This window comes from Oryzias latipes, chromosome 22 (genome assembly GCF_053564925.1).
Source record: "Oryzias latipes strain Hd-rR chromosome 22, Olatipes_Hd-rR_3.1".
NCBI lineage: Eukaryota > Metazoa > Chordata > Actinopteri > Beloniformes > Adrianichthyidae > Oryzias > Oryzias latipes.
Genome location: NC_136258.1, coordinates 22,624,493 through 22,682,500, shown reverse-complemented (window position 1 = coordinate 22,682,500; position 58,008 = coordinate 22,624,493). Strand labels below are relative to the sequence as shown.

The 58,008-nt window shown below is 40.2% G+C and overlaps 2 long non-coding RNA genes across 3 annotated transcripts; one reads left to right on the top strand and one right to left on the bottom strand.

Moving 5' to 3' along the window:
• Positions 1 to 8,619: 8,619 nt before the first annotated feature.
• LOC144989007 (uncharacterized) lies at positions 8,620 to 48,840 on the bottom strand. Its single transcript, XR_013653135.1, has 2 exons — positions 48,227 to 48,840; positions 8,620 to 14,646 (listed from the first exon to the last, which is right to left on the bottom strand). It is a non-coding gene; the product is annotated as an uncharacterized LOC144989007 (long non-coding RNA).
• LOC144989006 (uncharacterized) lies at positions 11,398 to 15,281 on the top strand. 2 transcript variants are annotated; one of them, XR_013653133.1, is made up of 5 exons: positions 11,398 to 11,537; positions 12,653 to 12,742; positions 14,533 to 14,680; positions 14,762 to 14,795; positions 14,951 to 15,281. It is a non-coding gene; the product is annotated as an uncharacterized LOC144989006 (long non-coding RNA). The 2 variants fall into 2 exon arrangements; XR_013653134.1 differs by having other exon boundaries at positions 13,471 to 14,680.
• Positions 48,841 to 58,008: the final 9,168 nt, after the last annotated feature.

The window sequence follows — 58,008 nt, the reverse complement described above, 5'->3', positions numbered from 1 at the left end:
TTAAAAACCCATGAACATGCTCCATGATCTGCAGTCTGGTTCATTTCTGAATCTGGACGATCATTTCTGATGAAAGCTCATGTCAGGGGAGATCAAGGTCAGGGCCTCTCATTTCATACATATCTCCTTTTCCTTATGCTCTTATTCAGGGTATATCATTTTTACTCAAAGAAGTTAGCTCACAGCGGCGGGTTTGAAACCTTAGAGCCTCTCCGCTGTCCATCTGTGGGGGTTATCTGTGTGGCACCTCCTCTCACCCCTGTCTGTGACTCATCTCCACTCATCATGCACACCTCGGCACGGGCACATGGCAACTGGACCACTCAGCGGTGCATTTAAAGGGATAAGGCTGTCATCGGTGGAATACTTTGACCTCGGGGTCACTAATGGTTTCAGACACACATTGTGTACAGTGCAGGCAGGTGACATGAGATCATGACAGAGAAGAAAACACTGTAGCTTTCCAGGAATGTTTTATTAAAACACACGCTAAAAGTTCATTAGAGGCTTCTCTAAAACATAGAACTATTAGAATTAAAAAAGTTAGATTGTCCAGAAGTTAAAGAGTAGCAACGCTCTGGTAAGAATAAGAAAAAACACCCAACAATTAGCGCCAAAAGGTTAGGGCTGAAAAGGCTGTAATTTTGAGTGACAGGTGTTAGATATATGCTCATTCTCACCTTCTTCTGGCTCTTCTAACATGCATCGTGTGTTGGGGTGTGCACCCTCTCATGCGCGTTTAAGTACATGCCCACGCTCTCACAAATTTGCACTTGCAAGCTAGAAATCGCGCTGTTAGTCCTTTGTGTTTGTCAGTGATGCTACAAGTAGAAACAATGCCCCCCAACCCTCAAAAGAAAGCCTAATTACAGTAATTGCTGGCCACGTGATTAGAAAGAGTATAAGATATTTCCACCTTGACAACTGTTCCCAAACAAAAACCATCACAGGAATGGCGGGTCGATGAAAAGAGGGGTTGCTGTGATTAACCCCCCCTTGAAAGTCGTTTTTCCCAGGCACCAAAGCAGTGGAAATTTCCACAATCTGCAGGCTTAAAATTTGGTGTCAAGTGCCAGTGTCGCTGTGTGGACGGAATGCTTCTTTTGTGGTCGAATCTCTAGTGTAATTTCGGGCAGGGCAGGGTGTCGCGGCAGTAGGGCTTTCTTCCTCAGGACCTGTGCAGTTTCATTAGATACGGCTAATGAAAAGATGGCTGGCCCCACAGCCGCGCCCCCCGACGCTCCCTCGGCCTGTAGTTAGAGTCCCTGCAGGGCATCTCCCACTGAACAGGTGTACGGGTTTGGCCACCATTACCTTTCTGGAAACATCTTTCAAAGGCACCCCTTACTTTTTTCTTTTTTATTTTAACCAAAGAAGAGATAATCTTAAAATTCTACAACTTTATGTACTCAACCCTAGTACTTTGGGTGCTTTTTGAGCTTCTTTTGCAACAATTTATCTTAAAAACTGTTTTTGTGGCAATGCTTGATGTATATTTTTTATTATACTACACAATAGTTCCACAATAAACCTGGAACTGTCCAAAAAAACACAATGATAAGTGGTAAATTGTCATTTTTCAACTACAAAATATCAAAAATTAAGATCAAATATTTTTTTAATATATAGGAAAAAAAATAAAGAGACAAAATAAAATTTTTAAATCCACAAAGTCAAAACTATCTGAAAAATGTCTGAAAAAACTGAACTATATGCAAAGGTTCAAGGATTTTTGGGATCCAAGTTTCACAGTAATGTATCATAACTCTTGTTGTGTTTGTTTTGAGAAAAAAAAATTCAAAGTTAATTTTTTTTTTAAACCTTCACCCTAGATTTTTAATGAAAATAAAGCTAATGGGGGGTTCTGGGTCATTTCTACGTCATTGTAAAGTCGATTTGATTGGAAAACTCACAGGTTAGTTCTGGGACTTATAAAGGTTAAGGGATGTTTGACATCCACCCAAAGTGAAGTAACATTATTAACATACATAGATTACATTTCTATTTTTTAGTGTGCAAACCTCAACACACTTTTGGAATCAATATGAACACAAAAAACCTTAAAAAGTTCAATTTTATTCTAGACTTCCTTTTATATTTTTTTAAGCAAATTTGGGATCAACATCTTTTTTTCTTGCTTTGCCCAAAAAGTAAGCAGTGACAAATGACTGGAAGTAAACCTTTTTTTTTAACTTTACCATTCATAAAGGTTTCTAAGGTGATAGAAAAATGTACCAAAATTTGGCATTTTACACATCCAAAGAAGAATCGTGTGTTAAATTTCACAAGTTAAAGTCATTACTTTATCTTTTAGTCACACAAATGATTAAAATATCATAAATTAAAAGAAAAACACTTTTTGCACTTACAAACTAAACTGAGCTGTTTCTGCAGATCTGCTGTTTATCAGTCCTCTGGTCTTTTGTCTAAGGAACACTAATTGGCATACGAGGCTAATAGTTGATAAACAGTATGGTGTCATCTGGCAATACTTCATTGTTTGGTCACGGATGCCCATTTGGGCTGCGTTCAGGGTCTGCCTTTCAGCTGCCAGAATCTGAGCAGAGGACTGGTGTTTGGCTGGAGCTGGGCCGTGCTGGATCTCAGTGTTTACTTGCTAACAGACTCCCTCTGTGTTCATACGCTGACCCTTTGTGTGGTTCTCTGAGAGGCAGGTGGATTGTGCCTTGGGCTTGCGGGCTACAGTTTGAAAGAAACAACGTGTAACTGGAGATGTAACACGACTCCGAGGCAATTAGGCCCACAATGAGGAGGTTTCTTTCGCATTTGCCCCTTTTGTGTGTCTAAACACTATTTAAGAGCAAATAAAATGTGGAACCTTGGGTGCTCTGCCAAGAGAATGAAGATGTACAAGCAGGCTGCAAAACAGCAGCAGCTGAGGCTTTTGTTCCGGCCGACAGCTGTTTGCTGTACATAAGTTAGAGGAGAACTTCTCCTTTGAAGTTCCTCTGACCTACTCTGCTTTTTGAAGTGAGGGGGGTTTGGGGCAAGTTTAAAGAGTTGGAGGATGCAAAGCTAATTAAGTGCATTTTGCAGTCCTTTTTGTTTTCAGCAACAGATTACGGAGAGGTACAAGGAGAGCCGGAAGACCCTGCATCTCTTTCCCTTCTCCTCCTTCTTTCCCTCCACCCTGTGGTTGTTCTACCCCTCCTTGAATGAAGCGTGTCTACCGGATCTGCCCAGGATGAAATGTCATATCTCAGACTGATCCTTATCTCTTAATCGCTTCCTTTGTCTCCCATGATTCCCCAGACCTTCGCTAACTTCCCCCCTCGGACACTGCCCTTTGATGTGTCAGCCACATAGGAACGCTGGGGGTGGGATATTTGTGATCTGTGCATCCGTATGCGTGTGTGTGTGTGTGTGTGTTTTGAAGTGGCGGTCTGGTTCTGCTCTAAGCTAACAAACCCCCAGAGGTTATCAAAATTCTGCAGGAAAAGAGACCGCTGAAAGGGCTTGGTGTTGTGTGAGGTTGAGGCACCCCGTGGCTTTGGCTAAAATATAAACTCAAAAGAAGAAACAGTTCTTTCTTACATGCTCAACATTTACATTTGCTGGAGGGTAGGAGAAGTGGTGTGATGTGCTCCTGTTTGTGGAACTCTACATGGGGGCTAGAAACCTACTCTGATGACAGAGCCCTAAAAACCTCTTGGAGGCCAAAAGCAGATGTTGCATTAGCAGCCACATCAACCTGCAGTGAATCAAAGTTTAAAAATACAGCAGAAAGGCTGCTTCAAATGAAAAAGTGACAGCAATGCGGAGAATTCTTGAAGTTTGAGCTTTTGGTGATTGCTTTTTGTCAAATATTTGTCTAATCTAATCGGAAATGACTCTGTATCTCTTTTGTTTTGCTAAGAAGCCTGATTACTCTGATGGCATATGTCTTTTTAAAAATGGAGAAAGAGTTTGAAAAATAGGATAATTAACTCACTAAAGAGAAAAACAGGCAATGATGGATTGCATTTTCCTTTGCAACAACCTGTTTCAGAAACCAGAGTTTCAAAGGCCTCCACCTCAGGCTGCAGGTGGCCACCAGAGGAACTGAAAAGAGGTAAACCATCAGGAAGAAGCTTTGAGGCAGATGCAGGAATAGCTGGAAAGATTTTTATCTCCAATTGGGAATGCTTTGGTGCCCTAATGGAGCAGGTGAAGTCCCAGCGACAGTCATTAACTTTTCATTTACTTTTTTTCCCCCATTGTCATGGTAGCTTTGGACTCTTCAGGGGGCCTAAAATCTAGATGTAAAGAGGTGAATTATTTTCATTAAACTAATAACTTTGACCAGTGGTATTATTAGGACTGTAGAAAACAAAAATCTAAAGGTTTAGTGAAGTATTGTAAAAGGCCCAGGACAAAATCTAGATCTTGCTTTGCTTAAACTTAATCCAACCACAGGAGACTGGTTACAAAAGTAAATCAGGAGTATTGCAGAAGCTCAAAGTTGTTTTATATTTTGTATATTTTATGTTTGTATTGTATAAAGTCATAGCTTAATAGATTAAAAAATTGTGTATTTTTATGGACGTGATAGTAATTTTATGGATCAACTGAGAATTTTAAAATAAAAACCCAGATTATTCTCCCACGTATGACAAATATGGTTAAATCTCTCTACAGTTTCCTGTGAGAAACTCTTCTTTGAAAGGAAACCAATGTCCAAACTTACAAATCAAACAACAAATATGTAAAAGATGCCTAAACAATCTATTCAATATTAATTAAAAACTTTATTATTATTTTTCTATTGTTTAAAGCTTCTCAATAAAATCAAATATGGATTTATTTCTAAAACTTATGTTCAAAATTGATATTGTTGGTTATAAAAAAAAATCTTTCAACACAACTTTGGAAGCAAACTGAGCTTAAGTCCAACTTTCATTTATATCTGAAAGCAAACTTTAACCAAAAATAAATATTAGTATAATATTATACTATTATATAATTGTGCTCATAAGCTTACGTATCCTAGAAGAAAATATAATTTTGTACAGATTGATTTCATAACAATTAACAGATTCTCTAAACCCTGCCTAGGGTTTTATGTTTTTGGCACTTCCTGTTTCCAGTTTGAACTTAAAAACAACTTTCCATGTCCCTCTTAATGACAATTATAATACCAAAATGGAACAAACTAAAGTTTGCACTAATTAAATAATAACATTTGGTTGGCAGGAAGGGCAAACATCACGTCAGGATGTCATCAAAAAAGAAATTCTATGTTATAAAATGACATCAGAATACCAAATCTTACACGAATTGTGTCAGTATTATTTTGGACAGGTGGTTCATAATTAAATATAAACCAAAAATAAATTCTGTAAGCTTTTTTACAAAAAGAAAACAATGTCAATGATGCAAAAGTATTAAAATATCTTTGACACATCTTTCATTTTTATTTTCTCTGAATGCAGGCATGCTTTTGTTTAAAAAGACTGGGACTTTAGGACATGGAAGCACTTGTTTTCTCTGTCTGAGCAGAACTCCTGCGGGAACGTGTCTGTATGCTATTTGTGAGTGAACATCTGTGAAGCAAAGCAAAAGGACTGGGCTGAAAGAAAAGCTTGTATTTTTCAGCACATATTTCTGCCGCCTTATGAAGTCATGTCTTTGAACATGTTTCTCTCTGCGAGTGGAAAATGAATGCGTGCATGTGTCCTATCATAGCTAATTGTTGCCTGATTGGCTCATGTGGACGGGCCGACATCCGGAGCTTCTTTTTCTGGGTCCCAAAGGAATCTCAGATTGAAACCAGGGCAGATGGGGGCACATTGTATGCACCCTCTGGTGGCAGGATGCTACAGCACAGTTGGCCTTTTGTGTGTGCGTATGTTTGCGTTGAAAGGGTGTTTGTTCATCTGCGTGTTAATCTGAAGAACGTGCCTTTTCAGGTGAGAGAACAATACTGTATGTTTGTGCGGGGAGGCCACCCAGCATCAGCTGAAAATCCTGACAAAGATAGGAGAAACGGCTTACACTTACACGCCTCGGTTCCAGCCAAAAGCAACATTATTCATTTGACTAAAAGAGTGAGGTGCTCGCCGGGTCTCAACTCACCTGCAGATACAGGGACGTAGAAAGAGAAGAAACGTGTGACAGCCAAATGTTGTGTTAAAATATGGAACATAAATAAACCTGTTTTGGTCAGGTTTGTTTGTGCTGCAGAACCCAAAATAATTGGTGTAAATGAAGAAACACAGTTTGACCCTGTTGGTATGTGTCTTTGCACATTGATATGAGAGAAAGAAAGCCAAACTGTATAGAAATTCTACTTTCCCCACGTTTGTCAATGCTTATCAATGTTTCTTTTGGCGTGAAAAAGCAAAATGGTGTTCATTAAAACACTGAATGCTGAGGCATTTCAAAAACTAAATCATGAACATGTGGTTTGCACCATAGAAAGAGCTGCTGCTGTTTTTCCAGCCTGCCTGTGTAAGCCAATACTGATCTTTTACATCAGATATAGAAGCTTATGTTTGAAAATCCTCAAAAATAAGCTGGTTATACTAAACAAATCAGACAAAGTGTGTTTGAGTTATTTGGAGGTTTTATAGGGGAAATGAAAATAAATATGGATTATCTAAGAAGTTGATGTTACAGTCACAATTTTAAATTAAATTGATGAAGACTGTGTCTTTTTGTTACCTAAACAGTTTTCCTATAACTGAATAAATATAAATAAAAGAATTATCTCCATCAGTTTGAAGCTTTAAAATTGCAAGGACTTCAAAAAAAGTTTCAAAAACAGAAAGTTAAGCAGATTTTCTAAATCAGCCTCTTTGGTTGGTTTACACACATAGAAATATTTAAATTTGAAAGCACAACATAAAAAAAAGTAAAATGAAAAACCACAGTATATTCTACATTTCCTTTTTTTTCCTGTCCTTGTTTAATTTAATTTTTTAAGTCATACAATTTCATCAATGCATTTCACCTGAAATGACATTTTTTGAGGCGCTTGGTCATCATACGATTGACTCATGGGGGCCAGTGAAGACATGGAATAGAAGGAAAAACTGTAAAAACATACAATTAAATATCTCAGCCTGCAGGGGAAAAAAAAAAAGAGGAGTCGCACCAAACAAACAGACATGTTGCCTTGGTAATGGACAGGGTCCCTGCGGAGGGGGCCATCAGACTGATCTATATTTAAAAACAAGAATCCCATAGGAGGAATAAGCTGGAATGCTCAACAGATGTGAAAGGAGGAAGAGAAACTTTTTTTTTCTGTTGTTATGGTTTTGTCTTTCTCCAAAAGTCTGACGAAAGGTAGAGAAGAATACGACAGTAATTAAGTCTAGGCGATCTCAGGGCAGTGAATGCAGCACAGGGGTTTCCAAAACATCCACACACACACTTCTCCTTTGCATTTGTTAGAGTGCAGCGTGTCGTCCCTGTTCACACAAACGTCTGCCAAGTTCATCCCTTAACCCTGTCCACCACCCAAGATTATTTTCATGTCACACAAAACACTAAAACCATTTTTTTCTTAAGGAGTTGGGTTGATTTTCTTCTAAATGAGTGAACACCATGGTTTCGCAGTAGTTTAAAAAGAACAAATCCACACACTTTGGCTGTTCACCATGTGTTGTGCGTGTGTGTGATTGTGTGTGTTATCGTGAAAGACTTGCGGTCACAATCGTGCCCGGAAAAGCTTGGAGTACAACCACTCATTAGGAAGCCAGGCCCGTCTGGAGTACATTTTGGGCCGCGTACGGCAACTCTTACATGAAGAAGTCAGTGTCAGTGATGAGAGTAAAAGGAAGGAATTAAACACACAAAGGGAAAAGAAAAACATATATAAGAACATGTATTGGAAGATGAAGATGACAGATGTGGTTACAGACGATCCCTGGAAAGACCTCAGGCATCTCAGTCCTGTGTAGTGCAGCACTTAGAAGAGCAAAAGATACTGTGCAGGACCTTCCAGATCCCAGGTCTCTGGATGAGGACCTGAGCTTAGGCAAGAAAAGAGAGAGAAGAGAATATATCTATACGCCTTCATTTCTGTAGAATGATTTAAAAAAGTAAACTTTTAACTTCCAAAAACACAAAAACATTTATTTAATTTTATTTACCGCTGGAAAAAGAGGAAGAACAACACATTCAATGGGGCTTAAAAGCAGAATTCATTTTTATAAAAGGAAAATATGAAACTTCTCTTGTGTTTAGCCTGATAGAAAGCAGATAAACAAAAGATATAGTCAAGTGTCATGGGTTGAGTTATAGATCAGATTCTGGCTCTGTGCTCATCACCATGTTGACCTGTGGTCAACAAACTCTGATATTTTTAAAAATACAGTCAGACGTGGGCACCTATAACCCACGAGTTTGCTTTTGTCAGTTACAAAGGTAAATTGTAAAATTAAAAAACAAAACAACACATGGATATTTAAAATGAGCACAGAGGATAAATAGATTTTCTAAATGAGGCTGTAAGTACGCGTGTTCGGTCACTTTTTCTTAATAACATGCTTCAGGCTAGTTGGATGGATAGACAGACAGAGACAGATGGGTGCAAGGATGCTCTCATTAATAGAAATAAGTGAAAAACTAGTTTGATCTAACTATATATTTTTTTTTTACTATTGTAAAGACTCCTTTTCTTTTTTTATCTGAGACCTTTAAAGAGTTAGCCTCCAAGTTTTTAAGGTTAAAAGTAATTTAAAAAATTGACAGATTTTAACGCAAGTGTGGGGTGTCGGGGGTTTCTAGGTACGGTGGCCGAGACGTGCAAGACACATTACATTTAAGATACAACAACAACAAATCCAAATACAAACTAACAAATCCTGAAGCACCAAAAACAATCTTGTTACAAATGAACAAATACTGAAACACAACAATGAAAGCGGAGACACAGCTTCTTACAGAAAGCTACGTGTTATAAAACCAATCGTGCATGATTTTTTAAGTTATTTATTACTGTTTTATTTATCTGGACATTATAAATACGTGAAACGGTCCAAAAGCATTTTTTTCGTTATATTAAAATAATAAAGGTTACAACAATGTTTAGAAAGGTAAAGTTTTTCGGTCACTTCCGGTATTAAGGGTATTCCCTTTCCGCTGAGCAGCCAGCCGGCAAGTGCAAAACACAACAGCAGAAGATGGAGAAAAAATTAACAAAAGCGAGCAGCTTCTGTATTTGGTCATTTGAATGAGTATGATTGATTCCAGACCATACACCAACATTTTAAATGAAGAAAAAAGTGTGGGAAAAACTTTTGCCTTGAAGGGGAGCAGAGAAATGAAAGCCAGTTTGATTGAAATAAACACCTTTTTTAAATGGTGCTTGTGAGTTCCACTAAAACAAAGGGGGAACATGTTGGCATTTTGAGGGGATTTTTCTTCTGTTTCCGCAACAATACAAGCACTGTGGAGTAGATTTTCAACTTATTGAAAATCTTTAGTAACTAAATGTGTTCACAATAAATGCACTAACATATAGATGGAAATATTATTTAACCTCAAAACTGGGAGTTTCAGAAACGTATCAAAAACTATTTTTTCTGTATGTATTTTGTCCAGTTTTCTACAGTAAAAGCCACGTTGTTGACTGTAAATATTTTTGAAGGGTTTTAATGTAAAGAACCCATTTGTAGACATGTTTCTTTTAAAGTCTGAAAGTTAATCTATTTTAAATGTGTTCCATTTTAGCCAAAATTAACAAATCTGTGTTGTTTTCTAGGACATACATTCTGCAGAGTGGCAGTGGAACCAAGGTAGCAGTAGTAAAAATTTACCTCTGAATTGTGGGTGGGACCGCTGGAGTGGAGTAAGCCCACCCCCACATCCCGTCATCCGTCTGTTAACCCTCGCTCCCCCTAGCTTACAGCCCTCCTAACCTACCATTACTAGTGCAACAAAAATGGTTAACAATCCTGTGATATTTGTCTGCTCCTGATTTATGGTTTGAACAACAAAAACAAAGAAGCATTTTTAAGCTTTATTTTCTTATATGCCCTCCAACATGAGAAAAATGCCAGAGGAACATGTTTAAAATGTCACAAATACAGCTTTCTTTAACTTCTATAAATTTTCATTGCTTCATGCCAAAAACACTAAACCTAACCTTTGTAACCACCAGTTGGTCCACCACTAGTTAATCCTAAATTTAACCTACACAAAAACAACAAATATGGGTGCACACAAATACGGGGTTGCAGATAGGGTCTAAAAAAACACACAACTGACATTGATTGTGATGATGTGAGTAGATCTACTAAAAAAAAGTTTTAACATCTTGACTTTGTCCAGATCTTTGTTTGATTTAGCTGCAGGGTACAGGACTTGCCTGGTAAGCATCTGGGCCTCGTGTAACAGCAGTCGACGTATTGAAACACCTGTTATGATTTACGCTTTTTGGACAGTTGGCAGTGGATAAATTCCAGCTCTGAGCCTCTTTGCACATACTGCACCCAGAAAACACAACAGCTCTCTGTCCTGGCAAACTCGCATTCAAACTGCAGAACTATGAGCGCACACACACACACACACACACACACACACACACACACACACACACAAACTCCTTACAAGTTTTACATATGACTTGGATCAGAGATGAATCATGAGTAGACTTTCTGGAGGTCTGCGTTAATGCTTTTCATTTCTTAGCCTCCCCCTGCTGCGCACAGGTGCACTGGCACAGAAAGGAAGAAAGCAAAAACAGAAAAACAGGTTGGGAGAGCACTGTGGGTTTAAAGAGAAAAGAATAGTTAAAAACAGAGGAGCAAACCTCCCTGATAATGCTTTTGATAATGCACCACCTGTTTGCATGGACCTGAATCAAGTCCTCCTCTTAACTCCAGTACATGAAACCCATAGAGCAATTTAACTGCAGAGGCTTTTTGGTGTCATGCCAAATTTCCTGTTTCTGCTGGCCTTATCTGGTGTACAGGGTAAAATTAAAGGGAAGCAAATAGATACACCATCTGGCGGTTGTCTGGCCTCAACCGTCTGTGTGACATATGATGGATTCTACATGGAAAAGACACTATATTACAAAATAATTGAGGTCAGTAAGTTTAGGTTATTCCAAAAAAGATCTTAAGATTTTTGCTGTGTTTCTAGAGGCATTTCAGTATTTTTTTGTACTTTCATCTGTTTGTATCAGGTTGCCATTTCTGGTGGCTCAGCGTTGTCGTCACACTGACGCACATGCACACCTAATTAGACGTTCAGGGGACCCAGAAGACTGCCTTCCAAGGCTGAACGAGGCTCTTCCCTTTCCTGTGTGCAGCGCTGTGACATCATAGTCTGGTACAGGAAACTCAATCTCTGGTGTGATCGGGCAGGACACAATTCATCCAAGGAAGAGGAAACCTCAGACTCCTGTCACTGTCCTCCCTTACGATGGAGAGGAAGTCGCTCATGTGCAAAGGAAGTGTGGGCTTTGCCACTTCAATCCAAGAATTCTTATCATGTTGACTTTTCAAAAGAGATTCACCGCAGCGTGGTTTCGTCTGCAGCTGGGACAACAAAGTCTAATGAATGGAGCAGCTAGTGAGGAAGAGGTATGCCCACACAACCTCCTCTCTTTTTCTATTTCCCTTTCCACCTTCAATGAACGCACGTGTACATAAGCACAGGTCTTACATCCTGGGCCGGCTGGAGACTTTTGCATGCCGGGGAGCTCCTGGGAGCTAATCTCCCATGCCATCGCCATAAAACAAAAGTACTTGCAACATGAAAGAATTCCTGCAATTTACAAGAGGAAGTGGAACATCTAAAGGGATGATGTTTGAATTCTCAGCATGTTCTCCCGGGCAAAGTTTCAGCCAAAGGGTTTGCTTCTGTCATGGCTGCCACTTAATGTTCCCCTGTTTGCAATAGCAACAAGTCACCCTCCACGCAAATGCACTTGTGCATTACTTTCATTGCCAAACTTCATTCCTGTTCCCCATTACGCTGCCATTGCTCATGGGTCGACGAGACCTCAGTAAAACGTGTCCACCCTGGGTGCAGGGCCCCGACTGTGAGCTGCTCAGGGTCTGTGATGGGCTTCACTTTGAACCTGTCAGCTCCAGGGAACATTCCAGCCTTGAAAGGTTTATTTGGTTATCTCTCCAAATGTCCCAAGGTAAAATATACTGTTAAGTAAACTTAGTTGATGCAAACCATTTGCAGGCAGGGAATAGTTAACAGATTGTAACCGCTTATAAAATGGCTGCTGCTTGCATTGGAGCAGTGCGCTGCACATTGTCTGCCTCCACCCTCCAACATCAGAAATAACAGGCTTTTCTCGTAATGCTCAGACTTTTGCCTAAAAGCCACCTGGGATCTAAACTTTCATGGGGTCTTTGGGGTTTTTGTTTCATTGTTGTGTCAGCCTCGTTGTGGTTAACCCAGAAAATGCTATACATTTTATTATGCAGATCCTATGTTTTATAGTAATGAGAAAAGCCGGTTGCATGTAAGTGCAGAAAGCTGCAACCTTGTGGGGATATTTTTGTGTCGCATGTGTTTGTTTGCTGTTTTACCAAATTTGGTCTGGGTTCATGTGGATAAACATGTCTTTTTTTCTACCCACATGTACAGAGGAAGCAAATGGTATAAAAGGTAAAGGAGGTCAGATGTCACAGTTCTCTCTGTCTTCCCCTTGTTTTCCCATTTCTCATCTTCTTCACAGACCACCTACATCTGAAGTCTTGGGTGGACCCAGAATTGTTCCTATCGACGCAAGTGTACTCAAAACATCTCATAATGACTTCCACTTAGAGTGAGTCCATAAACACTCTCAGATGCACAGAGACACTCTTATGGCTTAGGTGGGCCAGCTGCAGAAAGCTTTCCGGCGCACAGGCTGCAGTCACTTAGTTTCCTAAATTCCTTCCTTAATAGGATTCTGCTTGTTTGTTTATTTGTGCATTGGTTTAATGCTATTTATTGGCTGCTTGATTTATAAGATTTGGGAAAGTCTTTCTGTGCCATCCTCTGAGAAACCTCATATTTGTGGACAGCCACATTTCCTTCTTAAAATCAAAGCATTGTACCCAACTTCTGGGTTGCAGAATGCTATACCTTTGAAGAGATTTAAACCGCTGCTTGACTTTATAAAAATCCCCAAAGTGCAAGTCCACGCCCTTAAACTATGAGGTCACGCACTGTTGTGTAATTAGGTTTTGTATTATGTTTAAAGACTCTGCATGGGTAGAGCTGCCTTATTCTCTATAACTCTCTGAATGACCTCAGCCTAAGTGCACTGCTGTTCAGAACAGTTTAGAACAGATTTGATGTAGATGCTGTTCGATAAAGTAAATCATGTTCTCATTTCCCATTTGTTTCTCGTCAGAGGAAACTATTTCAAACATTGATTGACTTAAGGCAAAGTAAAACATTAAAGTCCCACTTTGATCATCTTTTGATCTATTGTAAAAGTGTTCCCAATGGTCTTTTAATTAAAATTATGGCATTTTTATCTGAAATCAAAAATCTGTGTGATTTTAGGACATAGTTTCTGCAGCGCGCCAGTAGTTCATCAGAAAATTCGCCAGGACTGCTGTTGTGGAGCAACCCTGCCCCTTCTTCCCATCACCCTTAACTGAGAGCTCCCTGTTTACTCTCTCTCCCAGTAACGTACAGCCCCAACCTAACTTTACAGGTACAACTAAAATGGTAAGCAGTATTGGAGCTATCCAGCTATACAGTTTTCAGCCAGATGCCAGGACGAGGAAGACGCACTTGGATCTATTTGTCTGCAAGTGGATGCATCAGAATGACATGAAGCAGGGAGCTTGTGGCCCACCCAGCATATATCCTACATCACAAATACACACTTTTCAAACGGCATTTTCTTTAGCTGCTCCTAATTCACAACTAACTAAGAAATATTCACAAATGCAACTTTAAACGTGGTTTTTTTTTGTCGTCCATCATCAGAAAAATGCCACAAGAAGATGTTAAAACACCAAAAACACTCATTTCTTTTGTCTTTTGGTTTTTACGTAGGACTTATTTTCTCTAAAGTGAATCCAAAAAATCCTCTCCAGAACATAGCTTACTAGTGACAAATTGAATCCAAAACTCTTTGTAAAGTGACACAAACACATTGTTGTGATGTCATTAAAACTGTGCTGACACAAAGAAAAAGAAGTAGTTCTTCAGGAAATGAGTGAAGCCTTAACTGTACTTCTGCAACAAATGTTTTATTTCACCTGTTTTCTTGCTTAAGTTTAGTCAAACCTGACATTTCTTTTAACTAATTAACTCAATAAGTAGAAGAACAAATACAGATCAATCATGGAAGTTATGGTCTACATTTTCATTGGTCTGACACTTCTCAATTGGTGTGGGTAAGTGTGCAACTTAAGCAACTTTCAAATTGAACATTTGTTGTCATGGTAACAAGTACTAGTCGCCTCGACATAATTGCTACGGCAATACATATACATGCTGCTGATGAAAGTAGAAATCAAGGCTCAGTTTTGAAACGTTGGGGGTTGTGCTCTAAAAATGTGCATTCATTCACATTGGAATGTTTGATCTGAATTGGATTTCATATACATTCAGATTTTCCGTGAAAACGTACCTGAACTGTGGTGCAGATCAAACAAGCAAGCCTTTGGTCCGCTGCCGAAGATGGTGTCAGTTCATTGAAAACATCCTCCAGTACAGTTCACATCCCTGTCAATCAAATAGAGGAAGAAACAAACCAAAGGTAAGAAATGAAATGAGTGCCAATTCTGCGCCACTCACTCCTCACGTTTTCTTTTTTTTTTTAACCTCTGTTTCATTTTAGTTGGGAGAGACAATGTCGCGCCTACCAAACCTTGGTAACGAGGGTTTCTATAGTTCAGTAATTGTAATTAATTACCAAAATTTGAACTGTAATTTGTTACATTGCTCAGTTACTGACAAAAATAATGAAATCACAGTAATTTGTTATTTTGTTATCCGTTACTCCTAACACTGTCTGTATCAACCTCAGGCTCAACACTTTTCACTGGCTTTTTTGGTCTGGCGGGGGAAAGCTGCAGGGCGGTTACCGACAAGAAGACAGCTAAGCAGATTCGCTGATCAGTGTTTATGACGTGTGTCAATTCGTATCACGTTAAACATTGTCTTAATGGACCTGCATTCATCAAACCAAATTTCAATGATTTGCTGTTTCTTATCGTTGTGATGTTATGGCATTGTTTTTAAGAGAAATCTGTTAAGGAACTACAAGGCAGTTTTTATGACATCACAGCCATATAAGACATAGAAAAGTGTGTTAGAAGGATTTTCAGCAGTGTTGAAATAAACGTTCTAACAAGTAAGGAGTTGGACCCTTTTTTCCTCTTTGATAACGCGACAATCGCTGGTTTGTATTTGTTTGCGGCTCATCAGTTACAACATCTGTACTGTTTACGTGAGCTACAGTGGCCGTTTGGCTCAGTTGTTCCGCTCTGGTAACGGATTACATTCAGACTAAGAAATCAGGAATAAGTCCGATTGGAAATAAACCAAGACCACCTCCAAAGATGGGTCTGAGAGCGGTTCCTGGTCCCAGACCAGGGTCCGCTTAGGTGTATTCAGATTAATAATTTGTTCCGGATTATTGGGGTAAATAAACTCTGGTTAGTTACTAATCTGATTATGAAATGGTGTAATAAAAAAATAAAGTATATCTATAACAGTTAGTTACTTCATCTGCTCATTCCTTTATGAGATGGACAGACTCAGCTTTGACAAGGAAACATCAGGGCAGAGCAGGTTTTTTCCTGCTTCAGACAGAACTTTTAAATCAGCATTTTTTTAGCCAAATGCTTTACTGTATCCTGGACAAAGGCATGACTTTTTTCTGCTTTCTGTTCGGATCTGACACGGGGATCAAAGCACATAGGTTCCAAACTTGGTTCAAAGACAGTGTTAGACTAAAAAAAAAAAAAAAAAAGTACCACCTCGTCTTCCATCTTCCATACAAGCAGGTGGGTGTACTCTAATAAACATTGACTTTGTAAGCCTTAAAGATAATCCAACCAAATTTATTCACAGCTAACATTTTTTTGTCCTAAATGACCCTTTGATTCTATTAAAATTTTTGCATTCTGTTTTTGTTTATGACTCATTCCAACTTTTCCCGTTTTTCAGCTCATGACTAACTGCTAACTGGCAGCTTTAACAGTCACTGACATGTGAACAACATGCTTTCCCTCCTAACTCTTGGCACAGAGAATCCAAAAAATTATTCACTTCATCTCACACTGTTTCCCATAAAAATCACACATCTTTGTAACATCAGCTAACATCATCTGAAGACTTTGAGTTGGCATTGTTTGTGACATAAGAATGTTAGTCCAATCCCACCACTACAACACCTGCAGTTTATCTACCACTGAGATAATCACAAATATTCACACATCATTCCTCACGGACCCTCTAAACACATCACACGTTCCCCGTTGACAAAGATTAGATTGATCTCTAACCTGCTCTGACAGGATACACGAGATAGGCCTTTGGAAATTACATTTTTACCAGTAGACTGTAAAGACTGTTCGTGACTATATGCAACGATAGAAAGAGAAGTGAGGACAGAAGGGAGAAGATTAACATCAGATTCTGAACTGATCTTCTTCCATCTTCTGTCAATGTTGACATTTCTGAGGGTTTTGTATCAGCTCCAAATGTAGTTTTGAAAATATGTCACTGACACTGTGGATCTGAAGGTGGGATGTGAAAAACAGACTGTTTTTTCCCCTGCTTGTTTAGGATTTCCAAACCCAACATGAATACACCCTGATATTCTATATAAATGACTGCATGTGCTCACGTTGTGGCACCAATGCAGAGAAGTCAAAGCCCCCCAAGATAAAAAAAAAAAAAAACCTTCAATTCTCCTTCATCTGGTTTGTTTTACAAAAAATGTTCCATCTCGTGTTGATGCCCTGGAGGAACCATGTTTTGAAATCATCCCGATTTAATCTGCTTAGGACATTGTCTGTCTTTGCATCATACAGGTGAGTTATCGCAGCCGTTTCACAGCTCAGGAGCCACTATCTGGATTTGCACTGAACAACTGTTCTCATATGAGGGCGAGAGGGTGGGCATACGCACAGCGGACAGGATCAGACGTAAAACCACGCTCTGATGTGATATGCATACTTCAAGGTAATGTTCCAAACCACAACAGACTGTAGATAAACAGATATAGGATATCACAGAAAAATGTCTTCCTGAGACAGAAGTCATTTTGGGTCGTGAGGTGAGAAAAACGTTAAAATTTTTTTCACAACATTAATATTTAGACTAAAATTACCGACTGAGTCAAAAATTCCCTTTCCCATTAAAAAAACGCCCACTCTTGCTGTTATATCATAATGAAATATACTTACTTTAAATCAGTGCTTCTCAAATAGTGAGGGCGCCCCACAGGGGGGGCAGGACGCGAGGCCAGGGGGAGCGCGCGGTTTTAGGCACAGGTCATACAGGTAATACGGGCAATTGCTGGGGCACAAATTTAACGGGGTGCTGTGGTGACAGCGGCTCAGTACTTGGAAAAAAATCTGCGCCACTGTTGGTTTCCAATTATCTGTCATATGACAGTGTTTGTAACAGCCTGAAACCTGTGAATTACCGTCCCTGCAGCTGCTCCTGTCTCCTATCACACGCGCCTGTGTGTGTGAGAAAGAGAGGGGAGGGGTAGTGGGCTCAGGCTGCGAGGTGAACGGCGCACACGGAGCGCTAGATTGCGCAACACCAGGATCATTACGTGCCTTCAGATGACTCAATTCACGCTAATGTCAGTCTTTATGAACTATTTTAGAGAATTTCATGACATATCTTTATTTTCCATCAATGTATTCTTTGTCTGCCTTTTCTTTAGTTCGTGTCAGTATTTGACATAAAGACAGCAGTAAATGCAGTAAAACAGCTGCACTTTATGAGATCATAAATAAACAATCATCATTTAGAAAAAAAAAATCAGCACAAATTTTTTTACCTATTTCTTCAGACTAAAAACATTAAATATATTGTTGCTGCTGTGTTAATGTTTCAGATCAATTTAGATTTAATATTAGTCATTGATTGAATTATTTTTCTTCAGCATCAAATGGTTCAGTTTGTCAAAAATGTTTCTAGTTTAAATAATAACTGACAGATTTTTTTTTATTTCAGGCACTTTAAGCTTCTTTTCTGTTTTAGACTATAACAGGGTTTCTGTGTGGCAAAATAAAGTTAATATTTGTTGAAAGTGGATTCATATTGCTTTTTTGTTTTGCTAATGTTAAAAGATACAATCTTAGGTATAGTTACACAAATTTTATTTTTATAGATACTAACCTATATATTGTCACCGCACGGGTGTGTGGGGGGACATTTTCTTTTTCCTAGGGGGGGCCTTGCAAAAAAGAATTGAGAAGCACCGCTTTAAATGAAGCAGATTTTTTTTTTAAAAGGTCAAAAGTGCAAAGAATTTTTGAATGCTTTGTGGTTCTATATTAGATTTTAAGACTTGAATATTTTAAGGTTTAAAGTATTTTTTTATTTGTGTATTTTTTGGGATGTGCAAGTGTTGTTATGAATGCAAGCAGCCGGCCATTTTTGAATTTCCTTCAGGATTATTAAAGATTCTATACTATTCTATTGGCTAACTATTCCGATTAAAAAAACGTCATGTTCATACTTGTTCCTGTTAGGGATTTCAGCCAAACATTTCTGTTTAACAGTTACACCTACTTAATCATTAGTCATTATGAAGCTAATTAAATGATCCACATATTTAAGAACACTTCAGAACTTTTCTGAAAACAAAAGTAATTTCCACAAATCTAAATAAATGGTTAAAAAAGGAAACAAAATAAGAAACTATGGGACAACACTGGCTGGATGATAAAGTTTGAGTTTTGAAAAAGGGGAAAAGCAGATGGATGTTTAGCCCAGTTTTTTCCAGGGGCTGGTGGCAGAAGCTTAAATATACATTTTCTGTCTGAAGATTTTGCCCTGCACGTCAGGTTGAAACAGTGAACATAGTGTCATCATCCTATCAGTGATGTCCCATAATACCTACCTTTTTTGGTTTCCTGTTTTGTTTTTAAAGGTTTTCCCGAATTGCTTCATTTTTATTTATTAATCTATTTTGAAAATTGTGTTTGTTTTTTTATTTTGTATTTGGTTCTGAAACGTAATTTTGATTTCTAAAATGTGATGTTTTTTTTATCATTAGTTTTGCTTTATCCTTGTGATCTTTAATATGTTTTTGCCTTGATTGGTTTGTTGATTTGCATTTCAGGACCACCGAAGGACTTGCTCCTTGCTGTGCATATTCTCCTCGTGCATGCGTGGGTATTCTCCGGACACCCCAGCCTTCTCCCACACTCCCAAACCATCAGTCATAGATTAATTGCTGATTCTGTCCAGGTGTGTGGTTGTGTGGCCTTGCAACAGGCTGGTGACCCAATAGTAGCTGAGACAAGCGCCAGCAGCCTGTGACCCCGATGGGTCAAAAAATGGATGGATTCAATTCAATTCAATTTTATTTGTATAGCCCAAAATCACAACAACAGTCGTCTCGATGGGCTTCGAAGTAAAACATGAAATCAAAAGGATCACGAATACAAAGAGTTCAATAGAAAAATACTAAAATGAACTAACAAACTGACTAAGCTATACTGGCATCCCTGCCCTTAGACCCCCCTTCGCGGTAAGGAAAAACTCCCAAAAAAACCGGATTCCGGAAAAAACGAAGAAACCTCAGGGGTGCCCACATGAAGGAGGGATCCTCCCCCAGGACGGACAGGCGATTTACCAGAAATCTTAGAGAAGAATTAACTTATCTAAATCTACAACTACATATATAAAAGTCCAGCAGACGAGCTTCATCCAGCCGTGGTTGTGGGGACAGTCAAAGGCGCGAGTCGAGCCGGAGACAGGAACCACAGCCAGGTGTAGGAGCAGGAGCAGAGACGAGGTACTCGGTCAGGTACAGAGCAGAGACGAGCCAGAGATGAGCCAGAGGCAGGATCCACAGCCAGGTGTAGGAGCAGGAGCAAAGGCGAGGTAAACGGTCAGGAACTGGAGCACGGATGAGCCAACTGGAGTCTGGAAGCACTCCCACTCCCCAGGAGGGGAGAGGGAAAGAGGGACAATACATGAATCGCACTGTACCAAACAGAGGCATGGAGAACTAAATGATAAATTATGATCAAGAATAGAGGAGAGGAAGGGTAGAAGTAAAAAAGGAAAGAGGACAGAACCCCAGTGCACCATAGTTACCCCAGCTTCAACTTCTAGCAGCCTTTTAAAAGAAATAGTTATTATTAAGTTTAATTTAAACAAACTAACATTAAGTTAAATAATCTCTGAATACTAGCTAGTCTGACAATAAGCCTGTCCAAAGAGGAATGTTTTCAGTCTAGCTTTGAATGTAGAAACTGAGTCGGCCTCTCTTACATGAGCTGGGAGTTTATTCCATAAGACAGGGGCTTGGTGGCTAAACGCTCTACCTCCAACCGTACTTTTACTAATTCTAGGAACCACAAGCATTTTGCGAGCGAAGTGTTCTGATTGGTTGGTAAGGGACTATGAGGTCCTTAATATAGGACGGGGCCATTCCATGTAAGGCCTTATAGGTTAACAGGAGGATCTTGAACTTAATTCTAGAATCAACTGGGAGCCAATGGAGCGAAACTAACACAGGAGTGATGTGATCTCTTCTGCTGGTTCCAGCTAACAATCTAGCTGCTGCGTTCTGAACAAGCTGGAGACTTCTTAAGGAACTCTTAGGACACGCTGCTAACAAGGAGTTACAGTAATCCAGCCTCGACGTAACAAATGCATGGATGAGTTTTTCAGCATCACTCTTAGAAAGTATATTTCTGATCTTAGCAATATTTCGCAGGTGAAAAAAGGCAGTTCTACATGCCTGAGATATGTGAGCCTTAAATGATAAATCCTGGTCAAGTAAAACCCCAAGGTTTCTAACTGTGGAATTAGGGGCTATACTTATACCATCCAGGGAGACTATCTGAGCAGACAGAGCATCTCTGAGGTTTTTAGGACCAAGTATAATGACCTCAGTTTTTTCTGGGTTCAAGAGGAGGTAATTAATTGTCATCCAGGTCTTGATGTCACTGATGCAGGCGTTCAGTTTCTCTATCTGGTCATTCTGGTCAGGCTTCATGGATAAATACAACTGCGTATCGTCGGCATAACAATGAAAATTAATGCTGTGTTTCCTGATTATGTTTCCTAGGGGTAACATATAAAGCGTAAACAGGATCGGTCCCAAGACTGAGCCCTGTGGGACTCCATAGTTGACTCGAGTGCACTGAGAGGAATGGCCATTTACATTAACGAACTGATACCTATCAGACAGATAGGATTTAAACCACTGGAGAGCAGATCCTCTGATCCCTATGTCCTGCTCTAATCTATGGAGTAAAATACCGTGGTCGATAGTGTCAAAGGCAGCACTGAGGTCCAACAGGACCAGAATAGAAAGTAGTCCCTTTTCTGAGGCCAATAACAAGTCATTAGAGACTCTAACTAGTGCAGTTTCCGTACTGTGGTGAGGTCTAAACCCCGACTGAAAGTCTTCAAAGTGGCTGTTGTCCTGTAGGTGGCAGTAAAGCTGCTTAACTACAACTCTTTCTAGGATTTTAGAAATAAAGGGCAGGTTTGATATCGGTCTATAGTTGGCCAAGATGCTAGGATCCAAACTGGGCTTTTTCAGAAGAGGTTTAACAACTGCATATTTAAAAGACTGTGGCACGTAACCCGTTTCCAGAGAGGTATTTATCATTGTTAATATGGGATCATTAATTAGGGGAAAAGTTTCTTTAAAAAGTCTAGTGGGAATTGGGTCTAACAGACACGTTGAGGATTTGGAGGACGTAATAATTGATGTTATTTCCGCTTGATCCACAGCAGTGAAGCAGTCTAATGTTACAGAGGTTTCTATGGATGCCTCCATTTCTACCGCTTCAGCCTGTTCTGGGCTGATAATAGGAATAACTTGATTTAACTTATGTCTAATATTTGAGATTTTACTATCGAAAAATGTAAGAAAATCATCAGAGCTGAGAGAAACAGGAACATGTGGTTCTACTGAGCTCTGACTGCGAGTTAATTTAGCTATAGTGCTAAAAAGAAATCTTGGATTGTTTCCATTCTCTGATATTAAGGTTGAATAGTACTGGTTTCTAGCTCTACGCAGAGCTTTTTTATAATTTAATAGGCTATGTTTCCAGATATCCAGAGACTGCTCTGAACCGGAGCGGCGCCATTCTCTTTCCAACTTACGGGTTTCTCGTTTAAGAGAACGAGTTTCAGCGTTAAACCACGGTGCTACTCGGTTTTGTCTGACGAACTTAGGTTTCAAGGGGGCAACAACATCGAGTGTACTCCTGAGGGCTTGTAAGGCATCATTAACAAAGTGGTCATTTATACTAGGACTGATACTATGGGAGCTGGTCTCAGAGTATTTTCTCAGAATATCACTAAGTACTGGCTGAACTGTGTGTTTAAACTCAGACACAGAACGGTCAGTTAAGGTTCTTCTAAGTTGTTTCTTATTCACTGGGGCAGAAGGATGTTCCAGTGTAAACTGGAAGGTAATCAGAAAGTGATCAGAAATGATGGGGTTAAGAGGAAGGACACTCAGCTGGCTGATCTCTATCCCATGGGTTAGAACAAGGTCCAGGGTGTGCTTATGACAGTGAGTGGGTTCATTCACACTTTGGGTGAAACCAACATCATCTAATAAAGCTGCAAAAGCCTTTCCTAGGCAGTCACTGGGGTCATCAACATGAATATTAAAATCCCCTAATATTATAATTTGATCAGAATCTAAGACAATAGTCGATAGGAAGTCGGAAAACTCAGTTAAAAATTCTGAATATGGGCCGGGGGGGCGATAAATAATTATGAGTAAAACAGGTTTTCGAGTTTTCCTGTTTGGGTGACTTAAAGACAATATGATGCTTTCAAATGAATTATAAGCATTTTTAACTTTAGGGCTGAGAAGTAAGCTAGACTGTGATATTACTGCCAAACCACCTCCTTTCCCTGAAATCCTGGATTTCTGATAGTTAGCATAAGTGGGGGGGGTTGCTTCATTCAATCTAACATAGTCATCCTGATGGAGCCAAGTTTCTGTTAAGGCTAAAAGACTAAGATTGTTATCAGTAATTAACTCGTTGACTAAGAGGGACTTGGAGGAAATGGATCGAATGTTTAATAAACCGCATTTAATGACATAATTCTGCTTGTGAGAACTGCTGTCTGTCACTTTTAAGTTTCTATGACGCGCTCCTTTCATTTGTCTTTCAGCACATAAGCTAAAGCTCGGACCTGCTTGACTTTCCCTGCATGGGTTTTGCACCAGCACTAACCCTAAGGGAGGCTCAGAGGAGCGTTTTACACTGCTGCTCTGCGCCCGGGTCTCGTCTCTGGATTGTCAGGTTAACAGACTAAGGCTAGCAGAAATGTTTCTAGAAAGAAGAGCGGCACCGTCCCGGGTGGGATGGACGCCGTCTCTCCGCATGAGACCGGGCTTCCCCCAAAACGCGCTCCAGTTATCCACAAAACCAACGCCGTTTTCTGGGCACCATCTAGAAAGCCAGCGGTTAAATGATGAAAAGCGGCTGTACATTTCATCACTGACTAAGTTCGGCAGGGGACCAGAGAAAATTACAGTGTCGGACATCGTCTTAGCCAGTTTACACACCGAAGTTACGTTTAACTTAACCACCTCTGACTGTCTCCGTCGGGCATCATTACCGCCTGCGTGAATCACGACTCGACGGAACCTGGACTTACTCTGAGCTAACATCCTAAGGTTCCCCTCGATGTCACCAACTCTGGCCCCCGGATAACACCTGACTGTAGCCGCTGGGAGCTCCACGTTTCTAACTTCAGAAGAGCCTATAACCAGAGTTGAGTGTTCAGCGGGTGTGTCGCTGAGGGGGGAGAACCTATTACTAACGTGGAGTCTCGGGTGCTCTAAGTTTTTGCGTTTAGCACTATGTTTCCTCCCAACCGGTACAAACCCCTGACTGTCTCCCGGCTGTTGGGAGGGCGCTGGGGTGCTAGCTAAGTTAGCCCTGGCAGCCCTGGATGGATGGAACATATTTAAGACGAGGGGATATAATTGGTGTGTCCAAATTTGAGGGCTGCGTTCCTCCTGGCCTGTATTTGTAGGCGCCTTACGCCACTCTTTCTGACAACAATGTGAAGCGGGACCCAGAGCTGGAGATAATTAATCTTTTTTTTAATTACAACTTCAAGATAAAAAGTTGAATCAAATAAAATTTTGAGCTCCATGCCTGGTTCACTACTCCTCTCTGTTCGGGACTCACTGTTGCTAGGCAATAGGACATTCGCCGATGTAACAGCTGGAATTATCGAAAGGCCGGACTCGTCCAAATTCACAGCCGTTAACTTTCGGCTTACCTGCTCGAAAAAGGACCCGGCCAACGTCAATCGTGAAGGCCATGGCCATTGAAGGAGGCAGCCCTCGAATTTAGACACACTCACTGCCATTTTCTCTTGCCCTTACTCCTATATTCTCTCATGTTTAAGACATTTGTGGTGTTGTGTTCTCAAGCACCTCTGCATTACAAACCAGTTTTACCGCGCAACAACATAAAAATGTATATATTAGTTACCCGGTACTTCAAATCGGAACATAATAGCTCCCTTAAATGGGTTCCTTTGATGTACACAGTTAAAGCTCTTAAGTGTCCAGTGTCACTCAGCAGGGACCGCTCACTAATGAAGATCTCTCCTCTTTATTTCCCTGCACTCAAACAATAAGGTGGGTGGGTGAAGGGTGATGATGGGTTTCCTCAAAACAAGGACCGGACTCCTTAAGAAACAGCCACAAAAGCAAAACAGTGGTTGAATGAGTACAACATGGGTCGTAAAGTCGTAAGCCAAGTGAGAGAGTAAACAGTCAGTGAGACCACATCCACACCAACCAACAAACATCTGGGAACCTCATTTAAAGGAGAAAATTACCTTTAAAATAGCAGAACTTGAAGTTGTTTTGAAAGGTTCTTCGCTTAAACCCCTAGACAAAAGCCAAATAGCTAAACCATATATGAGATGCAGATTTATACAACAAAATTCAATTTGTATCCTTTAGATTCAACATGGATAAAAACTGTATCCTAAATCTCTTTCTTTTCCTTTATCAACGCAGACTTATTATTTCTGTAACCTTAGGTTTAAAGTTTAACAGTCAGCTAAGAATCAAAATTTTGAATGTATGCCACACAGACATGTCAAAAACACAAACATGATTTTCATTGGAGGGGGTCTTTAATTTTATTTCTTTCTATACTTTGTTTAAACATTTTACACTTTTTTTAATGCTTGAAAGTTTGAGTAGCAAAGGTTCTTTTCTGTGGTGATAATGTTCATTTGGGCTCAAAAACCTCTGATTAAAAATGTTTCAAAAGTAAACAATTTATGTTCATATACCTGTATGTTTGTGCCCACCTGGTGTGTGAGAGAGCCATCAATAAAACCAACGTCAACAAATAGAAGTTCACAGACAGTGCCGCACCCATAAACTAAGCCAGACTGTGGCTGCCACAGGTACAATCAGGGACTCAGATTTGCTAGTTACAAATGTGTCAGGCGTCGGGGTCGCCCCCGCACACCTGCTGGAGGATCCGGTCTCACACACCTGTTCAGCATCCAATCAGTGAACCTATTTTAGTCCATCTCGCCTTCCAGCCTTTGTCGGTTCGTCTGCTCTAATGAAGGACTCACCGATCCAAGCCTACGCCAAAGCCTACGCCAAAGCCTACACCAAAGCCTACGCCAAGCCAAAGCCGACGCCCAAAGCCCACCCCAAAGCCAAAGCCAAAGCCAACGTCCACACCCAAGCCACCAGAACCAAAGCCACCAGAACCAAAGCCACCAGAACCCAAGCCTCCAGAACCCAAGCCTCCTGAACAAAAGCCACAAGAAACTCTCAATCCACCCCCAAAGAACAAAACCCCAAAGAACCAAGACCAACGCCAAAGATCCAACGCCCAACCCCTTTTTCATCCTACAATAAAACTCACTAATTCAAACTAAGTCCCTGTCTGCCTTTTTGGGTCCAGCAACTCCAAACCTAACAAAAATGGATGATGTTTCCTCTAATTCTCTGAAGTACCAACATTTTGAAAATTGATCATGGAAAAATGATTTGTACCCGGCTAGAGTTATATGACACCAAGTCTTTCATATATGAAAGAAAAAACTTGGAGCGAGATTTGCAAGATTTTTGCCATTTTAGCATTTCGCACCATGTCTCTTCCAACTGTAGGTGGCGGACGTACGCTAGTAAACAATAGAAGAAGAAGAAGCAGCCGCTCCTTACTTGTCCAGTGTGAACAACATGGGCTAAAAACGCATTCATTAGCGAGTTCTTAAACGCCCGTCACATGCCCAGTGTGTCGTAGCTACAAAGGCTCATGTGACCGAGGGAGACACCAGTCAGAGTTCTTTAGTTTTAGCTGTAGATGAATGAAAGTGAACATGGTAACCAGGAAGGGAGAAGTCTATTGCGCAGGCTGTGAAAATTGACAGTAGACAAAGTGAAACAAGATGTTTTTTTATTCTATGTTGGTTGCATCTTTTTTGTTCCATCTATCTATCTATCTATCTATCCATATATAGCCTACTTCTTATAGCAGTTGAGTTCTCGCAGTAAGGAGGAATACGGCCGATGTGAGTCACGACAGGACATGCTTTTTTGAACCTTACAATGTTGAAGGAGGGATTCCATGGAAACCATAACACTGAAAGAAGAAAAGTATAGTTTCTAGCAGACATGCTACAATAGACTCAAACACGCACACACACACGCTTAACACGCACATGCACAAACTTCAAAGGAAGCAAAAATTATAGCCTGCATGCTAACTGGGGCCTGGCATACTCTATTTGGCTTTCTTCTTGGCTTTCCTGCATCTGTAATAAATATTCACAAATACAAAACAGGCAAATTCAAACCCAGTGAAACACATGTTTTCTTTCAGTCCAAGTGCTTTTTTTTTGTCTTTTAATTTCAAAAACAGGGGGGCTGCTATTGGTTAAAAACATTAAAATGACAGGTGAATGTCTGTAAAGACCATTTATGTGTTTGTTTTTTTTACATTCAGATAAATCAGTTTTCAAAAGTAGAACTTTGTAAATACATTATGTCATCCACTCGTGTAATCTTGGAAGTAGCACCAATACCCATATGTGTCATGACATTTGTCACTGTGTTTTTATCTTCTCTTTGCTGTCTGATCAGTGACACGCATGGTGCCAAACCCACATGCAGCTGAAGAGATAAACACTCAGCTGAAGGTTTGAAAGCGCGTCTTTTAATGTCTCAGTCCTTATCACACCGCTGGATCTGCCACTATCTTGTTTTGGCTCTTCTAATTTGATAGAGTGATCGGTTCGTTATGGATTTCACATAGCAGGCAAATATGGGCATCATATTTCCAAGGATTTTCATCATACATCCCATTCACCCTAAAGGCGCAGTTTAACAAAATCATTCCAAGCATTCCTAGGCTGTGAGTATTATCTGTTGAGACCACCATCCATGAAAGTGACCAAACCTACAGCCCTTTCAGAGGTGAACTTCTACGCCTTTGAAGTCCCAAGAATTGAGATCTTTGAAGTTCCAATTCTTGGGACTTGATATGTAAAGCAAAAAAATTAAAAGATTTTCAGACAGTGGATTTTTTAGGGCTGCGAGTTTATAAAGTACATCTGCTTTCATTGTTTATACAAAAATGTTCACTCCGATCTTTTTCTTCCGCTATAAATCTGAAACCACAATGACACAGGGAATAAAAATCAGGGACAGCTCAGCTCTGTTGTATGTCTTATGTGAATAAGACAAGTCTCTGTTTATGCTTTTATACACGTGTTTGTACTGTTTCCTTGTCTGTCTGTCAGTAACATGCATCCATCATTTAAAACCTCTTTATTTTTAAAACACTTCGTTTCAGGAAGCTCACAGTGGAACTTGGCAAAGGGAAAAAGCTCATTTATTCCATGTTTACACTGTGTTTATTATTTCTTGGCAATATTTTGTCTCTCTGTCAAGACAAGCCTTTAGATAAATTGTAGAGATTTTTTTAAATATAGTTTGAGTGAACAGAAAACTTCAGCTGTTATTGTCATGATATTTCATCTTGTTTTCTAACAAACTCGCTGATTGCCTTCATTATAAACTCCCCAATTTTCTTACCATCTATTTCTCAAAGACACACACACTTGAACAAGCATATTGGCAAAACATAAAGAGTTATGATCGTTAAAATACCTTCCCTGACTTTAATTTGACAAATTTAATTATACAACCCTAACCCTTTAACACTTTAGCAATCAACGTATTTCCAGCTGACTCTTAAGCGGAGAAAGGCAGCCTGGCACTGATATTCAACACTGTACAGTAACGGAATGGTTATACAATCAACATGAATCAGCTAATTCTGTTGCAGAGAAAAACGGTTTTGCAAAACCAATATACAGCTGTATGTACTGTATGTTTGCATATTGGTGCAAAGTAGATTAACAAAAATATGTACTAAATATAAGGCAAAAATTATGAGGAAAAAAACAATTTAGCTAGTACCTCATACTTTCACCCAGTCATTTAATTTAAATACATAGTATCTAAATTTTGCTTATCAGTTAACTTGACATTTTTCAACTTCTGCTTTTTTACATAACAAATTGCACATCATCTACGTAACATATGTTAAATCCTCTTCTCCCATCTTTGCCATCAGCCTTTCTTCTCTTTTTTGGTTCACTGAACAGTTATCTGCATTCACACTGTTAATAACCATTCGAAGTTTCACTACCAGGTGAACTGAGACCACAGGAATGCAATCGTTTGTTTGGTTCACACTGGAGTTACGAGTTGACCTGTCTAATGAAACTATCTGAGAAAGCTAAATCTGGTACGGACCATCTGAGGCGTGAATACACTCAAGGTTTATGTCAGAAACACACATACTCCCACAAGGAATCATCTGTGTGAGGCCCACCCCACAGCCTGATCTTGTTAACAGGGTGGTGGAGCCACACCTCTGAAAAAAAATAAGAGGAATGGGCTGTAATGATTGTAACCATCCAGGAACTTGTTGCTTCATGCTGCTTCATGATTCCCCCCCCCCCCCCCCCCCTTCTATAATCACCCTCCATCCCCCCGCTCTAACATCCCTCTCTCTTTTTCCCTTCCTTTTCCATCCGGTCCAACACAAAAGATTTTCAAATATGATTGAAATGAATAAAGTTTGGCCTCGATTATAAAAGGGGTTTATACAGACATACCTCTGGTTTGTCAGAAGATTCATAACCCCTGTTGTTAAAGAAAAACATGTCCAACACAAGAGGCCTTCAGCTCTCATCTGTTTGCCCAGCTATTGGACAGGACAAGTTTAAAAAAGAAAAAAAAAAGGCAGTTCAACAGCTTTTATCTCACAAAACCTTGTCAACTTGTCACAAATTTGTCAATGTACGTACATCTTCCCTTTATCTGTGTCCCAATTCCATTGATTGTTATCACAACAAATTATGTTTTGAACCATATTTTGGACCACATTTTTTGGGTATTTGAATCTTTTTATCTTGACCATCGGCTATTTTTAAAATAAACGTTTTAACCAAACGATGGAGTGAACTGCTAAAATCAAATTAAAATAAGAAACTCTTGAGGGACTTAATTCACAATGTGATAAAACAGAAATATATTTCAACACAGAAAAGTTCCGTTTCATTTATTATCAGTTTGACTATAGCTCATTTTTCTTTTCCTTGGATCAATTTTTATTCTTCTTAGCGAAATCTCCATTACACTCCAGAGTGTAATCATGGTCATAGACCCAACGGTCCTGTATAGAAAAAAAATAAGAACTATTGTAATAAATGTAGGATTTTCTCCAAAAGATCATGTTCAACATTGGTGTCCTGCATGCACTGCTTTTCCTGTGGGTTGGGGAAAAAAAAAAGATAATCAGGATCTTAGTTGTAGTGGTTGAACGCAACAGCAACAGCTTTTGTTCCTCCGGAGAAGGTGGTTTGCAGGGACATGTAAAAGTGCAATTTACAGAAATCTGATTTAGATTAAGCAGCAATAATGTATGCAAGTTACAGTGAAACGGCAGAGAGAAATGCTGAATGAGTGTGTGTGTGTGTGGGGGGGGGGGTAGAGTGTGCTGGAGGTGGTTTGGAGAGTGTGCGTTGGGGGGGGGGGCTCACAGCTGGGAGAATGGTGTGCAAACACTGCCAAAGCCTCAGCACATGACTCCCACCACTTGTCAAAATCACCATGGGTGCAATACTGTGATTACAGTCTGGTTACTATTATGATTTAAAACAACAGCTTGGTATAGAAGAAAGAGTGTGTGAGAGGGTAAGGAAGGGTCTGGAAAGAGGAGGGAATGCACTCAATCGGTGACCTTTCTCCCTTTCTGCCAACCATGTCTTCTTACAGGGGGACACTGGGTGGGGGTTCCCGGGGTAAATGTCTGGCTCTTGTCATAATTTTACAAGTGGAGGCAACAATTTCTGTCATTTTTCACCCCCTCTGTAGCCCCATCTACAGTCCTTTCATTTCAGCTTGCACAATCGCTGCACACAAGGGGTTGTCATCACAGGTGCAGGGGGAGATTGGCTGGAATAAAGAAACCCTTCCAGCTCAAAATGTTTTCACTTCTTTGTCTCTGCCTTTCCTTTTTTTCCCCTCCTCTTCCATTTTTTGTTGAAAAACTCTTAAATGTCAATAGATTTAATTTTCATTCAAAATTGATGGTGTTTTTATCTGGTGTTTGTAACATGTTCTTGTGGCATTTTTCCCACAATGTAGAACATTTGAATCGGTTAGTTGAAAAGGGGCCCAAGTCCAAGAGGTTTGTTCTTCCAGGAAAGGATTTTAATTGCATAGCTTAAAGTGAGGCTAAACCAAATGATAAATACTTTACCCTGATTTAGCACCAGTTCATAACTTACAAATGCTATAATATGAAGCACCTCACTTTTATAATTTCAGAGGACTAGCAAACTAAAGTCTCTGGACTTGGGCCCTTCTTGAATTAAACAGGGGCGCTGCCATATTGGATAACTAGTGCTGCCATCTATGGGATAAAGCTAAACCCATGCAAGAGAGTGCACTTAATGCATTTTAAATGTCAAGCATACTCAATACATTACGACGGACTTGGGACTTTTTTGCACCTAATCAGATAGCTTTTCCCTTGAAGACTATAGAACATATGATATCTCTATTTTGAAAAATTGTGGACTTAGGCCCCTTTTGTACTAACCGATTCATATAAAAGGAAAACTAAGCTTAAAATTGCATTTTTGCGCTTTTCTTTTCTCAAATTGTTGTTAATAAGAAGCAGTAAAAAAAATGCAGTTGGAAGAAGTTTGTAGGTATGATGTTGAACCAACAATGGCAAGCCACGATGCATCCACTTGTAGACAAACAGGTCTGAATATTTCATAAAAGAGCTGGCATCTGGCTCAGAACCGTGTGGCTGGATATCGAAAAAGTTTAGCCTCAAATAGAAAAGGGGTTTAGACATGTAATGTCTATGAAATAATGTAAACTCTATGAACAGACATGTAAACTCTATGAAAATATCGTCAAAGCTGTTAAAGATAGTAGTCTTTGCCTACGAAGCAGGATTCATAGAAGCTGGACCGTCAAGCCAGGCTGGAATGACTTTGTAGCTGAACATCATGCTGCAGCCAGGGATGCATTCACACTCTGGCATCAAGCTGGGAAACCTCGACAAGGTGCTTTATTTGAGAGCAAGAAAATGACTACTGCTAGATTCAAATATTCACTTCGCATTATCAAAAGGCAAGAAAACATGATGAGAGCAGACTCTCTGGCCAGAGGTCTACAAAATAATGATTACCATAAATTCTGGAAGGAGGTCAATGCTATGAATAACCGTAAAACTTCATTGCCTTCCAACATTGAAGGTGTATGTGGTGCTGATAACATTGCTGATTTATGGCGCAAGCATTATTCTGACCTGCTCAATTCGGTAAAAAGTCATGCAGTTTCTATTGACAACGTGGATCTTACTGACACTATGGTTATTCGTGCAAGTGAGATTCAAGATGCGATTTCAAAGATAAAACAAGACAAAGCATATGGTCTAGATGACATCACAGTCGAGCATTTAAAATTTTCAAGTTTTAAATTACTGCCCCTGTTGGCCATGTGTTTCACTGGCTTTTGACTGACTGGAGTCTTGCCTGATTCAATTCTGTCATTTGTATTGATTCCCGTCATCAAAGACAAGACTGCCAGTTTAAATAGTCTGTTGAATTACCGACCGATTGCCCTTTCCAGCAACATTTCAAAAATTTTAGAATATGTTTTATCGACTAGACTCGAAGTGCATCTTTTAACAAGTGAGAATCAATTTGGTTTTAAAAAAAGTCTCGGCACTGATATGTGTATCCACGCGTTACAGGAAATAGTTGGGAAATACCTGCATTTGAATACATCTGTATTTTTGTGTTTTATTGATGCCACTAAGGCCTTTGACAGGGTCAACCACCTCAAGCTTTTTCAGAAGCTAATTAATCGAGGAGTGCCCAAATACCTTGTACGATTCCTGGCTTTCTGGTATGCTAATCAAACAATGGTAGTCAAATGGGGCAATGTCTTATCAGAGCCTTTTTATGTAAGCAATGGTGTTCAACAGGGGGGGGATCTTCTCTCCATTTCTGTTCAATGTGTATATTCATGACCTATCCACTAATCTGAATCTGTGCAAAACTGGGTGTGTTGTTGGATGTCAAACCTTTAATCATCTTATGTATGCTGATGACCATGTCATTTTTAGCCCCTACAGTGCTGGGTTACAAACACTTTTAAAAGTTTGTTCTGACTATGGCAGAGACTTTGATATAAACTACAATCCCTCCAAAAGCAAAGTAATGATTGTAAGGACCAAAGACGACAGAAATGTAAACTTTCCTGTTAGTAAGCTTTGTGGAACGCCTCTGGAACAAACCTCATCTATCAAATACCTTGGACATTTCATTACTGATGATTGGAGGGATGATAGAGACATTCAGTACTGTAAACTCTATGCTCAGGCAAACATGATGATGAGAAAATTCAGTACGTGTTCTCTTCAAGTGAAGTGTTCGCTGTTCAGAGCTTACTGCACTCCTCTGTATACGGCCCCTCTTTGGTGGAACTATGGACGTGGGACATTCCCCAAATTCTTAGTGGCCTATTATGATGCTTTTAGGCTTCTGCTACAGGTGCCCAGGTGGTACAGAGCCAGTCAGCTATTTGTGGATGCTCACATCCCCACCTGTGAAGCACTACTGCGTAAGCTTACATACGGCCTTATGGAACGCCTGGACAAATCTAAGAACTCAATTATCATGTCTCTGACTGATCCCAAAAGAAGTTCATGCCGCTACACTTCTGCCCTGAGGAAACACTGGATACAGCGATTATACTCTTTTTAATTTATATCTTTATACTTTTTGTTATGTATACTGTATTTGTATCTTTTTCTATGGACCACATCTGAGTCTGAAATAAAAGTGTTATTAGACAAATACAGTATACACCCTGCATGTCAGAAGATTCATAACCCGCTATTGTAACAGTAAAACCTGCCCAACTTAAGAGGCCTTCAGCTTTTATCTGTTTGCTAAGCTATTGGACAGGACTAGTTAGGAAAAAAAAAAGTAGGGGTGGGCTTACTCTAGACCAGTGTTTTTCAACCTCTTTTGAGCCACGGCACACTTTAACCTTGACAAAAATCCTGCAGCATACCACCATCCAAAAATTAAAAAAAAAAAAAAAAAGGAGCAAGTCATTGTCTGTATTGATCTACAGCCCCTCCACAATCTCACATGCATTTTGGTGATAATTGTGGCAGAAAAAGCAGGAAGTTGCAGCTGTTTTTTCTAAAAGATGTAATAAAAGTTAAGTTAGAAGATTTAAAAACTGTTTGATGTGTGTTCGTTGTTGTTTCAAGACGTTAAGAGGAGAGACTCATTGTGCGCTGAGATGCTGTCTCTTTAAAATCATGGGAGATGTAGTGCAAAAATCCAGCAAACGCAGAAAGACTAGCGTCTCTGAGCTTCATTGTTTTGTTCACTCGTTCCACGGTCTGACACCGGATTCTGTGGAAAGCTACACCGCTGAAGACGAGCTTTAGCTGGTATTTTTGTTAGAACTGAGAGACTTATGAGCAGATCAGAACAAGGAAGTGAAGACTATAACCACTTCTGATTGGTCAGACTGATAACGTGTGATTAAACCTACAAGAATGATTGGCGGAGATGGTTAAAGGGGCAGGACTTTTCCGAAAATAGCTTTATTTGCAGCTAAATCGCGGTACCGTCATTCTTATCGAAATGTCTTTAAGAGAATCAAATGAACACAAAGAAAAAAGTATTTTACCATCATACATATTCCTAATTTCTCAGTGTTTTATCAGGGCCTGTTTGGATGAACACAGAGCTGATATCCTGGAGATGATAAATGTTGTTAGATCAGTTAATGAGGGCAATTTCCCACGGCACACTTGACCATCTCCCACGGCACACTAGTGTGCCGCGGCACACTGGTTGAAAAACACTGCCCTAGACCAGGGCCACATCAGCATAGTGGTTGTCCTCCAAGGGCCAGATATAACTTATACATTAAACTAAATGTAATGAAAAATAAATGTAACTACTCCTTATTGTTAAATAACTCATTGTTTATTTACTATAACTTTTTAAAGTGACTATTACCGTTGCATAGAAAACATATGTTTGCTTGTTACTCTAGCATAAATCCTTTTAAATTTGATTCTGATGGCTTAGGTTATATGAATAGTGTTTAAGTCCTAATGTATAGTTGCCCAATCCGATATTTCAAGTCAGATTCCTATAGATATGAATAAATACACACTAACTTTTTTTTTATTCCATGAAATTTAAAACTTTTATGCTCTCGCGGGCCACAAATAATGACATGGCTTGAGTTTGACACATGTGCTCTGGACCAATAGTCCAGCTCACAACTTAAAGGACTCGTGCCACTCTGCAGAAACTATGTCCTAGAAAATGACATGTTTTTTTTATTCATTATTTTGGCCAAAAACAGCACAATCTTCACAAAAAGACCACTGGGAACGCTTTTACAATAGTTCAAAAGATGATCGAGTGGGACTTTACATTCAATTACATTTTTTCCAAAGGAAAACAAATCACTGCTGTGTTCACAAGGTTGCAATTTGCCTATATAATAATAGCTCTCAAATGCCCTCCATATGAACTAGCTCAGGAAGCCAGCCCAAACTTGTATACATCTCTTAACATTGCGTGGCCCTTGGCTCACTTCTGCGGAAAACAATCTGGCAGCCAGTAGAGAAAAGGTGTGAGATCACTAATTTGCTAAAATTGTAAATATATGCATGTAATTAAGCAGGAAGTTTCTACCCACAGCTTTGATGAGCCTTCTTTTTTGGTGCCACAGACTTGGCACATGGTCCAGATGGAAAAGATGGGAAGGAGGGACTGAGGAAAGGGAGAAGGGGGCGGTGTAGATGCAAGGAGCATAGCATGTTAGAATCTGGACCTTATCCACACGATGCCAGCCGGGCATGAAGGCAGCTCTAACGATTCCATTCTGGGCATCTGGAAGTGGGAGACCGAGAATGACTGAGACCTAGAACCACAATGCCACCCATCTCGGAGCTCAGCTAAAAGAAAAACAAACGCAAGCGGTCACAGAGAGGGGATTTCCGGTCAGAGTCACCCAATACCTCCCTGGAATCTCAGAGGTTTGGAATCCAATGATGTGGACGAGTTGGGGTTGCTGTAAGCCACAACGCAGCCATGTAATTCCACTTTAGATTTAACCTCAAGGTATTAAACTCTGCTTGGTGTCAAGATTTATCCCTTTAGCTGCAGCGATGGCTAAGATAAAAGAAAATTTGTGTTTTATTTTGGCAAATAAAATATTTTTTGTATATCATCAACAAACCAGGACCCCAAGTACATTTTGTTTGGATTATTGACTCAGTCAGGCACAGAATTTCAGGCTGATGAACGGAGGAAACCAATCCTTAAAGACTGACCAATTCAGAACCCAGGTAGCATGGCCCCTTCTCCTAACCTTTCCTTAATTCTTTCACCACGTCTGTTTTCACAACAAATGTTAGTCATACAAAACCCCTGTTCCTAATAGAAATAGTTTCATAAACTCCCTGTTGGCTCTTTGGAGAAAAAACTAACTGTGAGCCATGTGTAAGGTCGTGTGTGCAATAAGTTTTGGTCCAATAGCTTTTATGACTTCTTGTGATGAAACATCTGTTCAGATTTGTGGACAGGCTACAGCTGAGAACAGAGTGGATGGATGTTTTTGTAAACTCAGTGTCCCTAAAGCCGGTTAGACTTTCCATGGAGCTAATTTTATTTTATTTTGTCCCCCTTATGTTGCTCTGGTACATTTCTTTTCTTTTTTTTTTTTTTTGTAAAAGCTCTAGCCCAGATGTCCCCAACACTTTTACACCACGGACGGGCTTCACATAAACAATTTGAATGGACTGGAATAGAATTAACCAGACAAATGTATTATGAAATCACTGTTGTGTCGACTCCACCCACTGTGGACTACCATTGGGAGAAGTGCATTGTGGGAGTCTCTTTGTGTCTGATGTTTTTTACCAGTTCTCATTATGTTAGAAGTAATGGAGTTTTTCTTGGCAGGATTTTAATTTACTAGTATTCAAATGTATCTGAGCTTATCTTCTCAAAAAGGATGTTGTTTCAATGATACTTGTGAAAAAGTTGGATGTTGTTCACTTCTCAGCATCTCCCTTCAGGGGTTGCCACAGTAAATCAGCAGAGATTTCTACTCAGGATGCCCTTCCTGACACAATCCTGTGTTTTATCCAGGCTGGGGACCGGCACAGGGAGACACAGACTTGGGCCCCCTTGTGGCTTCATAGTTGACAGTAGCGTAACTTGCTCTGCACCCACGCTGGGTGAAACCCATCGTACCCCCTGGGTATTGAGCCCTGATTTTCTATGTGCCAGTCCTTGACCATCTGAACCATCTAGTGGCTCTAATGAATAAGTTAGCAAAGATGCAAAAAATACGCGCAAAAGGCTACAACTCCGGTGTTAAAGAATTAATGACGTTTTCATACAAAGCTGTTAACTGTGTTTTAAAATTAGTTGTGGGAAAAATAAACAACTTAAACAGCTTTTTCAGAAAACACAGCAATTATCTAATCAGACTCATGAACACCTCAATAAATCCTTTTCTAAAACAATGAAATTGCAATAAAAAAAAAAGCTTTCCTGCAGCCCAGCACACAAATACAAACTTTTTTGGATAAAGTTGCAAAATTTGTCTTCAGTTTTTTTATTTTTTTTTATATAATCTCAGATTCATGCCTCCATGTTAAGATCTCTTTAACCTGCAGCTTAGCTTGTTTTTACTCCTTTTGTAAAAGTATTAAAAAATGGACTGCAGGCTTAAAAACCTTTTCAATCATCGTAGAGCAGACGAAAAAGTGTGTTTGCAGTGAACACAATTAAGGGGGAATGGAAAAAATGGGTGAACAATGCCCTTATGTTCTTGCAAATTGAAAACTTTAGAATTGTTATTTACAACAACAGACAGCTAAATCTGGGATTAATATGCATTAACTATTGTATTAAACAGAATTAAGAATCTTAAATGATTGAAAGGTCTAGTTTTAATAAAAAATCTCTTCTTGAACTTTGTCTTTTCTTTTTTAATCGTCATGAAATGTGTAAAGAATGTCACTGAAATTATCATACCAATCAAAAATACTGGGGAAAAAAGCTGTCTGTGTTTTACTGAAATGACTGTTGGAGCTTTCCAAAGTCTTTTGCTAAAGTAGCAATTCCTGTTATAAAGCCATACATCTGAATTTTTCTCATCATTTTGGCATGTTGGATTGTAGGATTGGACTTGGGGAAGTGATAAACGAGTTGTTCTAAATTATTCAAAGAAGCTTGTGAAGAAGTGCAACCCATTTATTGAATTTACTGACCTTGCTTGATTTGAATTTGAACCCGTTTAAAATACAATTTTGAAGAAAAGAGCATGAGTAAACCTCTCCACGTTTCCACCCCTTCTTTGTGGGCTGACGGACAACATTTCAGCTCCATAGTCTGGCACGATTCTTGGCAAAATTATGTGAAATTCAATATATTTCTTCAGCCTGTCTCATGGTCCAGAATAAGTGACAGCGCGACCACCAGTGGTTCATGGCAAGCTTTTTTAAACACTAAATCCATATCTTTGTTACCGGTATGTTTGCAGCCAATGATGGCAGCCAAAACAGTGACAGTCAAAAATTTGTACTAGGGAAATAGTTGTGACACCCAAACAAGCCACTTGTTAACTCATGAGATGTAACATTTCTAAAAGTTCAGTTGTGAAAACTGTTTCTAGTTAGAAAACCACTCCAATCATCTTAGCTCGTCTCTGCTCCTGCTCCTATAATCATGGACCCTACCTCTGGCCCATCTCGCGCTCCCAGCCGCCCCCCCAACCCATCTGGATGAAGCCCATCTGCTGGCCTATGTAAACATGTAGTTGTAGCGTTAGATAAGCCATTTCTCTCTAATAGTTCTGGTAACATTGCCTGTCCATCTTGGGGAGGATCCCTCATTCATGTGGGCACCCCGAAGTTTCTTCTTTTTTTTCCCGGAATCTTTTTATTTTTGTGAGTTTTACCTTACCAAGGAGTGTCTTTTTTTTTTTTTTTTTTGTTTAACTTGTCCTGTCCAACAGCTAGGCAGGCAGATGAGAGCTGAGGGCCTCTTGTGTTGGACATATTTTACTTTAACAAGAGGGGTTATTAATCTTCAGACAAACCAAAGGTGTGACTGAACAAACCCCTTTTGTAATTGAGGCCAAACTTTATTCATTTCAACCATGATTGAAAATCTTTGGTGTTGGACCGGACGGAAAAGGAAAGAAGGGAAGAAGAGGGAGGGATGTCAGAGGGGGGGGGGGGATAGTGAAAGGGGGGGGGGGGGTAAGACCATGAAGCAGCATAGTGCAGACAGGTTTACTGGTTGTTTATCATTACGGTACAGTTCAAATGTAGTACAAAAAGGGCGGGGCCTGTTCACACACACTCAAATATTATCAACACACCTGCTAGCTGCAAAAAATGTTCACATGTCAACATGTACACAAAACGGATAGTGTTCACGAACGCATACCTATGCCTTTAAACCAACTAGTGTGAAATCTTTCATTCATTCAATCATGCAAACTATAAGTACAAAGGTGAGCTAACACCTGTGCTCAGGTGAGTGTTTATGTTCTTCTAAAATGGATGGTGGAATGTGAAAAGAAGGAGGAGGAGCGCCCAGCCACCCCCACACCCAGACCCCCGCCGCAGCAGCAGCGGCAGCCGGAATTCCCCCAACGCCACACGGGAACAGGCAGGGAACAACCGCCCCCCGGGCGACCAAGACCGCCACCCAGGCCAGGGCCAGCAGGACCGCCGCGAGGCCCCCAGAGCCAGAGAGCAGGGAAGCGCGGAGGGAAAGAGAGCGCCGCCCCAGCCCAGCCAGGAAAGCAGCCCCCCGCCGCGCCGGAAGAGCCCAACGCAGGGCCCCACCGGAGAAGGACGCCCACAGCCCCAGACGAGCACCCCACCACCACCCAGGAGTTCCGGGCATCCCCCCGCCCCAACCCCAGGTACGAGCCAGGACCCCCCAAGGGAGACCCGCTCCGCACTCCAGGCAGTCACCCACCCGGCCCACGGTTGGTCCAGGGAGGAGCAAGGCAGGGGCCCGCCGCCCCCGCCCAGTAGGGGGGAACCCCGGGGAAAAAAGGGTGGCCCACAAGGGGTGTTATAAATATGGCCCGACCAGGCTCGGCCATGTTGGAAGTTTGGCGGGGCCCAGCGCTCAGGGGCAAGGACCAGGACCCACCCCCCAGGGACACGAACACCCCCGGCTCAGGTGTAATGTGAACCCCCCCACCGTGCGGAGAGAGCACCGCCGGGCCCAGGGAGCCGGCACCCAAGGGACACGGCCGCCATCGCCAAGGGGCCCGCACCCCCCACCAGGGAAGGGGTAGGGGACAGATGGACCCAGGTCCCACCTTCCTTGCAAAATGTGTGTGCGTGTATGTGTGTTTGAGAGGGTGTGTGTGTGCATGTGTGTGTGTTTATGTTGGAATGTATATATTGAAGGGGGAGGGGTGTGTGTACTAAGGGGGGTGCAGTTAAAATTGGCGAGTAGGGCACTAAGGGGACATCTCCTGATTACTCAAAGTGATGTCCCCTCACCCTCCCCACCAAGGGGCCCTAAATGTCTAAGGTGCGGTTAAAATTGGCGGGTAGGGTGCCAGGAGGACATCTGCTGCTTGCTTGCAGTGATGTCCAAGCACCCCCCCTACCAAAGACCCTACATGTCTAAGGTGCAAATAAAACCGAAAGAGAGGGGGCCCACTCCATACGGCATCCATAGGAGGGGGGCCACTGCCAAGTAGCCCCCCCCCCCCCCCCCCCCAAGGCGCATCGCAGGCTAGACCCCCCACCCCCTCAGTTATATGAGGAAAGGGGTAAGTTGGGGACAGCTGGTAGACTGTCCCCCTTACCAAGGAGTGTCTAACGGCAGGGATGCCCAGTTTAGTTTAGTCAGTTAAATTTAACCATTACTTATTGAATTGTATGACTTAATGCTCTTTATGATTCATGTCTACTACACAAGCTACTGGTTTGAAGCCCGTTGAGATTACTGTTGTTGGAATATTGGGCTATGAATACAAAATTGAATGTAATCTTTTGATCTATTTTTAAATCTTGATTATGTTTTTTAGGCAAAATCAGAAAAAATGTGTCATTTTCTAGAACAATGTCTGTAAAGTGGCAGGAGTTCATTAGAAATGTATCCGAGTTGTGGGTGAGACCAATGTCGCGGAGCAACCCTGTCCCCCTTACCATCACCTATAACATAGCTGTATACATCCTTGACTGCAATAGCAGTACAACAAAGATGGCGAGCAATATTGGAGCTATCCAGCCATTAAGCCAGATACCAGCTTGGACGAGGAAAATGAAGACAAGCGGATGGTTCAGAATGAAAGAACAGGGAACCTGTGGCCCCCAATTTAATTTGTTATTTAGACAAAAACAATCTTTTAGATTTTTTGTCCACTTCTGATTCATAACAATTTGAATAAAGAAATGCAATTTTAAGCTTAAGTTTTCTTTTCACATTCCCTCCATTATAAGAAAAGTGCTACAATTATGTTTTATAATTTTTCTTTTTTGTCTTGGTTTTTGGTTTTTAAATTTGGGAAATGTTTTTATGTGAAGCGCTTCAAGCTACTCTTGTTGGCAGAATAGTGGTCGACAAACAAAGTTAGATTTGATTTGAAGAACATGTTAAAAACACCCAAAACATAATTTTCATTAGCGTGGATCTTTAACTAGTCAGCGTTCTGTATTTCAGCACAGCTTACTGTTATCCAGGATATTCAATTATTGTTGAAAAGACTTGCCAGAGAGGGCAGTGGCTCAGAAATTCAGAACTTCTGCTGTGTAGTTTCTGTAAGCACTGTAACCCGAGGTTTATATGTTCCAGGGATCCTGCAGTCTAACAGATGTGCAAAGTAACATGTATGCATTTGGAGAAAGTGACCTTGTGACTGTGCTGCCTTGCTGATCCTCATAGCTCACATAACCCTTCTCTCCGCCACCGCATGCCGGTCTGAATGAGCAGGGTCAGCATGTGGTGCGCCGTGATGGGAGTTGAAGAATCCATCTGCTGTGATGAATAGCAAGCACCTGCACAACTCACGGAAACAAGTAAGATTGAGAGATGGAAAGGGAGGGAGCAGAGCAGCTAAGTGTCCAGCTCGTAAATTGGCAACAAGAGACCTCAAAGAGTGGAGCAATAAAAAAACAACCTCCCTGGAAACCTCTTCTGTCCCCTGGAGAAATCTACTCCCCCCCAATTCAAAACCACCATCAAAGACAGACATGCAAACACACGCGAGTCAAAGCAGTTTTATTTTAGATGTTTGTCCTGCTAATGTGCAGTGCCTCAGGGAGAATCCGACTTAATGCAAGGAGATTGCAAACTCTGTGGTCTGAATTAGAACGAACACTTGCTGCAGTAGGCCAGAGCTGGACTGGGAGACTAAGGGGAAAGTACCACAGTGAGAAGGGAAGGGGAATGAGTGATGATGAAGAGAAAGAGTGCAAGATGGAGGACGGCAGGATAGAGAGGTCTCGGATTGTTTTACAAACAGAATTCCTTTAATTAATCACCCTGTTTGAACAGCTGGCCTTCTCAAGACAGGTCGTAACGAGATCCCTACATGGAAGTGCGGATTACAGATGCGGATTTGGCAGAAAAATATTAGCTGTCAAATGTTGCAGTCGAGAGGTGCAAGTGAAGCCCCCCCGTTTCCTGGTGGTGAGAGAGCCAGAGACACAGGGGGGTGCTGCTGGTGGTGGTGGGGTTGCTTAACATGGTTCCCCAAGGATTATAGCTGCTAAAGGCAATACATGGGCCTGAGGAAAGAGGCCAGGGGGCAGCCACCAAGGCCAGCACTCATCCCAGAGGATTCAGAGCAGTCTGGGAATAGAGTTCATTCATAGGGGTCAGGCTTTGATAGGGATTGGAAACTTGGAGACCGCCATGTGAGCTTTTATTTACAGGCTACACATAAACAACTGAGAGCAGCTGTCAAGAGAGAATGCAATGTCATTTTGGTGCATGTTTATTGTCAACCTCCTTGCAGGGGACTTGACATCATGGGTAAGAATGTGACGCTGGAATTGTTAGCAACGTACACTATGCAAATAAACATGTTTTCATCGTGGTCAAATCATGGACAGGTAATTGACATTCATTTATTTATTTATTTATAGACATCTCATGGTCTGTTGGGTTAAATCTTTTTTGGAACTGGACTTGGCTCTGAAAGATCAAGCACAAGCCAGCCGTCATGCTTTCTAAAAAAAGGAAAGAACATTTCCATTAGTCTTTAGACTTTGAAAAATGGCCGTGTAGTGTTTGAGGAAACTGACCTGTTTTATCTTACTTCAAGTCTTTTTTCTCGAGAATGGTCCCATTTCTCTAGAAGACTCCTCAAAAGCTCAACCAAAAGAAGATACTAAATTGGCAAATTATTATTAGGTTAGGCCACATTTGCAATTAAAGTTTCAAAGTCTCCCTATGACAATTTACAGTATTTTCATAAAACGTTCCCAGTGGTGTTTTGATTACGATTATGAGATTTTTAATCAAAATCCCACAACCTGAATGTCAAATGTTAAAAAGCCATCTTTCACGTCTATATGAAGCCTGTTTCCAAAATCTCCTATACATGGGCGTGGCCGTTGGTGCTGAGCCGAGTATCCCCCCTCTTGATCCCCCCTTTTTCTGCAAGCAGCGTGTTGTATGACTAAAAAGCTTGACATAAGAGGGGTGCACACACGACACCAACTGACAATCTCTATTCTCAACTGTTTATCTTGAGCGATACAGGAAAAAAAAGTGACATTTTTGGTTCCAAATCAACAGTTTCTGAACAATGTGCAAAATGGCAAAACTAATGTGTGTACCAGACCCTGCTCTTTAATAAAATTACACACGAAAAAGGTATTTGATAAGCCCCTAAAAAATCTTTGAATTACATCATATTTTAGGCTACATTGTACCAGCAAGTATCACTGGCTGTGGCTTCCTACAAAAGTTTTGGCCGCATAGACCCAGAGGAAGGGTTAAATTTAGGATTACGGGTTACTGTTAAACTGCGTACTCACCGAAAGCCATTTGGCAGAGATGGCCAGTTTCCATGTTAAGTTGATGGTACAGACACAATCTGAGGTCTAGCAGTGCGATTTGAGCCGCGGGTGCGGTGCAAAGGTCTGGCAGGAGCACGATTTCGGTTGCGTGCCCAATATGGTATTGTCCTTCTGGATTAGAGCTTGTTAGTTAAGTTTTGACCATGTTCTTTATTTCCGTTGTCCTCCTGTCAGTCACACCAGGTTAACGTTGATGATAATCAACAGGTGTTTGAATTTCTCCTAATATCCTCAGTGTATTTAAGTATCTGGTTTTCAGATTGTCATTGTCAGGTCTTCAGCTTTCTCCCATTTTGGGTCCTACACTGCTGGTTCCTGGCAGAAGAAGATGCAATGGTTTATAAAATTCAATCTTTATCCTATGCTGCATGACTAAAACATAATCAGATGTTTAAAGTGAAATTTGCTTTTTTACAAATTTGAAAAAACAAGACATCTACTAAAACGCCAAGCTGAATTTTTGATCAAATTATTCTGCCTACTATTTGGAAATTATTTAAAATCCGGCCTCCCAAATCACCTACAACTGTGAATTATCTGCACCCCGTTTTTGCTTCTTATATGTCTCTATGCACAGTTTCAAAGAGGGAGGCGGCCTCCACTTCCTCTATTCTGCCTTTTTTCATTCCTTTTCCGATTTCTCTCAGTCTTCGTCTCAATATCTCAATCCCGTCGGGGGAGAAAAGGGAGTAATGTTGCCTCAGGTGCTTAATTGTCAGAGCACTCACTGTATTTACGAGTAGGGTGAGGAGGAAACTAATGTTCGCCGACCACACACACAGACACGCGTATGACACAGCGTACATACAAAACGAAGATGTATGACTGCAACTTTGTAAACAGCAATATTACTCCCAGACCTTCCGCCCACCTCCACTCCCCTTTCTCTCATGACCGTGATGTAATTACTAAGGCACTTAATTAGTCTGTAGAGACTCCAACGACAGGCAGCTAGAAAATCAGTTCCTCCTCTTATGAAACTAATCCACACTCATTTTCTCACCTGATAAACATTAGTCACCAAATTTGTGGAAGAAAATGCTAATTTAGTTATGTAATATTTCACTACAGCAACAGAATATTGTAAGACATGCCTGAACGAACACTTGCTTAAAAAAAAAAAAGTTCCGACATCTGTCAGACTTTCCTGCGAGTGCCCCACGATGTTACACCATACTGTGCTGTGATTTTGTGGTTTTATCTTTGCATCCCAAACGGGAGGCAGGAACCTTTCCAGTGAACCGTCTTTAGTTCAAAGAATCAGCAGTCTGAAAAGTGTTAGGGACGATGATGTATAGTAAACGAGACCACCGGGTCTATGATTTTGTGCATTCCTCTGTATGTTTTGAGAAAAAGAAAAAAAAAAAGTTCTTCCAGCACATGCAGGAACACACCAACACTCAACCACAATTAATACCATGGGGAAGATGAATTGACTTCTGTATCAACCTGGTTTTTACATCACTGCAGTCATTATTCTTCAGTGCTGGTACATGTAATCAAACGTGTTTGTAATCTCGGAAAAGATTAAAGGCAACCAATATGACAACAGCTTCCGCTGCGTCCACCATTACATCATATCACCCACATAAACAGAGCAAGACAAGGAACTGCTTCATGAATTACCAGTGATACTGTTATGTGAAATGAAACATTCTCCCCACCAACCAGGGGGGAAGGGATTAATAAAAATCATTATGGGAGCCATAAAAATGTCATCTCTTGATCTAATGTTGTTTTCTAGGAAATAGTTTCTGCAGGAGGTCATAAGAAATTTGGGTAACACTTTATATTAAGATTCCTTAACAAGCTTTGTTAACACATTAACAAGCATTATAAATGAATTTATAGGGTGTTAGTAAGACATTTATTAGTACAATAAGTCTAATAAGGTTTATTAAATTACTTAGTTAACACATTTACAAGCATTATTATCAGGATGTTTTCAAGATGCTAATGATGCATTTACTGATATTATAGGTGCCTAACAAATGTGTCAGTGTTAACAAGCTTAATAAGATTTATTAACAACCTTTGTTAACAAATTAAGAAGTATTATTATTGTTTGGGGTTCTAGTAAGATATTTATTAGCATTATAGATGCCTGACAAAAGCCTAAGTGTTCATAGGCTTAATAAGTTTTATTAACTAACTTAACAAATTAATAGGCTTTATTAATGTGTCAGATGCTAGTAAGATATTTATTAGCATTACAGATGTCTTGCAAATACCTGAAAGTGTAAATAAGATTTATAAACATCTAAAGTCAGAACATTGTCTTCTGAATCCATATTACTAAACTGCTTATAAGCTTTACAAATGTATTAATTAACTTTGTTAATAGTTAATTAATTGTTTTGCAGCACCTCATCTAAGTGTGGATGTTTTTTAGCACAAACAACCACAAAGCATAAAGATTGTAAAAAGAACTTTATGACATTAAAACAGACTAAACATACACAAATCGTTCTGTAAAAGATATATAATAATTTAATTCAGACAAATTAAAAAAAAAAAAAAAAAACATATACTGGTGTTGGATGACTCTAGCATCATAGCTAATAAGGATAAAGTATTAGCATCTATCCTGAGTAAAACATTCATTGCAAATCCCATCACCAGGAGACAATTCTCTGCATTCAATGCCAACAGCATTCAACCACTGTTGCCTTGCTTCAAAGTCCACAAGAAAGTTGCACAAGCCATTAATTTTTGAAGAACGAAGACAATAAACCTACAGGAGCCATGCTAAAGCTAACACGCTACCCTAAAACTAATATCACCATTGGTTAATGAATCTGTCAATCAAACTCATCAGCAAAACAGGGTTGCTCACTTTCAGCCAATTGAATGGCCTCTTAGACTTTGCTTTCACACAGGTGACGAAAAAAGCCCCGCCCATCTTTGATTCTGTACCGGTCGGTCGTTAGCGTGTTAGCTTTAGCATGTCTTTCTTGTGGACTTTGAAGCAAGGCAACAGTGGTTGAATGCAGTTGGCATTGAATGCAGAGAATTGTCTCCTGGTGATGGGATTTGCAATGAATGTTTCACTCAGGATAGATGCTAATACTTTATCCTTATTAGCTATGATGCTAGTCATCCAACACCAGTATATATCTTTTTTTTAAAAAAAATTATTTGTCTGAATTAAATTATTATATATCTTTTACAGAACGATTTGTGTATGTTTAGTCTGTTTTAATGTCATAAAGTTCTTTTTACAATCTTTATGCTTTGTGGTTGTTTGTGCTAAAAAACATCCACACTTTAGATGAGGTGCTGCAAAACAATTAATTAACTATTAACAAAGTTAATTAATACATTTGTAAAGCTTATAAGCAGTTTAGTAATATGGATTCAGAAGACAATGTTCTGACTTTAGATGTTTATAAATCTTATTTACACTTTCAGGTATTTGCAAGACATCTATAATGCTAATAAATATCTTACTAGCATCTGTCACATTAATAAAGCCTATTAATTTGTTAAATTAGTGAATAAAACTTATTAAGCTTATGAACACTTAGGCTTGTGTGAGACATCTATAATGCTAATAAATATCTTACTAGAACCCCAAACAATAATAATACTTCTTAATTTGTTAACAAAGGTTGTTAATAAATCTTACTAAGCTTATTAACACCGACAAATTTGCTAGGCACCTATAATATCAGTAAATGCATCATTAGCATCTTGAAAACATCCTAATAATAATGCTTGTAAATGTGTTAACTAAGTAATTTAATAAACCTAATTAGACTTATTGTACTAATGAATGTCTTACTAACACCCTATAAATTCATTTATAATGCTTGTTAATGTGTTAACAAAGATTGTTAAGGAATCTTAATATAAAGTGTTACCGAAATTTGTTGTGGGCGGGACTGTTAGTGTGGAATAAGCCTGCCTTTATTTTCCATCATCCATAGGTTTGCACGCTCTCCTGCTAGTTTACAGCACCTCAGACCCCCTACCTTACACCTATTGATGCAACAAAAATGGCAAGCAATATTGGAGCTATCCAGCCGCACAGTTATGATCCACAGCCCAGCTCGGAAGAGGAAAACGGAGTAGGGAGCGTTTGACCGCTGACTTTAGCACCTACAGTACGTCACTGCTACATGCTTTCTCCAACAACTCTTTTTTTCCCAATGCGATTGCAATTTTCAGCCATTTATTTTAAAATATGGCCTCCATCATGAGAAAAAATATGCCACATGAACCTGTTAAAAACACCAAAAACACAATTTTTATTTGAGTGGGGCTTTAATAAAGTGGTGTTCACATGAAAGTAGCTTTACAAACGAAAACCCCTTCAAGATCCTTACATTGCAGTCCTGCACTAAACTAATTGAATGACGCAGAAAGGTATTATTTATAATTATAATTATATATAGTCTTACCACTGTCAGGAACTGGTGGTGTAGGACCCAAAATGCAGGAGACCAGCTTGGTGGGAGAAACTCAAACACTAGATTGATAAATTTGGACATGACAAACCGAGGAGAAACAAAAAAGTGACAAAGCACATGACCTAACAAAGAAAAATCTAAAAACCATGGACAATTAACTGAAATCAAGACAGCTGTGAATGATTGGCACCTGTAGTTTCTGACAGGGAAACTCCTCAAAGCAGAACATAATCAAGAGCAAGATGGAAAAAACAAATTAAGTGGCACAATCCTGTCATCTACACTCTTCTTTTCTCTGTACAAAGCTAACGTTTGTCTCTTTTGCCTAAAGTATCTTTAAAAACATACCCCAAAAAAGAAACTTTTAAATCTGTAAAACTCAGTGGACATCAAAAGTTTAATATGGATATGAATGCCATGATGGCGGTCCCTGTGAGCCTAAATTTACTTAAGGGGCAAACATTGTTATATCATTTCTCTTTTCCCATAGCTCAGTTACACATATGTTGAAGCATAAAAACTAGAGATGAGATACTGTTAGAGACTTTTAGGGCTCCATGTGCACAATGTATGTGACAGTGTTGCATTCATTTCTCCTTATTTCCCAGCCGTGCAATGGCTGTTGTCATACCTCAAATGATGCCTCTTTGAAGTGTGTTTGGATACATTTAAGAAATGGAAGGGGTTTTTTTACCGATAATTTTTAGTAATATTCAATTCCCAATTGACAATTTAACATTCAATTGTAAATTGGAAAATGCACTTCCAAAATGCATGACCAAAATCAACAAAATGCGCTTTTATTTAAATTATGGTACCAAAAACACATGAAAACATTAACATTAAAATATAATTGATTTAAAAAATGTAAGAATGAATAGTAAGTTTTCATATTGAATTCTAAATTGCAAAATGCATTTTCAAAGTGCATAATCAAATTGCAAAATGAATTATCAATTAACAATTATTACTTTCAAAAAGGTGAAAAGAAATCCATGAAGAGGTTTCCTAAAAAGACTTTTTGCCACTGATCTGCATCAGTCTGGTCTTGGGTTGGGAAAAATTAGCATCTGTATTTGTGTATCTATAGACCTTATCAAGCATTTTTTCTAATTATGTTTATTATAGGCGTTGAATCGTAAAAGTTTTGAATAGTTGTTGCAGAGGATTTTCTGGATAACACAGTCAGTTGAAAACTCTGGGAAAAACTTTCTGCTACAAATCCTCAGCGTCATGTGTCATGTTATGGTTGGAAAGTTGTGTGTGTGCACACTCATGTTTTGGCAGGTTGTTGGTTTGTTTACATCTTGCGCTACATCCTTACAGCAGAAAGAAGCAACCCTTCACTGCCATCCATCTGCAGGGGCTTATCTTGGAGACTCTTGGATACTGCTGTATGTTTACATGCTTGTGTTTGTTTCGCAAGATGTTGCGAGAGTGTGTTGTTGTCTTGAGAGTGGATGTGTGGTGAATGTGTTTTGATCCCTTTTCCTTTAACTACAGCTTAGAGCTTTTGCTCTTAACAAATACGGGTTGACAAAGCATTAGTTTTTGTAGAAAACAATAGGAAGTGAGCACATAAAGATCATGTGTTTTTAGGGTTTAAATACAGTCAAATCATAGATAAAACACCACCAGGAGGGGCAGAAAGCAACAGTTGCCCAACGTTCGCCAGCTTAAGGCTAAAATCTCAGGATCTTGGATGTTTAAAGTGTGGATGCCATGCTTTGAACAACTTTGTCAAATAAAAAAGCCCTTTAAACGCTGATTCTATTGATACCAATAGTTCGCGTCGAAAAAAATCCGAAGCATATGAATAATAGACATCTTTCGAAGGAATCAGAGATTTGGATCTGCCGCTAGAGCGCAGGCTGGAAGTGAACCCGATATGACCTGTGACGTCATGAAAGGCGTTGATTTTCGCAGTTCCGCTTCGGACAGCATGTAAACAAAACCGGTAGTCTTCGTTTCTCTCGTGTTTAAATCTGTTAATCATCAACATGCCAAGTCGTTGTGTGGCAGCTGGATGTAGCAATACATCTACTGAAAGTGTATCTGTGTATAAAATTCCCAAACAAGAAACGCTGCTGAAAAGGGGAAAGTTCAAGAAGGTGGACGGCGAAGGATTTTTCCCTCCAGATCTGCAGGAGAGAAGTCTGCGTTTTCGAAGGGACAAAAACCGGGACACAAACGAAGAATTTTGAACGGAGAGTTGGGAGGAGGATCTTGGCTTCTGAGTCGAGGAAAGGCGGGTGAGCTGGAAGCGAGCGAGCCGTTTTCTGGGTCGGAGAGGACGGCGCTGGAGTCGGGAGCGGAGGCTGCTAAGCTAGTGTGCATCACGATGGATCACATTGAGGCGAAGTAGTCGTGTTTTCTGTTGTCCTTGGATCCAACTGGAGTATTTCAACGCACTCAATGTTTTGCAAGAGAAGCAACAGGCCTGCAACGTTTTTTTTCTTTTGCTTTTGAGGTGCCGGTACCGTGAGTAAACTGAACTGTGTGTGTGTGAGCGCGCGCGCGCGCACGAGAAAAGGTTTCAAACGGGTTCAAACGGGTAAAACTGTTAATGTTCCACAGTTGTTAATGGTATACAGTGACTTTGTTAACTAAAGAGTAGTACCATCTGGGAAACTTTTATTTTGTGACATTTATTTTGTAAATTGGGTTGAAAACCAGTGTTTACCTTTGTTTAGATTAGGCCAAAAGGGGACATTTTGAGTATATTTTAGGGTAAGTGGAGTAATTTAATTTTATACATTTTTTAGACTTACTGGAGTCTAGCCGAATCTTCATGCTGGCTATCGTCATGATCGGCATGATCACTAGACCTACTACTACTTTCTGCTATATCCTCCTCACTTTCGCAAAAGGGTTCGAATCGATACGGTTGCAAAAGTGACTCATCATCATGATAATCTCCGCAACTTTCCTCTTCATCTTTCTGTTCATCTGATGATAAATCGCTAATAGAGACGGTAGCATCACTCTGTGCTTCGCTATCGGTGCTAGCCATGTTGTCTGCCTTGTCTTCCTTTCGTTACGTCACAAACAGGGCGGCGCGAATTCGGCGGAATGCGTGAAGCCGGCGGCCGTCCTCGTTGTTTATATTGCGTTTTTCGCTATTTATTCTTTTTCGAAAAATATTAAAAACAATCGCAACATGAAATAGAAACTATTTACTATATTTTGGCTTATTAAAATAGGCCATGTCACCCACACTTTAAAGAGCCTAGAATTGTCTGAACAAACCTCAAATTTCTCTTTATATAATTTTTTCTTTGCGATAATTGGAGATACTTGTTGACCCTTTTAGCTCCAATGTTGACATTCTTTCGACTACAGCAAATCTTCAACCGTTTACAGGCCAAACCTAATTTCAGCAGATTCTGAAGCAGAGAAAAGCCGCCTTACACTGATATGCAACACTCTACAGTAGTGAAGTGCTTACACAATCAGAACTGTAACAAAATCCATAGTCTTTTACTATTTCATAGCAAAAAATTCTGGTGTGAGCATCTTTCATTCGCTGCTGTGCTGTCCAAAGCACTGTGCACGTCGTGTGAGTGAAAATTGTCACTACAAGATAGGAAAGGAGAAGGAAGCGGAGAGCACAAAGAGGTAAAAGGGAAGAGATAACCAAAGACAAGACAGAAGTGTGAGAAAGAGCAGGAAGAGGAAAATTGCTTTGGTAGCTCATCTTTGAGATTTCTCCCACATCCCTTTCAGGCGACCCTGCTCCCCTCTGTCGGTGCTCAGAGAAAGGAAACGGACGAAGGATTTACTGTTGGGTCCTGACTTGTACACATTCCTGGTGTTGTTTTTCTCCCCTCAGCCCCTCGGCCATACCAAAGGCCTCTAAAACAACAGGCTGTCAGGTTGTCACAGCTGGCTTCAAACAGCTCCTACTGCAGCCCTACACCCAGGTTCCCAGCCAGTCGTACTGCAAGCTTATCTCTCCGTGTTAGTGTGTGCGTGGATGTGCATTTGGAGATCTGCAGGAATCTCAGCATCATATCTATTACTTTGAGAGAAGAGCCTGAACTTTTGTGTTTGTCATTTTGTATCAGTATCAGCGAAGATGTGACACACCCCTCTTTATTACCAGCCATGAGCAAGTCAGCAGAGTGTCTTTGAAGCGCTGTGAGTCCCCTTGTGATTCCCCTGGCCATCCAGGTGTGTGGGGGCTGGTCCACCTGTTTGTGTTTGGCAGACCGCCACTGATCCCCCCCTAGCCCGCTTCTTAATAGTGTTACTCTGAGTCACTCGCCTGCTTTAGATGTTGGAGCTCAAAGGTGTGGGAAGGGCTGAGAAACTTCTTCAGGTGGGAGGTTACTTAGACTAATGAAATAACATGGACTCCACAGGTGCTTACTGTCCAGACGAGGTCACAACTCAGGAGAACATCGTCAATGGGGAGGACTGAATGTTCAGACACAAAACTGTTAAAGACCCACTCTGATCTTCTTTTGATCTATTTTAAAAGTGGTCATTTAATTATGATTATGCTGTTTAAAGCCAAAATGTAAAAAAAAAAAAACATTCTTTTTTTTTCAGTTCCTGCAGAGCGGCACTAATACATTTGAAATTCACCTCTGAGTGGTGGGCCCATTCTAAGTTGCAGGGAGCCAAGAGCAGGGAGCTTGTTGCCTGCCCAGCATTTTTTCTACGTTAAAAGATCTTTTTCAAATGGCATTTTTTCATCTGCTCCTGATTCGCAACAATTTGAATTAAGAAAAAAATCAAGAATGCAGCTTTAAGCTAATATGTGTCAGCAGAAAAAATGCCACAAGAATATGTTAAAAACACCAAACTCAGAGTCTTAATTGTAGTGGGTCTTTATAAAGGGGAGAATATTGACTAAATCTGTCTGTTAATAGGAGAAAACAAGACACAAAGTAAAAAATGATCAGATCTGATCTGCATTCAGTGGTTAAGCTTTATCATGACGAGAATGTTCTCATTTTACTTTTATCTAGACTTTTAAAATTTGCAAGTCAAGGGTCCTATAAGTCAGTATTCTCATTAAATAAAATAAATGAAAACTGGAAATGCTCAACAATTTTCCTACCAGATTATCATACAATGGACGTTTGAAACAAAAAAGTTAAAAAACCTAATTTGGCCATCTGTTTTTGCTGCTTCTTTTATGTCCACTTTGAATCTTTTTTTGGCTTCAAGTTGGGACAAGTTTGCAAAAAGACATCAAAATGGACATTGGTTTTACTTGTAATCAACTGACTGAGATTTTGCATGACACCTCTGGTAACAAATTTGTGACTACTAAAACAAAACATTATCCAGAGTTCAGAGTTCAGGCCTGTGCAATATACTGCAAATTTGGCGAAAATTGCAATAAATGGTTATCTTGAATGTGCTAAAGCAATCTTATGGCAACTAGAAGCATTTAACAAATCAAATAAATCCCTTTATGCATTTAACCAATCGGATGGACCCCTTCACATTATTGACCAATCAGATTGAGCCCTATTATGTTAGATGATCGCCTCCTGTGTAAACGAGGGTCATTTGGATTATAATTTCTAAACTGTTGCAATGAAATGGGAATGATGTTTTTGGTTATTTTGCTTTTTGTTTTTATACCGTAAATTATATTGTTATTGCAATATTAATCACCAATATCGCATATCGCAAGTTTTCCTCATGTCGTGCAGCCCTAATCTAAATGCATCTATGATGCTGAATATGTGAATGCTAGATAGTCAGGTGGAACTTCTTTGATGTCTGCAAAGACCCACAATGTCACTTAAAAAAACAACATAAATAATCAGGCATGTAAAGTGGATTATTTTTTCAGTAGTAAAAGCAATATTTCACCCATGACAAATGTACATTTTCTCACGCTTTTCCTTATACCTCTGGGTAGTCAACTTTATGTGCACCTTTGAAGATTTAGAGTCCTCTCTCACTGGCTGTTAAGTTGTGAGTTTTTCCACAATGGAAACTCTTTATTATCTTCACTGTCCATGGAGGTCAAACTCCCAGATGAGCTCAAATTTGTATCTTACTCTGACAAATCAGCGGGCCATGCAAAGTTCAGACAGAAAAATAGTACTCTTAAATGTTTTTCTGTAGAAATTGTGCGTTAATACGTGTTTAGACGGCAGGAATGCACTTTGGACACTATAATGTGGAATTTAAAAACAATCCTTGGGGCCCATCTTTCATCTGGACAGTACTTAGCAGAGATGCCACTGAGGTCACAATGGAGACGTTACAGAGTAAAAGCCTATAAAAGTTAGCTTTCATTTTTGCTACATCAACAGTTTACCTATTTCTAATTGAAACACGGTCTTCTCAGTATAAACACATATACATACACATGTGCTCACGCACACACTTGTGCATTAAGATGATACACGCTGTCTGCATATGCACATCCTGTAAAAATATGGGAACATCTGGATGAGCTCATCCAATATACAGACAAACGTTTCCTGGACAACACCAAAAGGACTATCAAAGAGCCTTCAAACAGCCCGCCAACACTAATACAAACACGCCTGCACACACAAAGACACACACCTTAAGCGGCCTACGTAAAGGCCAGATCAGATGAGCTGAGGGAACAAAAAGGGTCCATTTGCACTTCTCCCGTGCTTAAGTCTAACTTTCCATCTGCCTCTCCTTCCCACCGGTGTGTCAGGTTCTCAAATATATGCAACCCAGTTTGGGTCTACGGTCCACCAGGACATATAGAAAGAAGACTGAGATGCCTTTGGAATGATTTAAGTAAGACTTGGGTCAGGACTGTCCAGGGAAGACCCACAACACCTGGAGCGTGGTGCAGAGGGGCAGTCTATGTGCAACTCTCAGGTGTAAGGCAATGATCTATTTAGAGACAGCACTATCGTATATTATTAAAACCCAATAAAAGAGAGTAGGATGGACTTTCTACAGATGAAACATGTTAACAGATTCTGCAGAGGCTTGGTTGTGTTATTAGTGGAAGGTCATTTTTAAAAGTATTTAAATAGGGGATTGCTGGGTCGCATTCACATCCCGGCAGTTTAATCCAACAGAACCAGTTTATCTGCAAGTCCAAGGCAGGATTAAGACCCTCAGGGGCCCCTGAGTACTCAAGATCACTGGAAACCCTTTTAGAACATGTAAACAATTCTTAAATTTGCTCTTTGAAACCCAAAAATCAAAACAAAGAAAACACTACCCAGGATTTAAAACTTAAAAAAAAAACAACTATAGAGACCAGTAAAATATGAAGGTGGCGCTCATTCTTGTCATTTTAAGGGGCACTGTTTTGAATCTAGGGCTAAAGTGTTGAACAAAATTTCTCATTAGTGCAAAACAGCCTTTAACAAACATTTTATCAACTTCATTTTATGCTCTCAACATCTTCAGGTGGGTTTAAGTGAGCCAGTGACAGTCCACTTTGTTTGGGCCGGTGGGAAAACCCATGTGAACTCTGGCAGACAACTCCGTCTCTGCTGGAAAACTGAAACAATTCAAATGAAGAAAGGAAAAGAAGGAAAGTAAGTACTGGATATGTATCAGACATGAAAAACAAAACCCACAGCTTGGATCAATAAAAACAAAAGTTAGATAATTTCTCGTGGGCTAAACATAAATCCTGAATTGATTTAATTTTGATTCAGACACTTAAAGTTACTGTTTAAACTCCAATCACCATTTGATCTGTTGTAAAAAAGCTTTACTGGTGGTCCTTTAATTATGATTGTGTAGTTTTTAGCCACAAAAAAAACCAGTGTCGTTTTCTAAGACATATTTCTGCAGAGTTATTAGAAATTTGCCTCTGAGTTGTGGGGAGAACTGTTGTCACAGCCTTCTTCCCTTCAACCATCTGTTTATGTGCCCTTCCGCTTACAGCTTACAGCCCCTCACAACCCCAAATTAACATTACCAGTGCAAATAAAAATGGCGAGCAATATTGGAGCTATCCAGCCGTACAGTTTTAAGCCAGATGCCGGCTCAGACGAGTAAAATGAAAACGTACATGAATCTATTTGTCTCCAAGTGGACACATCAGAATGGAGTGAAGCAGGGAGATTGAGGCTTTTTGTTGTAGCTTCCACGTCACAACAACAAGCTTTTTCAAAAAGCATTTTTGCATCTTCTCTTGATTCACAACAAATTCAATAAAGAAATACTCAGAAATGCAATTTACTTCATATATGTCCTTGATCATGAGAAAAAAAAACATGCTAAAAACACGATTTTCATCGGAGTGGGTCTGTAACCCGACCAGCTGAGGTGGTTTTTTAGCGTTCAATCGTGAAAACGTAATCAGATCAGACATGTCGAAACAGGTTTGCAAATAAACCCGTCTGTGACCTCACCCTTGCATGTAGTCCATCTCTCCTGAAGAGGTGATGTAAAAATACAGTTCATCATTATCACCCCCTCTCACCTGAGACCTCACCTCTTGCCTCCCCTCTCGCTCTACTTCCTGACACCCCCCTTCCCAACGCGCCCCGGCCCTGCGTCTTTAGTCCACCAGTCGGGCCCTTTCACCCTTTCTCTCCCCTGCCACTGTCCATCTCTTCACACGTTCCCTCCTCCCCTCCCTCCCCCTCCTCACCTTCTTACCTCCTAGTGAGCACATTTCCTTACTCCCTCCCTGCCAACAAAGGGGGGAAAAAGCTTTTACTCATTAGTGGGTGACCCTTGCCCCTAGGCCACATTTTAAGAGGCTCTACTTGACTCCTGACATGCCCGTCTGCAATCAAAACATGTGCATTTAGCGCATATAGACCTGCAAGAAAGGAAAAGGGCTGTGAGGGTGGGTTGATGCTAACCTTGATGTGTGTGTGACAGCGGTCTGACAGCAGACAGACAGGTTCACTAACTACTGCACAACCTCTGCGGTGGTTCCCTTGTCTCAGCTCTGGACCCCGGTGGTGATTACCAAAAAACTAAAAAATAAAAGCCGGTCCCTCTCACTATCTTTGTTCTCTGGAGGCTTGTTTGCAGAATCCCCATCAGCTCTATGACCAATCTGTGTTTGCTCATTGGTGGAGGTGAAGGGGTTTATGCGTAGCGTGTCAAAGTCAGAGTGTAATGAAGTTGATGCCTTGCTAATTGCTCACAGAAGTTGGATGTGGTTAGCTTGTTTAAGATCTGATGTGTTTGTGTTTCTAATTTTACAGAGAGAATGCAAACATACACATGCTGTTTATCCCACTGATGGCCTCTTTTCCTCAACCACATTAACACAGGCATTCTGCAAGACTTCAGAAAAGTCAAATATTGACCGTTGACATGTGTTACAGTTGAAGGTTTCTGGTAAATAATAGCAAGCTAACAACAGATGAGACTTGAAAATGGGAGCTGGCCTGGAGCTCCCTCCTGCCTAGGTCAATCTTGTAATGAGGAAGCTGACAGCACATGTTTCCTGAGGCAAGGTGCTGCAACTGTAGTAATAGCCCTTCATTGCTGACAGATTCATGCACTCTCCTCTTTTGATGTGGCGCTCTGCTTGTGCTTTAACCACAGCTTGTCTGCTTTGGCAGAGTTTTCTTTCAAGCAAAATTGAGCTTTTCAAAAACAGCACCTGAGCAATTAAGGTCCTCTACCCGGTTTTACTATGTGGTAATATGACACGCCTTTGTATGTCTCTGACACCAACCACGAGACGAGGAAAGCACACCTTTTTTTTCCTTTAAGGTTACATATTTTTAGAAAAAAACATCAGAAACTCAGTAGGTTCTGAAATAAAAAAAATTGCATTTTTTTTTACAAACTGAATCGTAAAACACAACTCAATAAAACTCATTTTT